Source organism: Amblyomma americanum, chromosome 9 (assembly GCF_052857255.1).
Source record: "Amblyomma americanum isolate KBUSLIRL-KWMA chromosome 9, ASM5285725v1, whole genome shotgun sequence".
Classification (NCBI taxonomy): domain Eukaryota; kingdom Metazoa; phylum Arthropoda; class Arachnida; order Ixodida; family Ixodidae; genus Amblyomma; species Amblyomma americanum.
In genome coordinates this window covers 15,016,912-15,087,425 of record NC_135505.1, presented here as the reverse complement: position 1 = coordinate 15,087,425, position 70,514 = coordinate 15,016,912, and the positions used below count along the sequence as shown (strand labels likewise).

At 49.0% G+C, this 70,514-nt stretch overlaps 4 protein-coding genes and 1 long non-coding RNA gene across 5 annotated transcripts in view; 3 read left to right on the top strand and 2 right to left on the bottom strand.

The window, feature by feature from the left end:
• The window catches only part of LOC144105446 (achaete-scute homolog 2-like), a 27,328-nt gene extending 25,326 nt beyond the window's left edge, over positions 1-2,002 (top strand). Inside the window, exon 2 of the mRNA XM_077638566.1 lies at positions 1-2,002. This exon is cut by the window's left edge and continues 3,486 nt beyond it. The gene's annotated coding sequence lies outside the window, so the exon portion shown is untranslated.
• A 27,433-nt stretch (positions 2,003-29,435) lies between these two features.
• On the bottom strand, positions 29,436-30,110 carry LOC144104676 (uncharacterized). Its single transcript, XM_077637815.1, has one exon. The coding sequence runs from the start codon at positions 30,108-30,110 to the stop codon at positions 29,436-29,438; it is 675 nt and encodes a 224-aa protein (XP_077493941.1).
• Positions 30,111-47,191: 17,081 nt separating this feature from the next.
• LOC144105632 (uncharacterized) lies at positions 47,192-65,847 on the top strand. The gene is made up of 3 exons (XR_013308840.1): positions 47,192-47,276; positions 49,572-49,802; positions 64,772-65,847. It is a non-coding gene; the product is annotated as an uncharacterized LOC144105632 (long non-coding RNA).
• Positions 52,383-55,216, top strand: LOC144104325 (uncharacterized). The gene is made up of 4 exons (XM_077637255.1): positions 52,383-52,661; positions 52,875-53,042; positions 53,463-53,598; positions 54,094-55,216. The coding sequence occupies exons 1-4, from the start codon at positions 52,510-52,512 to the stop codon at positions 55,165-55,167; spliced, it is 1,530 nt and encodes a 509-aa protein (XP_077493381.1). The 5' UTR covers positions 52,383-52,509; the 3' UTR covers positions 55,168-55,216.
• On the bottom strand, positions 55,286-57,658 carry LOC144105051 (uncharacterized). Its single transcript, XM_077638260.1, has 6 exons — positions 57,538-57,658; positions 57,267-57,474; positions 56,857-57,100; positions 56,632-56,770; positions 55,717-55,940; positions 55,286-55,613 (listed from the first exon to the last, which is right to left on the bottom strand). Exons 1-6 carry the CDS (start codon positions 57,574-57,576, stop codon positions 55,286-55,288), a joined length of 1,182 nt encoding a protein of 393 aa, XP_077494386.1. The 5' UTR covers positions 57,577-57,658.
• Positions 65,848-70,514: the final 4,667 nt, after the last annotated feature.

Sequence of the window (70,514 nt, the reverse complement as noted above, 5' to 3'; positions counted from 1 at the left end):
TTTGTTCATGGAACTTCCAGATTTCAGCACTAAACAACAATAAAACTGTTGATTTTTGTTTTAGCTGAACCGTGTCTGTGGTTTGAAACAGTAGGTGGGCTATGCAGTCCTTTACTTTTGATCGAGGGCATATATGCGGAGCATGGTGCGTTTTCATCATTACTCTTTGAGCTGCAGAGTTGTGTGGGACAGAAAATTTTTCATTTCAGAGAAGACAGGTCGCAAGAACGGGACTTGAGATAGCTCATGCTAAGGCCGTTAAGCAAAAGCGGAATACATTATTGTTCAGTGTCTCATGGCAGTTGCCTTATAAGCACCCACTTTCACACAGCTGCAAAATGTGCCAGATAAACTTCGAAATTCAGTTCTTTTTATTGAGTTGAAAGGTGTACGCTTCGGCAAGGAACAAAATGGGAACTGAAGCGCAACAAGGCTATTTTCTGGTCGAAGGCTGAAACAGATGTCATCATAAACACAGTTGGTTAACTGCTGTCTAATGATATCAACAGTCAAGGTTGCTGCTGTTGAGGCCTCTTTGAAAACAAATAAAGCGCCCAAATTCTGCCAAGGTACTTTCAAACTTTGCGATTTTCTCTCTTGCGTCGGGTAATTGCTGATCATCAAATTTATTAGTACTAAACCTTAGCTTCTCTGGCTTGTAATGGTTAATTTCTCTGGCCGTGATGTTCACAAACAGCATTTTTCGCGCATCCTAAACAGTGGTCAAATAAACCTTTGCTATGGCCTTGAACCAACATTAGTGAGGCATCGGTTATGAAAGAATGGTGCAAAATATAAAAGAAAAAGGTGTGACGTTTAACTTGGTGCACTTTAGCGCGGTGATAAGTACCAATATTATTCTCATTCGCGACAAGCAGCTGCTCTTTTATAAGTGGAATGGCTTTTTTGTCATCAACAAAAGTGAGATTGTGCCAGTTTTGCGTGGCATATTGCGTCCCCTTAAGGAGTTGACATTTATTTTAGGAAGCATTAAATGTTAACTCAGATTAGAGGGAAGTAATCAATAATGATGCTTCCGCTGCTTTGCATGAGCGCGCTGGCGTAATGTCAAGCTTGGTAAATTTGCTTCGTCCACGCAGCTACTACGTTAAAAATTAAAATTTTTTGTTGCATGGTGTGCGATCGCTTATACTCAAGTTTTTCGAAATTCAGAACCAGTTACGTTACCTTAAAGCAAATTTTCTCGATATTTTTTTTGTACTGAAACTTTGTGCGCATAAAAAGGATTATCGCTGCACAAATATCATGCACAATATATAAGTAGAACGTTTCTGCAATTCCGGCACATATAACATTTATAATGGTTCTGGTGCTGAGCGCATATCTTCGGTGAGCTTTTTGGAGGCAAAGCTTTGACATAAAGATCGCTATACTCAACTTGCGCATTAATTTTTGTCTAGACATAGTTCAGTTTTTCCTCAATGTAGCTGTTCGGAATGCTTGCTCGAGATGTAGCGGCACACCTCCAGTTCGCTCTCTCCCCGTTGTTTCTAACATTATGATGGCTGCCGAATGCCCGATTCTGTGGCATATTCTATCTACTCACCATATTTATTAAGTTATTTTTGAGACTGGATGCCTCATAGAATCCTATATAACACGTAAAAAAGTAATTGGATATTTAGCTTCAGTTTCTGGAGATTTGTCGTGTCTACAAAAATGTAGTTATTTTACCTTCATTCATTGAGTTCACCAGCTAGCCATTGCACGAACGTAATGCATGACAGCATGTCTTTTTGTGAATGTGCCATGCTGCGTTATGGTTTTAAAGCGCACTAGACGGGCTCATATTTTCCGCTTTTGTGATCGCATGCTCTGTGTTGTACACATTTAACAGGTTTGGTAGTTTTTCAAAACTCTCGTGAGCAGTGCCATTTCTGTTGTTTTTTTTTTGTCATTGAAACAATGCCTGAAAATTGCTCATCACGTATAGAAAATTTTACTATTTTTTCCCCAAGAATAAAAAATGTTTACTTAAGAACACCGTGTGGATTGCCGTTTTATTTCGAACGAACTAAATCTGCTGAAATCGTAAAACATCTTTGTAGGTTACACATTACGTGATTTATGAGAAGAGCCATACCTAAAGAAAAAAATTCAAACTCGAAAAATGTTCTCGTTTTTCGCAGAATCATCGCAAAAGACAACGAACAAGCAAAGTAGACGGGACGAGCGCTAGCACATCTCCAGTCAACCTGCTTGTTCTCTTTCTGCATGTATGACGCTGCTACTGCATACATGACTTGCCAAGCTATCTTGTCTTTCTGTTTCCTCCTTGTCTACTGAGCGTTTGGTTTTAAAGCGAGATCGTTGGTACCGCAATGCTGGAAAAAATTTCCAGGCGTCAGTGTCGTCGACGTTAGCGACCCTTTCAACAGGCCGCTCCGGCAACCTAGGTGGGCAGCCTAGGTCACGTGACCTTGTGGCGTCATCAAAGCCATGCTCACCGGATTGTGAGCAAAGTGACCACCGTGACAGGTCACACTAAGCTAATGATTCGTCGCGAGAGCTTGTTCGGGAAGAACAGCCTGGGTCTCACAAGGCCCACTGATGGCAGCACCTGCCATCGCAGGGCCGCGGTGCATCGCTTAACCGCCGCATGGCTGCGCCAGGAGTGGCGTGAGAACTCCCACGAATCGGTTGATGATACGCAAAGAATGGCCAATTCCGCATATATGGGCATTAATGCGTTCGCGTCATGCCCTTAAGGCGGAGCCTAGGTGTCTGCTCCAGTTCTTTTTTTTACTGAAAATTCAGTTCATGAATAAAACAAGAAAGCAGTCAATAAATTCCCTCACTTAATGAGCCTTTGTTTCACCAAAAGAGCAGAAAGGTTTTAAGAGAATAGCGAGAAAAAAGCTGTTCTGCAGAGCTCGAAAAAAACTCCATCGATCCCTTGAGCGGTGACAGGCTAAGTTGGATATGAATTACATGTCAGGCATAAAAAACAAGATTCAAATAAAAAATCAGCAAAGATGTTATCAATGAGCAAGGTTGAAAACAAAGAGAACGTTCCAGTTTGTCAGTCATGGTTGCTGAACACGTTGACAAAAAAGATTGCGAGTGTAAATAGCTCATTTTTATGAGAAATAAAAACAATAAGGGAAGGATGTTTCATGTGGTGCACAGAAGACATTTCTTATACAAAAGCATGATGGCATTAAAGGACAGATTGATCAGCGCATTTGTTGTCAGTGGTTCATTAATCATTAAACCATTCACAACGGAGAGGAAAAGTCATGCCGTTCATCATTATCTGAACTCATATCTTCTTGCGCTTAGTGAACACAAGGGACAAGAACACAAATACACAGGACGTACGCTAGTCCTGTGTGTTCCTGTCCCTTGTGTTCACTAAGCGCTAGAAAATATCAGTTCAAACAATTTCCAACTAGCCCAAGTTTCTGCCTTAATAAATAATCATCATTATCGACAAGGAAAACAAAATGAGGAATCAATTAGCCTCATATTGTTTTCCTTGTCGATAATGATGAACGGCATGACTTTTCCTCTCCGTTGTGGATGGTTCAGTGAGGAATAAATTAGCCGAATTACAAAAACTGAAGAAGTGTGTCCCTGCTGGAGTAGCTGCACATCGTTCTTCAGAAAAGTCTCGCCATGCACGTAAATACGCGCCCTATTTGAAGAGAACTGCAGCCTCGCCTTCTGAAGAAGCTCCGGACGTCCTCCCACCGTCTGAGGCATCCTGGAAGCCATGCATGAGTGCAGCTTAGCTGGGCACTGACGCTAGGCTTAGTGCCTCCGCTGTCACGCTGGCGGGGGTAGCTCTGCCGGCGTCTCTCGTGGCAGCACCTGCCACACAGTCGACACCTGATCCGCGGCGCCAGGTCCAGCTTTGTGTTCCCGGTTCATCGGCAGATGCACCCCCCCTGCCTTCCCGAAATGCCGGACTGCTCGTGAGTGATCTGCAACCAGGGCACATGGCCATCAACTCTGCACCAACGGATGGGCCTCAAACCGCACGGCATGATGAACAGGGCATTCCAATGGACTTATCGGCACCTCTACCCGTGCAAAAGTTACCTCGTGCAACCCAGAAGCGTCCCTCAAACGACAGCCAACCGATTCCATCTTCGGCAAGTGATGGCTCCCAAGGTAAGCGCACTTGTCTTACGATTGAGAACTCGGCGGAACCTACACCCGGATCGTCTTCCTGCAAAGTGACCTTTAAATCACTGGCCAACAAAAGCCTTACGGATATACGGAACAAGATTTTACAAGCTAACTTGGACGCGTGCCTCGGAACCAAAGGTTTTCGGGGCTTCACAGCCAGGACCAAGTCCAACATTATTGCAGTGTGGCTTCTGACTCTGACTGCCGTAGAACGGCTGCAAACGCTCACCAGTATTTCACTAACAAGCGAAATCTCAGTGCCAGTACAAGTGTATTTAGTTGAAGGCTCCGACTTGCAGCGCTGCGTCGTCTACAACGTCGATATCACTGAGGATCAAACTGCACTCCAGCGTGAGCTGTACTGTCCCATGCACTGCGTAATCCAGGCCCGATGCATGGGAAAAGGGCGCTCATGCATAGTCACCTTGCAAGGACCTCTGACACTACCAGCCCGTCTGTACTATTATGGCTGCATTTTACGGCCTCGGCCATATAAACCGAGTGCGGTATATTGCTATAACTGCTTCCGTACTGGACATATGCGCAAATCCTGCCCCTTCACTGCTGCCGGTGAAAGTACATCGGAAGGGAAAGTGGCTTATCGATGCGGCCTTTGTAAATACGACGCCACGAGATAACATCTCCAAGCTGTCCGACAAAACAAAAGGCAACACAAAACGCTCGTCGTCGAATGATTAAGCACTGGCTAATACAAGACAGTACAACTTCATTGCAGACATCCAATCGGTTCGCAGCTCTCCAGTGGGATGACGACGAGTGGCCGAAGCTCCCTGAGCACACCTCGCATGATCCTTCAGCTCAGCAGCCTTCTAACGGTACTGTGCGAAAAGAACGCCTCCGAAAACAGCCAACAAAGCAGCGCAGTGTGCCTAAACTACCGCAGGACGATATGGCCGCAGTCGACAATCAAATCGCACGTCTTTTAGCGGAGGTCACCAAGCTCCGGCAACACCGTGAACTGCTCGCTCGACGTAGACGGGCAGCGGAATCATCCGCCACATCGATCAATGGCGCAGCAACATCGCCTTCTTGCCGCCCTCCAGTATTATTTCCTGCCGCCTCTTCCCAGATTACCGCAATGCCACTGGACAGCTCTGCGACTTCTTTGCTCCAATTTATGGTCAACCAGTTGTCCAACCTGACGTCCGTGATTCAACAGGGTTTGGGCTAGTAACTAGAAATGGCAAGTTCCAGTCGTGCTGGTGTGCTGCAGTGGAACTGCAGAGGCATTTCCACGAAGGTAGGAGAGCTGAAGACCCGACCACAAATTCACAAGCTCCAGGTATGGGCAATGCTTCTACAGGAAACAAACGCCTCGCCATCAATTCCAGGCTTCAGTGCCTACATGTCTCCTTCAATGATAGACTGTCGTGTACAAACTGCTGCTCTCCCGGGAAAGGCAGCTGCGTATGTGGACTCACGTTTTCCGCATGTACGCCTTGCTCTCGAAAACTGGTGCGCGTCGTATCAAGAGGTAGTGGCAGTGGCTGCGAAACTAAAGAAGGGAACCCGTTGTGGTCGTTTCATTTTACGTTAGACCAGCCGGTGGTGTTTCTCCCGTATTAATCTTGGCTGGTTAACAAGTGTAAGTTCGCAGTATCCCGGGTGTCCGATATTAGTCACAGGAGACTTTAACGCCTCTCACCAGGATTGGAAGTACCCCACTTTGAGCCCCCATGGCAGGCGTGCGCGGGACGCCTTCAAGGATGCCAAATTTGTGATGCTCAACCATCTTTGGACAGCAACATGGCCAGTTCGTCAAACTCGCGGTGCTTCGTATGCTACAGACTTGACGTGGTGGTCGGGTCCGGGTGCTCCTTCCTGGCACATGGAGCCAGACAGTTGGGGAAGTGATCAGCACCCTATCATCAGCGGTCTTCACACCTCACATTTCCGACCTTTACGCTACAAATGTTCTGTGATCAACTGGGACAGTTTTCTCTCCTGTATGGACAATCTCTCCTCAGATTCTTCGCCAATCCTTGTTGAGCGCATACAAACAGCGCTCAACAGTGCTACAGCTACCACCTGGACTGATGTTGATCGACCGGCACCAGACCTCGGCCTTCTTAACTAGTGGGCGGCACGCCGTCAAGCCGAGCTGGCTGCCACGCGAGACCCTACTTCGTCGCAGGCACGAACGCGATTGCACTATCTCACTGCTAAGGCACGCAAATATGAACGCGACCTCTCTCGGCGGCAGTGGCATGCTTGGTGCGAACAATTTTCTGCAAAATCCTCGAATGCCTCTCTCTGGAGAACATTCCGTACAATGGAACGCGGTCGCCGTTCGACTGACGCAGCGGCAACCGCATGCTTCGCGGCTAACTTGTCGCCAGATGATTTCGCCAAAGAAGCAGCGCGAAAGTTTTTCCCAAAATACGATGCTGTGCCTTCTTCATCCGCTAGTTTATATATGGCAGGCATCTCAGCGCATGTATATCAAATGCCGTCTGATGTCGACGTAGATGGAATTGCGTGTCCATTCTCTATGCCTGAGTTGCTGGCTGCTATAGATGATGCGAAACAGTAAAAAGCACCAGGCCCAGACAATATTCAGTACGAGGTGTACAAGAACATGAGTAGCGCTGCACTTCCTCAACTACTTGACACCATAAACAAACTATGATTGGATGGCGTAGTGCCCGAGAGCTGGAAATCCGCTGTCGTGATTCCTATCCCGAAACCAGGAAAGCCTCCGACGGACCTTGCCAACTTGCGACCTATCTTCTTAACTCCTACGCTGTGCAAGCTGGAGGAGAAAATGCTAGCCACACGGTTGTCATGGTGGCTAGAGCAGCACGACTTTTATCACCCAGCACAAATCGGCTTCCTCCATATATTGGTACAGAGGACGGTTTGGCTGTCTTAGCATCTGCAGTTTTGTCATCTACCCGCAGCCGCAATGTGCGTATTGTTTTAGCAATGGACGTTGAAAAGGCATATGACATCAGTCATGCAGCCATTCTGAACTCTTTTGACATGCTTCATCTCCCTCAGAGAGCGCGTAGTTTAGTCCAATAATTTTTGGAAGGCAGAAAATTTGCAATACACCTCAGCGGCGAATCGGTCGGATCATTTGTTCCTCTCTGCGGTGTGCCCCAGGGATCAGTATTTTCGCCGATGTTATATTATATTGCTTTCATCCCGCTGGCTTGGCGCTTACATGACATCCGTGACATAAATTTTTTTCAGTACGCTGACGACATCACGGTGTGGAGTTCTCACCAAGATCTCCGTACTCAGGAGGCTGCCTTCAATCTGCCTTGGATGTTACCTGTAATTACGCATCATCCATCGGACTTCACCTATCCGTGCATAAAACAACATACACGTGAGTCGCCAACCGCTGGGGACGCCGTAAACTTGCTGCAAGTCCAATCCGTCTTTGTCTATCAGGCACCCCACAGGAAAGTCGGCGAAAATAACGAAGCGCCGACCAAAAGGTGTTGTCAAGATGGAAGGACGTTTGGACTTCCACACGGAAGTCTTGTTCACTGATGGAAAAATTTCGCACACAAAGCTTAAGTACGTTGTGCTAATCGTCGCAGGCATCTAGCGTACGAGGGCGGTAGATTGCCGATGTTACGGTTGAGCGTCTGATCTGTTGTCTGGATAAACAAAGACTCCAGATATTGGCGTGACATCCAGTGTTTCTCACGGCCGATAATTGCCGCTTCTTCCCAAGCGATATCATGCTTCGTGTTTTCAACGTGTTCAGCCAGTGCGTTGGAACAAGCCTTCTTTTTCTTGACATCATTCTTGTGCTCATTCAGCCGTCTTTCAAAGTTTCCGCTTTCACCTATGTAGGAGTGATCGCAGTCTGAGCAGGGGATTTTATAAATTACTCCGGGAAACTTTTCCTTTTTTAGCTTGTCCTTTACGGACACCAACTCGTGACGAAGCTTGCACGCAGGCACGTGAGCTATATGCACATCGTAGGTGCGAAAAACGCGGGCCAATGACTCGCTCACGCCTGGCACATAGGGTATTGCAGCTCGGGCACGGCAAGGTAGGCGAACGGGCTGAGCTGGTCTCGTTGTCTGCTGTATTACAGCGTTCACGAAGTGCTGTGGGTAGCCACAATTGTTGAGCTCGCGTCGCACTTGGCGTATGTCAGAGGCTTTTTCTTCGGGTTTCGAGCATATCCTTTCCGCACGACGGACGAGGGTAGAAACGACGGAGCGCTTATGGCACGTAGGATGTACTGAATTAATGTGAAGGTATTGGCCTGTGTGCGCGTCCTTTCTGTACACCTTGAATGATAGGCGGTCATCACGTCGCTCCACCATGACGTCCAGAAAAGGAAGACGGCCAGAAATCTCCTCCTCGACGGTAAACTGGATGGAATCTTCCATACTGTTCAAATGGTTCGTGAAAGCAGCCAAGGCATTCTTTTTGATTATGCAAAAGCAGTCATCAATGTACCGCAGGAAGACCTTCGGGCGCGGCTCGAACGAAGCCAAAGCGCGGCTTTCCAGTGCTTCCATTGTGAGGTTTGCGGTTGTGACCGAGATAGATGCTCCCATGGCAGTGCCATGAACCTGCTTGTAGACAGTGCCCCGAAAGATGAAGTACGTGTTCTTCAAGCAAAACTGCAGAAGCTTCAACAGGTCCGATGGATCGATGGGTGTCCTAGCACTCAGTCCGTCGTCGTCCCGAAGCGCTGAACGGCATACCTCCACCGCCAGATCCACGGGGACGCTGGTAAACAGTGATCTGACGTCAAATGACACCATTATCTCGTCGCTGTCAATCGTGATTTCGCGTATTTTTTCAGTAAAATCAAAGGAGTTGCGTACGAAAGTCGGTCTCTTGCCAACGAGTGGCGAAAAAACTGTGCAAGTAGCCTGAAAGCCGGTACAAGGGAAAGCGGGTAAAATCCACGATTGGTCGCATTGGAACGCCTCGCTTGTGGATCTTCGGGAGGCCATATAAAGCAGGGGCAGATCCATTGTGGCAGAGGAGCGTGAAGTATAACGACCTGTGCTGCGGTGGAACAAACTGGAAGACGTCTGTCAAAAGCCTTTGCAACTCTCGCTCTACCTTGAGTGTAGGGTCCCGCTTGAGTCGCATGTACGTGCCATCATCCTCCAGAAGCTTCGTCATTTTCTCAACGTAGTCGCTGTGGTTTAGGATGACGGTGGCGTTGCCCTTGTCAGCAGGTAGGATTACGATATCCGTATTGCTCCGCAGGCTCCTGACTGCATCACGCTCCTGAGCAAGGAGTGGGGTGGGGTGCCGATGTGGCAGCTTGGCGAGTATGCTGATCGCACGGGTACGAGCTTCTTCTCTGCGATTGTTTTCCACACGTCCCACAGTCGAGGAGGAGATTTCTGGCCGTCTTCCTTTTCTAGACGTCATGGTGGAGCGACGTGATGACCGCCTATCATTCAAGGTGTACAGAAAGGACGCGCACACAGGCCAATACCTTCACTTTAATTCAGTCCATCCTACGTGCCATAAGCGCTCCGTCGTTTCTACCCTCGTCCGTCGTGCGGAAAGAATATGCTCGAAACCCGAAGAAAAAGCCTCTGACATACGCCAAGTGCGACGCGAGCTCAACAATTGTGGCTACCCACAGCACTTCGTGAACGCTGTAATACAGCAGACAACGAGACCAGCTCAGCCCTTTCGCCTACCTTGCCGTGCCCGAGCTGCAATACCCTATGTGCCAGGCGTGAGCGAGTCATTGGCCCACGTTTTTCGCACCTACGATGTGCATATAGCTCACGTGCCTGCGTACAAGCTTCGTCACGAGTTGGTGTCCGTAAAGGACAAGCTAAAAAAGGAAAAGTTTCCCGGAGTAATTTATAAAATCCCCTGCTCAGACTGCGATCACTCCTACATAGGTGAAAGCGGAAACTTTGAAAGACGGCTGAATGAGCACAAGAATGATGTCAAGAAAAAGAAGGCTTGTTCCAGCGCACTGGCTGAACACGTTGAAAACACGAAGCATGATATCGCTTGGGAAGAAGCGGCAATTATCGGCCGTGAGAAAAACTGGATGTCACGCCAATATCTGGAGTCTTTGTTTATCCAGACAACAGATCAGACGCTCAACCGTAACATCGGCAATCTACCGCCCTCGTACGCTAGATGCCTGCGACGATTAGCACAACGTACTTAAGCTTTGTGTGCGAAATTTTTCCATCAGTGAACAAGACTTCCGTGTGGAAGTCCAAACGTCCTTCCATCTTGACAACACCTTTTGGTCGGCGCTTCGTTATTTACGCCTATGTATTCACCCGACCAGACGAGATTTCGTCGAACCTTAGATTTCTACAGGAAAGTCCCAGTGTAAAAATCCTGGGCTTAATGATTCACCAATCGGGATCAGCGACCGCATGGCTTTCTCAGGCAAAAAGACAAGCTATTCAGACTTTGGGTTTGATTAGAAGAATTGCCTGTAAAACTGTTGGGGCAGGTTCGTTCGTTGCACGGCAATTGGTGACGGCAGTTTTGCAGCCCCGTATTGTTTATCAAGCCCAGGTTCAACATCTTACAAAAGCCCAATGGGATCGCCTTGAAGCCGTGAACCGAGAGGCTATGGGGACCATTACGTGCCTTCCACGCATCACACCGGTCATAGCTTAACAAGAAAATGCGCAGCTCTTTTTCTTTATTCTTTATTCTTTATTCAAGAGTTACCCCGCATTTGCCCGAAGGCGTTATAACAGGGGGGTTACAGATTGGCAAAAAATACATCTTCACTTGCAGAGCACACTTGCTCCTCGGAAAGCCGGTTCCACTGTTGCACTGTTTTAACAAAAAATGAATTTGCAAACAAGTTCGTCCTGGTACGGTACTCTCTAATTTTACGGGAATGGTCATGTCGTTGAGAAACGTAAAAGGGCTGTTTTAAGTAATTTTCAAAATCAATCCGCGTTTTTCCGTGAACTATTAAGTACAGCAATTTTAGCCTCAATTTTCTTCTACGGGAAGCGAGTGGTTCCCATCGCAATTCTTTTTTCATTGCTGTACAACTATCCCTTCGCCCCTACCTGCCCAAGACGAACCTTGCTGCTCTGTTATGAATTTTTTCAAGTTTTTCAAATAACACCCGATGTGCAGGGTCCCATACAATACAGGCATATTCAATGATAGGTCGAACACAAGAGAGTAAAGCAGTTTTCTTGAGGTTTGGCTGCGAAGACCTTAAACTCCGCTGTATGAAATTTAGTGCCCTACCGGCTTTGGTAACCACATGATCCACGTGAGCATTCCAGCAACAGTCATCCGTTAGTATAACACCTAAGTATCTGTAAGTACATTTCTGTGTGATCAATTCATTACTTATGCGATACTGAGCTTGGACTTTGATTTTTTTTCGTGAAAAACAAAGATGAGCGCATTTCTCCGTATTCAAAGACATTTTCTATTTCAGACACCAATCGTGGATAAGTGTTAAGTCAGTTTGGAGTTGAACGACGTCATTGGCATTGTTAATTTTCCGGTACAAAACGCAGTCATCTGCAAACAGACGTATACTTGAGGAGATACCGAGTGAAATATCATTTATATAGATTAAGAACAGGAGTGGCCCCAGGACCGACCCCTGTGGGGCCCCTGATGTCACATCAACGTAATCTGAACATACACCATTAAGGACTACACGTTGGCGGCGGCCGAGCAAATAATTCTGAATCCATTCTATAACAGCTGTGTCCAGATTCAACATTTTTAGTTTATAGAGAAGGAGTGGGTGTGACACAGTGTCAAACGCTTTCCGGAAATCCAGAAATATGCAGTCTGTTTGGCCCCCGCGGTCAATTTCAGATACAAGTTCGTGATAAAATTCAACAAGTTGAGTAGTACATGATAAACCTTTCCGGAACCCATGTTGTTCCTTCATCAGCAAATCATTCTTTACCAGGTGGTTCATTATTTCTGTGTATAAGATGTGCTCAAATATTTTGCATGAAACTGATGTTAGAGAAATAGGCCTGTAATTTGATACATCTTTTCTTGATCCGCCTTTGTGAATCGGGACCACATGAGCTATCTTCCTGTCGTGTGGTAAAAGACCTGTATCCAAAGATTTTTTTATAAATAAGGCATAGATACTGTGAGATAGGATAAGCACAGTTCTTTAGCAACCGGGGTGATATGCCGTCGGGACCACAGGCCTTTGATTCATCTATATCCTCTAGGAGCGCTAGAATCCCTCTTACACTTATTTCGACTGGCGGCATTGCTGGCGCATAACTTGTGTAATGTTGGTGACTGTTGATATGGTTAGGGGAGAAAACAGACTTGAAGTGATTATTAAAACACGTTGCCTTCTCTAAGTCACCTGAGATGACCTGTTGATTATAAACGATTTCACCTACACCAGATGAATCTGTTCCACACTCCCTTAAGTAGTGCCAAAAAAGTTTAGGGTTTTTCTTCATTTTAACGTCCAGTGTTTAAAAGTACTCCTCTTTCGCAGTTTTTAGTTTTTCTTTGTGCTCACGCGTTAGTACAAGTAATCTGCTGAAGTCATCTTCACGTTTTGTTCTTTTAAACTTGAGGTACGCATGCCTTCTTTTCCTTATCATTTTTATCAAACTGGCAGTCACCCACGGCTTTCTGCGTTTCTTCAGTCTAGCTGAATCTATACTTGGCACGTGTGCATCCCTCAGTTCAAAAAGTTTTTGCTCAAATAAACGCCATAATTCATGAATATCGCACTCATCATAAAAGCACTCAAAAACGGGCAAGTGATTTTGTAATTTTTCGGACATTCTAGCATAGTCACCTTTATCGTAAAAAAAGACTCGCCTTGACTCACATTTCTTTTGTCTACTATGCGATGCTTTTATGCATGCAATGACCGCCTGATGATCACTAATGCCTGGAATAACATGAACAGCATTAACTTGATTCGGAGAGTTGGAAAAGAAAAGATCTAAAACATTTTTATCCCTAGTTGGTTCCTGAACGTACTGTACTAAGCCAAAAGTATCTATGATGCTCTTCATTTCTATATCGATTCCACAACCTGTTGTGGTTACACACATGCCATCACCCCAGTGCAGATCCGGCAGATTGAAATCACCCCCGAGCAATATCGGTTTTGGGGAAACCTCGGAAATGATTTCATAAAGTGATTGCAAAGTGCTCAGATCAGAACCGGGAGGGCGATAAAATGATCCAACAGCGTATGACGAGTTGTCGTGCCGCGTAAGTGTACACCATATTGATTCAACATCATTCTAATCGACATCTAGTAATGATGATCTTAAAGAGGAATGCACCAACAGAAAGACGCCCCCGCCAAACCGGGATCTGTCTTTGCGGTAAGCAATGAATTCTTTAGGAAACACCTCGCTATCCCTGATTGATGCATCTAACCATGATTCAGTACCAAATACTATGTCTGCCTTTACAGACTCTAGAAGACTAGCAAACTCATCGACTTTATTTACAATGCTTCTGCAGTTAACGATTACGGCAACTAAATCTCGTTGGAGGCTTTTCCTTGGATGAATGGGGCGTCATCGTTTCATGGCGGGAACAACCACCTGCTTTTCTTTGTCCCATATAAAAGCCTTTCCGTTCAGAATAAGTTTGTCGTACTTTAGTTTTATCTTGCTTTTGTCGGCCTCCTGAATTTTTGCGTATTCCCACAGTCGCTTCCGAACATTACGTGTCCCTGTTGAATAATCTTGATCCACGCTATACTCAGAACCCTTAAACTTTTTCGCGCAACTTATGACTTCTTGTTTCTCTTTATAGGAGGCAAAATTCACTATTATAGGTCGTGCAGTCTTATCACTGAAACGTCGTGCAGTCTTATCATTGCAGCACTGCTATGAAAAAACGATGATCTGATTAAGGGCGAGCTGGCAACCATACAGGGGGAGCATGCAGGCCTTCACTTTAAAGACGAACAAGTGGCCTGTTTCCGGCGAGCACGGAGCGTTCTCTTAAGTTGTCTGTTAAAGTGTAGAGGCTAAAATAGAAAAGCTGTTTAAGTTGGGATTATTTCTCGTGTCGCCAATATTGAAGTGTGCTATTTCAACTGTTCCCGTTATAATGAGCAAGTGGTCTGTAAAAATTCGCGGCAATTATGAACGCTCGCTGAACCGGCCCCCTGAACGCAACACGCAACGGCTTCCAAAATTGGATGAACCTTCGGCAGCATTAGCAGTAGGGCAGACATGAGGGATTAATCTAAATAAGGCTTATGAAAGTCGAAACAGGCTAGAGATCGAAGGCCCACTTGACCTTGAACACGGACAAGGGACTGTATATCGTGAACCGTTTGCTTTTGTCATCGCCTAAGTACTAGCGCTCTTTCAGAATATCATGTTCAACGTCCTGAATGATCTTCACAATGTTACTTGCTACATCGATGAGATAATGATCACCAGAAAGACGAAACAGGAGCCCTGAAAAGCTTAGCAGTATTGAAAAAATTTTCAGACAGAGGCATTAGAATAAACAAAAAATGTGCATTTGTCCAAGACCAGTTTTAGTACTTGGGTCATGTCATCAGCACACTCATCCTTTAACCAGCCACTGCGAAGCTAAAGGTGGCTTTGAGGGCTCCGCGTCCAACGGACAAGCCGCATTTGCGTTCACTGCTGGGCTTAAGTACTATGCGAAACTTATTCGTAACCTTTCGAGCGTTGTTTTTTTTTTCCTGAGCAGACTGGTACGGCTCGATTTCCCGCTTTGCCTGGTATGACGACTGCGAAGCAACTTTCTCGGATATCAAGAACCTGCATTCACAGCTATTGGTTCTCACACACTACGACCCCAGTGCGCGCCACTGCAGGTATCGTGCAATACATCTGCACATTGTATAGGGTCTTTCATCTTTCACGTGGAGCTAATTGATCAGCGTCAACAAGTGGCATAAGCATCTCGTGCTTTATTTTCAGCAGAAGCCAATTGTAGCCAGCTGAAAAAGAGGTGCTAGCTCGTTTCCAGGGTCAAACGCTTCAACCACTGCCTCTTTGGGTGTCATTTTGTTCTTGTTACGGATCACAAGCGCCAACACATAATTTCCTTTCCAAGGACGAAAATACCAGCAACGGCCACAGCTATACTCACACTTTAACTTCATTAGTTCGCTACTCATGGGTAAGGAGAACGGAGGACGCAAGAAACCACACACACAGAGAGGGCGCCCTTTCTGTGTGTGTGGTTTCTTGCGTTCTGTGTTGTCCGTGCCCATCAGTAGCACACTAATAAAGTTAAATATGAACCAAACAGGCATTTTGCAGCTTTGCTTATACTCCCGCGCTCGATTTTAGTTCTGTGAGCTTAAAATTTCCCTTTGAAGTAGAAGTCATCGTGTCAAGATGCCGACGCATATACCTTATCTCACTTGCTCTTGCCCCGTGAAAGTAGAGAATTCCTTGATGATAAATTCTGTCTCCAACGCATGGAGTGCCTGCCAATCAACTGTCTTGGTGTGGAATTTCAAATTTCGCCAGACCCGATTCTAAGAACGGTGATGAAGCACGTGAAAAATGAAAGCGATAAGAAGCTGCGAGTACAGAACATTGGGATACAATTTTGATGGGTAAGGCAAAATGCAAATTAGGTGCGCAACCACTTCGGTTTTCAGTTCAGTTTCGGGTCGAGGCTCGGTTTTCAAGGTCAAACAGACTTCAAACAAAGGTGGCTGCAATAGGACTTGAGCGCCGCCTGAGTGGTAGGAGGTGTTAGCGTTAATGGGATGATGCCCATAAATGCAGAATTTCTTAGTCTCTTCTTTAGCATTCATAGATTACCGGGAGTCCTATTAACACTCCTTGCGCAGTGGTGCAGCAGTGAAGCGATGCGCCACTGCCCAGCGATGGTAGGTGCTGCCACCTGTGGAGCTTGTGCGACACTAGTTGCTTTTCCCAATAATAATAATAATAAGCGACCTCAAGATTTGGGTTTTAGTGTACTCGCGCAACAAAAATGAAGTCGTTGTGCTTAGGTTCGTAAGTTAATTCTTAAGTCATAGGACCCAAGACCTACGGCCTTGGCCCAAGACCCAAGATCTGGCCGAGCCTGGTCTGCCGTCAACCAATAATTTAAAGAGCTGCAGGGGTTACTTGAAAACCATATGGCACCCAAGCCGTCCGTATTTGGTGAGTGAGCGAAGTTTTACCGTAGTTCACAGACTGAAACGGAGTCTTTCGCTGAGTTCGTCACTGAATTACGAACTTTCCAATCATACAACTTTGCAGCATTTTTTGATCAAGTATTGTTCAACAGTGTAGCAAGGGAGCAGCAGTTCACAGTGGGTAGCAAGGTGCTGGAAGTGGTAAGGGAATACGCCTAATTAGGACAGGTAGTCACCGCTGATCCCGATCATGAGAGGAAAATAACGAATAAGAATGGGGTCGAGCGCATATGGCAGGTTCTCTCAGATCATGAATGGCAGCTTACCAGTATCCCTCATGATAAAAGTGTACAAGAGCTGTACTTACCGGTACTCACGTACGGGACAGAAACGTAGAGGCTAACAAAAAAGGGTTTAGCTTAGTTAAGGACAACGCAGCGAGCAATGGAAAAAAATGATAGGTATAACGTTAAGAGAGAGGAAGAGGGCAGAGTGGGTCAGGAAACAAACGTGGGTTAATGGCATCGTAGTCGAAATCAAGAGGAATAAATGGGCTTGAGCATAGCATGTAATGCGAAGGCAAGATAACCGCTGGAATTAATCGTAACGATCAAAATGTACCGCGCAAATAAAGACTGGGACACAAGGAAGACACATGGAACACACGAGAGCTGGCTTGCCACAGTTTATTTCGAAACTGGGACCAGTATTTTTAGCTGAAAAACCAGGCAATTATCACAACTGTGCAGTAGGTGACCAACTCATATGTTGGCGCAAATATATCAGCTCCTTACCAGTAAGAGCAATAGATGGCTTAGCCACGCAGGAGCCACCCAAGCGGTCTATCATTTCAGCCTCTATTATCTCTCGAGTGAATTGGCAACGGTTTTTGGCGATAACAGAGCATTCTTGGTAAGCAGGCTGACACACAAACTCTTCATCTGAATCGCTATCATTTTCACCTTTACCGTTTTTCTTACATTTCCTGCGGTGTGCGTCCAGAAACCCTCCTCGCCGTTCACACACATTATTGCGATGTTCTCGGAGGCGGTCGTTCAAACATAACGAGCTGCTATATTTGCGCCAACTAATGAATGGGTCACCAACTGCGCCTACTTGAGAGCGACTGGATTGAGTGACAAATTGTGACAGCGTTGTGCGTGTGTGTGTGTGTTATGCCTTTTTTCCCCTTCTCTCTTCCTCCTTTTGGCCCCCTAATCCCTGCCTGCCTGCCTGCCTGCCTGCCTGCCTGCCTGCCTGCCTGCCTGCCTGCCTGCCTGCCTGCCTGCCTGCCTGCCTGCCTGCCTGCCTGCCTGCCTGCCTGCCTGCCTGCCTGCCTGCCTGCCTGCCTGCCTGCCTGCCTGCCTGCCTGCCTGCCTGCCTGCCTGCCTGCCTGCCTGCCTGCCTGCCTGCCTGCCTGCCTGCCTGCCTGCCTGCCTGCCTGCCTGCCTGCCTGCCTGCCTGCCTGCCTGCCTGCCTGCCTGCCTGCCTGCCTGCCTGCCTGCCTGCCTGCCTGCCTGCCTGCCTGCCTGCCTGCCTGCCTGCCTGCCTGCCTGCCTGCCTGCCTGCCTGCCTGCCTGCCTGCCTGCCTGCCTGCCTGCCTGCCTGCCTGCCTGCCTGCCTGCCTGCCTGCCTGCCTGCCTGCCTGCCTGCCTGCCTGCCTGCCTGCCTGCCTGCCTGCCTGCCTGCCTGCCTGCCTGCCTGCCTGCCTGCCTGCCTGCCTGCCTGCCTGCCTGCCTGCCTGCCTGCCTGCCTGCCTGCCTGCCTGCCTGCCTGCCTGCCTGCCTGCCTGCCTGCCTGCCTGCCTGCCTGCCTGCCTGCCTGCCTGCCTGCCTGCCTGCCTGCCTGCCTGCCTGCCTGCCTGCCTGCCTGCCTGCCTGCCTGCCTGCCTGCCTGCCTGCCTGCCTGCCTGCCTGCCTGCCTGCCTGCCTGCCTGCCTGCCTGCCTGCCTGCCTGCCTGCCTGCCTGCCTGCCTGCCTGCCTGCCTGCCTGCCTGCCTGCCTGCCTGCCTGCCTGCCTGCCTGCCTGCCTGCCTGCCTGCCTGCCTGCCTGCCTGCCTGCCTGCCTGCCTGCCTGCCTGCCTGCCTGCCTGCCTGCCTGCCTGCCTGCCTGCCTGCCTGCCTGCCTGCCTGCCTGCCTGCCTGCCTGCCTGCCTGCCTGCCTGCCTGCCTGCCTGCCTGCCTGCCTGCCTGCCTGCCTGCCTGCCTGCCTGCCTGCCTGCCTGCCTGCCTGCCTGCCTGCCTGCCTGCCTGCCTGCCTGCCTGCCTGCCTGCCTGCCTGCCTGCCTGCCTGCCTGCCTGCCTGCCTGCCTGCCTGCCTGCCTGCCTGCCTGCCTGCCTGCCTGCCTGCCTGCCTGCCTGCCTGCCTGCCTGCCTGCCTGCCTGCCTGCCTGCCTGCCTGCCTGCCTGCCTGCCTGCCTGCCTGCCTGCCTGCCTGCCTGCCTGCCTGCCTGCCTGCCTGCCTGCCTGCCTGCCTGCCTGCCTGCCTGCCTGCCTGCCTGCCTGCCTGCCTGCCTGCCTGCCTGCCTGCCTGCCTGCCTGCCTGCCTGCCTGCCTGCCTGCCTGCCTGCCTGCCTGCCTGCCTGCCTGCCTGCCTGCCTGCCTGCCTGCCTGCCTGCCTGCCTGCCTGCCTGCCTGCCTGCCTGCCTGCCTGCCTGCCTGCCTGCCTGCCTGCCTGCCTGCCTGCCTGCCTGCCTGCCTGCCTGCCTGCCTGCCTGCCTGCCTGCCTGCCTGCCTGCCTGCCTGCCTGCCTGCCTGCCTGCCTGCCTGCCTGCCTGCCTGCCTGCCTGCCTGCCTGCCTGCCTGCCTGCCTGCCTGCCTGCCTGCCTGCCTGCCTGCCTGCCTGCCTGCCTGCCTGCCTGCCTGCCTGCCTGCCTGCCTGCCTGCCTGCCTGCCTGCCTGCCTGCCTGCCTGCCTGCCTGCCTGCCTGCCTGCCTGCCTGCCTGCCTGCCTGCCTGCCTGCCTGCCTGCCTGCCTGCCTGCCTGCCTGCCTGCCTGCCTGCCTGCCTGCCTGCCTGCCTGCCTGCCTGCCTGCCTGCCTGCCTGCCTGCCTGCCTGCCTGCCTGCCTGCCTGCCTGCCTGCCTGCCTGCCTGCCTGCCTGCCTGCCTGCCTGCCTGCCTGCCTGCCTGCCTGCCTGCCTGCCTGCCTGCCTGCCTGCCTGCCTGCCTGCCTGCCTGCCTGCCTGCCTGCCTGCCTGCCTGCCTGCCTGCCTGCCTGCCTGCCTGCCTGCCTGCCTGCCTGCCTGCCTGCCTGCCTGCCTGCCTGCCTGCCTGCCTGCCTGCCTGCCTGCCTGCCTGCCTGCCTGCCTGCCTGCCTGCCTGCCTGCCTGCCTGCCTGCCTGCCTGCCTGCCTGCCTGCCTGCCTGCCTGCCTGCCTGCCTGCCTGCCTGCCTGCCTGCCTGCCTGCCTGCCTGCCTGCCTGCCTGCCTGCCTGCCTGCCTGCCTGCCTGCCTGCCTGCCTGCCTGCCTGCCTGCCTGCCTGCCTGCCTGCCTGCCTGCCTGCCTGCCTGCCTGCCTGCCTGCCTGCCTGCCTGCCTGCCTGCCTGCCTGCCTGCCTGCCTGCCTGCCTGCCTGCCTGCCTGCCTGCCTGCCTGCCTGCCTGCCTGCCTGCCTGCCTGCCTGCCTGCCTGCCTGCCTGCCTGCCTGCCTGCCTGCCTGCCTGCCTGCCTGCCTGCCTGCCTGCCTGCCTGCCTGCCTGCCTGCCTGCCTGCCTGCCTGCCTGCCTGCCTGCCTGCCTGCCTGCCTGCCTGCCTGCCTGCCTGCCTGCCTGCCTGCCTGCCTGCCTGCCTGCCTGCTGCCTGCCTGCCTGCCTGCCTGCCTGCCTGCCTGCCTGCCTGCCTGCCTGCCTGCCTGCCTGCCTGCCTGCCTGCCTGCCTGCCTGCCTGCCTGCCTGCCTGCCTGCCTGCCTGCCTGCCTGCCTGCCTGCCTGCCTGCCTGCCTGCCTGCCTGCCTGCCTGCCTGCCTGCCTGCCTGCCTGCCTGCCTGCCTGCCTGCCTGCCTGCCTGCCTGCCTGGCCTGCCTGCCTGCCTGCCTGCCTGCCTGCCTGCCTGCCTGCCTGCCTGCCTGCCTGCCTGCCTGCCTGCCTGCCTGCCTGCCTGCCTGCCTGCCTGCCTGCCTGCCTGCCTGCCTGCCTGCCTGCCTGCCTGCCTGCCTGCCTGCCTGCCTGCCTGCCTGCCTGCCTGCCTGCCTGCCTGCCTGCCTGCCTGCCTGCCTGCCTGCCTGCCTGCCTGCCTGCCTGCCTGCCTGCCTGCCTGCCTGCCTGCCTGCCTGCCTGCCTGCCTGCCTGCCTGCCTGCCTGCCTGCCTGCCTGCCTGCCTGCCTGCCTGCCTGCCTGCCTGCCTGCCTGCCTGCCTGCCTGCCTGCCTGCCTGCCTGCCTGCCTGCCTGCCTGCCTGCCTGCCTGCCTGCCTGCCTGCCTGCCTGCCTGCCTGCCTGCCTGCCTGCCTGCCTGCCTGCCTGCCTGCCTGCCTGCCTGCCTGCCTGCCTGCCTGCCTGCCTGCCTGCCTGCCTGCCTGCTGCCTGCCTGCCTGCCTGCCTGCCTGCCTGCCTGCCTGCCTGCCTGCCTGCCTGCTGCCTGCCTGCCTGCCTGCCTGCCTGCCTGCCTGCCTGCCTGCCTGCCTGCCTGCCTGCCTGCCTGCCTGCCTGCCTGCCTGCCTGCCTGCCTGCCTGCCTGCCTGCCTGCCTGCCTGCCTGCCTGCCTGCCTGCCTGCCTGCCTGCCTGCCTGCCTGCCTGCCTGCCTGCCTGCCTGCCTGCCTGCCTGCCTGCCTGCCTGCCTGCCTGCCTGCCTGCCTGCCTGCCTGCCTGCCGCCTGCCTGCCTGCCTGCCTGCCTGCCTGCCTGCCTGCCTGCCTGCCTGCCTGCCTGCCTGCCTGCCTGCCTGCCTGCCTGCCTGCCTGCCTGCCTGCCTGCCTGCCTGCCTGCCTGCCTGCCTGCCTGCCTGCCTGCCTGCCTGCCTGCCTGCCTGCCTGCCTGCCTGCCTGCCTGCCTGCCTGCCTGCCTGCCTGCCTGCCTGCCTGCCTGCCTGCCTGCCTGCCTGCCTGCCTGCCTGCCTGCCTGCCTGCCTGCCTGCCTGCCTGCCTGCCTGCCTGCCTGCCTGCCTGCCTGCCTGCCTGCCTGCCTGCCTGCCTGCCTGCCTGCCTGCCTGCCTGCCTGCCTGCCTGCCTGCCTGCCTGCCTGCCTGCCTGCCTGCCTGCCTGCCTGCCTGCCTGCCTGCCTGCCTGCCTGCCTGCCTGCCTGCCTGCCTGCCTGCCTGCCTGCCTGCCTGCCTGCCTGCCTGCCTGCCTGCCTGCCTGCCTGCCTGCCTGCCTGCCTGCCTGCCTGCCTGCCTGCCTGCCTGCCTGCCTGCCTGCCTGCCTGCCTGCCTGCCTGCCTGCCTGCCTGCCTGCCTGCCTGCCTGCCTGCCTGCCTGCCTGCCTGCCTGCCTGCCTGCCTGCCTGCCTGCCTGCCTGCCTGCCTGCCTGCCTGCCTGCCTGCCTGCCTGCCTGCCTGCCTGCCTGCCTGCCTGCCTGCCTGCCTGCCTGCCTGCCTGCCTGCCTGCCTGCCTGCCTGCCTGCCTGCCTGCCTGCCTGCCTGCCTGCCTGCCTGCCTGCCTGCCTGCCTGCCTGCCTGCCTGCCTGCCTGCCTGCCTGCCTGCCTGCCTGCCTGCCTGCCTGCCTGCCTGCCTGCCTGCCTGCCTGCCTGCCTGCCTGCCTGCCTGCCTGCCTGCCTGCCTGCCTGCCTGCCTGCCTGCCTGCCTGCCTGCCTGCCTGCCTGCCTGCCTGCCTGCCTGCCTGCCTGCCTGCCTGCCTGCCTGCCTGCCTGCCTGCCTGCCTGCCTGCCTGCCTGCCTGCCTGCCTGCCTGCCTGCCTGCCTGCCTGCCTGCCTGCCTGCCTGCCTGCCTGCCTGCCTGCCTGGTAATGGAGTTGATTATAAGAGAAGGCAAGCGTAGAAAGAGGCGGCCGAAAGTTAGATGGGCGGATGAGATTAAGTAGTTCGCGGCGATACGGGGGCCGCAGCTGGCAAAAGGCAGGATTAATTGGAGAGACATGTGAGGGGTCTTTGCTTTGCAGTGTGCTTAGTCAGGCTGGGGGTGGTGATGATGATATACAGAGTTCTTTTCACAGAAATAAAGAGTTGATGTTTCAGACAGCTGTCGAACGAGCCTTAACCACAGAAGCCACGACAAGAAGTGCAGAGGCAGTGCACAACACTGCAGTTTTTATTTCAGAGGTCCACAAGATGCATGCCTGGAGGTCGGGGAAAGGCAGCCTTCTGAGATGGAGGGCACGAACCCAAGGGTGACATCAAAGGTCTGCTTCCGACGCGGTTCCTACAAGCACAGTGGCAGAGAGCGCACGCACGCGTAATCTTCATGTTACCGCTGCGGGATGAAAGGGCATTTCAGCACGTATGCCAGCCGGGCGAAAATTCGCGGTCTTCGAGTCGATGGGAGAAGGATGTTCGAATTATTTGCGAGTACAGGTATATGTCCCTGAACAGCGTCAGCTGCTCGGCCTAAATGATAATAATGTTCCACGACGTCATGAGCAAAACGTGGCTAAGCAGGGAGCTGGATACAGGAGCAGCAGTCTCAGTAGTGTATAGAAAGCGGGAACGTGAGCCGGTGCTCTGGCTGGGAAGTATATCAAGATACAACAAAAGAGCATGCGTTGCGAACTTACAGAGGCCTCCGTGTGCGGCCGGCAATGCGGCCCATGTTGAGGTACAGCACACAGCGAATACACATGTCTTGCCTTTGTACATGAGCAAGGTCGACAGTTGCTTGAACATGTTCGTTTGGACTGAAACTTAGTTTTCTCATGCAGCAAACCCTCATCAGCGCACGGCGCGACTTTTCCGGAAACAGAGGCCGAGGTGAGCGAGCTCTTGCTCTTGCGCAAGTATCGTGACTTGTTTAAAGAAGAGCTTGGATGCATCAAGGGAGAGACAGCAGAATTATTTGTTGAAAGACACGCCCATCCGAACCCGTGCGAAGTTTTTAAAGACGCGGAATATACCATTGGCTCTTGTACCTGCTGTAGGAAAACACTAGGAACCGAAGAAATCAAGGGGCATCACCGCACTGATCGCAACAAGCGAATTTGCGTATTCAAGTATTCAATAACGCAGCGTTTGGCAACTATAAGACAAAAGTTAATCAAATAGTTAACTCGATGCTCGATACAGAGCGATCCCCATTCTCATAGGGGGAAAAAATAACTTCAGCACTCGGGCTGGAAAGCCAAAAGGCACTGCTTTATTACCAGGCTTTCAGTAAATCCTCGCCTCAAAAGTTCTGGACAGATCCAAATTCACAACACTCTGGCGGGAAGACCAAATACACTGAAGAACTAGATGCAGACACCTTTACCGGAAATTGCAAATCAGTGTTTACATGTAACAACGGCTCTACTAACATCATCCCAGAAAGATGATATAAAAGCCCACTGAAAGATTCCCAGACAATATACGAAGTGGGAGTGCTTACGGTGTTCATTGCAAATTTAAAGGCGCCAAAACCACACACACAGGAGAGAAGAGAACGGGACAAATCGCCACTCACAGCTGGTTTAATTTGCAGAAGCCACATGCATACCCATATACAACGTCAGCCAGCGCCTCCCAAAGCAACATATTCATATATAAAGTCGTCCACGATAAGCGTCGCTCAGAAAACTTATTTTCCGCCTTATACAAACATCTCCGTGTTTCGCTGACGCACAAACTGCCTTTCTTGCTCATATAGAATGCTTCCATCAGTCCTCTGGCTTTCTAGAACCAATGAAAAGGAGCAGCGCAAAGCCATGCAACCACACAAGAAAAAAGGACAAGACACAAGCGCTGATTAAGCTTGAAGTCTAGAGTCTGACGGAAGCCCGTCTGGTCGGGACGGTACATGACGAAAGTAAAAGGCGCTGACTAAATGAAAGGATGGGATGACATATCGGCTCCGCCACGGGAGCCTTGTTCACAAGAAGTAGACTTTTTTAGAAGCAGCTAACGTTTGAGTTTTTCATGTCCTGGTGCTTGCTTGGAGTGTCTGTAAATGCACGTGGACCCAGCTTTCTGTATATGATAGGCTTCGATTATCTCTCTTTCAAATCGCTCCCTGCCTCTGCCGATGAACGCTGCCTATTCCAACACCGGTCCGCAATTTCTGCATTCCCTACAGTGATCCGGCAGGTTGCCCCTGTCACTGTTTTTAATTGTTCTTCTGTGCTCGCTAGCTCTCTCGTTGAAACACCGGCCAGTCTGGCCGATGTAAGCAGATCCACAGCTGAGCGGTATGCGATATATGACTTCAGACTTGCAATCGGTGAACCGTATCTGATGTTTGATAGCGCATCTTCGGGGTCGTCTGTTCATCATGGAGCAAATTTTTGCAAGCTTGCATGGTGCTGAAAACAACACATTTACACCATATCGACCCCCTACCTTCTCGATGTTGTGCGCTATCTTATGCATGTACGGTATTACCACCGTAGGCCTCTTGTCTTTCTGCTTGCTTTGCGTATCACCGCTAGAAGTGACCTTGATTCTTTGTAGCAGAGATTCACATATCGCTGTTATCATCAGATACAGGTAGCCAGCGCTACCCAGTCTCACCAGCTGCTTGTCGAAGCCGGCCTGCACACAATGATCGCAGGATTTCGAGAGAGCTGCGTGTAGGCAGGTGATGGCGATGCTGCGTTTAACCAGTTTGGAGTGGGCACTGCTGAACGGCATGAGGCTTTTCTTAGATCGGGGATTGTACAACCAACACACATGGTCTTTTCTAGAGAAATCAAACAATGTCTAGGAACTGGATTTTGCCCTCTTGAGGCAGTTCCCAAGTAAAAGTAAGGCCTTGAGATCTGTCTCTAAAAATGTTAAGAGCTTCAGCAACAGCATCGTCAAAGATAAAGGGAGAGGTCCCGTGCGTTGAACTTAGTTGAAACTTAGTGATGAAACTTGATGTGCTTATCTTGCGTGAGCTCTGCTGTAAAAGCCGTTCCTCGGTCGGTGATGAGGACTTCTGGAGCACCATTTCGCAGCAGGATGTTCTCGACAAAAAATTTCGCCACTTCGGCTGCGCTGCCTTTCGGCAGAGCTTTAGTTTCAGCGAAGCGGGTGAGATAGTCCGTCGCCACGACGATCCACTTAATTCCGGAAGTTGATGTCGGAAACGGTCCCTCGATCTGCTGAAAAGGTCGGTAAGGAGGCTTGATCGGCTGTAGTAATCCCGCTGGCCTTGTCGGTATTGTCTTGCGTCGCTGACAGTCTCGGCATGTCTTGACGTAACGGGCAACATCGGCGGTTAGGTGCGGCCAGTAATATCTTTCTTGTATCCTTGATAGCGTCCGGGAGAATCCGAGGTGCCCAGCGGTCGGATCGTCATGTAGGGCGTGCAGTACTTCTGGACGCAGCGCCGACGGAACAACAAGAAGATAGTTGGCGCGGACTGGTGAGAAGTTCTTCACGAGTAGGTTGTTTTGAAGCATGAACGAATACAATCCACGCTTAAATGCCCTAGGGACAACGTCGGTGTGCCCTTCCAAATAATCGACTAGGGCTTTTAGCTCCGGGTCTCCTCGTTGCTGTTCGGCGAAGTCTTCCGCCCTTATTATTCCAAGGTAGGCGTCGTCATCCTCGTCATCTTGCGGCGGCGGGTCAATGGGGGCGCGTGATAGGCAATCGGCATCTGAGTGTTTTCGTCCGGACTTGTAGGTTACAGTGATGTATTCTTGTAGTCTGAGGCTCCACCGTGCCAGTCGTCCTGAATGGTCCTTTAAGTTAGCTAGCCAACACAATGCGTGATGGTCGCTGACCACTTTGAATGGCCTGCCATATAGGTAAGGGCGAAATTTCGCTGTTGCCTAAACGATGGCGAGGCATTCCTTTTCGGTTGTAGAAAAATTGCCTTCCGCTTTTGATAACGACCGGCTAGCGTAAGCTATCACGTGTTCATGCCCATCTTTTCTCTGGACTAGGACGGCACCGAGGCCTAGGCTACTGGCGTCAGTGTGGATTTCGGTATCGGCGTGCTCGTCGAAGTGCGCAAGTACGGGCGGCGACTGCATGCATCGTTTGAGTTCTTGAAATGCGTCGGCCTGCGGCGTTTTCCACTTGGACTCGACGTCACATTTAGTGAGCTGTGTCAACGGCTCAGCGATGCGTGAAAAGTCCTTGACAAATCGCCTGTAGTAGGCACACATGCCAAGAAATCTACGCACTGCCTTCTTGTCGATGGGCTGCGGGAACTGTGCGATGGCAGCTGTCTTCTGTGGGTCAGGGTGGACTCCAGACTTGCTGATGATGTGGCCTAGGAACAGAAGCTCATCGTAAGGGCTCTCATAGACTCAACCACCACGAAATCCGAAACCCGTAAGACGACCCAAAGAATCGCGCACCAGTTCCAAGGCACTAACGAGGAAATGCTACAGAACATCAAGCAGCGTTACATCGGCAATGCAACATACGCCGACAGCAGCTTGGCATACACGGGCGAAACGAATCCCGCTCTGGACGAACCCCTTACCATAGAAGAAGTCAGACACGCTGTGATGTCCGCCACAAAGAACACAACACCAGGGAGGGATGGCATCACCAATGCCATGATAAGGAATCTGGATGACAATTCAATCAAAAGATTCACGGAGTTCATCAATAAACACTGGGAACAGGGGACCCTCCCGGATGACTGGTGACATGCGGAAATAGTAATGATTCCGAAGTCCGGAAAGACTCCAAACCTGGACAATCTTAGACCCATTTCCTTAACATCATGCTTGGGAAAAGTGTACGAGAGAGTTGTGCATCACAGGTTGCAGACCCACCTTGAGGACAACGAACTCATGCCGCACACTACGTTTGGATTTCGAAAATACCTATCGACACAGGACGTTCTCCTGCAGATCAAGGAGGAGGTGCTTACTTCCGTTCCAAAATATGGAGAAAACATCTTGCTCGCTCTCGATCTTCAAGCCGCCTTCGACAACGTCAGTCACAGGGCTGTGCTGGAGGGGCTCAGCAAACTGGGTTGTGGGCAGAGAATATTCAACTATGTGAAAGCCTTTCTGACTAACCGAACCGCCACCATTGGAATAGGAGGCATCAGGACTGACACCGTCAACACCCCAGAAAAAGGAACACCACAAGGCTCTGTGCTATCACCTATGCTTTTTAATATTGCAATGATTGGTTTAGCAAGGGCGCTCGAAGAAATTGAGGGAATCAGGCATGCCATCTACGCAGATGATATCACAATCTGGGTGACAAGGGGATCCTTAGGCGAAAAACAAGAGCTTCTTCAGCGAGCGGCAGACACGGTCAACGCATACGCCCGACACTGTGGACTTGCATGCTCCCCTGAAAAATCCGAGGTGCTCAGAGTCTACAGACAAGGGTATGATCTGCAAAACTCCATAGATATCTACATAGGGGAAACGAAGGTTCCAGAAGTATCGAAAGTTAGCATCCTCGGCATGTGGGTCCAAAGCAACCGTCGTATTGATCACACGATCAGACAGCTAGCAAATACCACAGCACAGATCACCAGGATGATTGCAAGAATTTCCAACAGAAGAAGAGGTATGAAGGAGGAAGACACATGTAGGCTAGTACAGGCCCTCGTGGTCAGTAGGATCTTATCCGACGTCCCCTACCAAACACCGCTCGAGCCAGAAAAGGAGCAGTTGGAGGCAATTCTTAGAAAAGCATACAAATGCGCTCTCGGACTGCCGGTCAGCACTTCGACGGAGAAATTCCTTAAACTGGGCATAAACAACACAGTACAAGAACATATCGAGGCCCACCTTATCGCGCAGAAAACAAGACTGATGCTGTCCGCAACAGGCAGAAACACGCTGCGGTTGCTGGGCATGAGGGACGCTTTGAAAGAAATCAATAGCACAGCGAGCGTTCCAAATGAAATCAGGAGGATCATTGAGATCAGTCCGATTCCAAAAAACATGCATCCAGATATACATAAGGCGAGAAGAAAGGCAAGATCTGAATTCCATGAAAGAAGCTTCGCCGGGGCAAAAGACGTATTATATGTTGACGCAACAACATACATACACCGATATGGCTCGGTAGCCAGCGTGGTGGATCACCAGCTCAGGGAAATCAACTGCGCTTCGATAAAAACCAACCACATACTCGAGGCTGAGGAAGCATCAATTGCACTCGCCATCACCCAGCAGAGTGACGAGCCCCATGCACACATCATTACAGACTCGCAAGAGGCGTGCAGAAGATACAGCAGTGGACGCATATCCACTGCAGCCATTCACATACTCAAGGCGAGGACAATCACTTTTACGAGATGCTTCATCACGTGGACACCAGGCCATGAGGCTGTCAAAGGGAACCAATGTGCGGACGCCAATGCCCGAGCATACGCCAACCGGGAGGCGCGCACCGAAGGGGAACTGGACGCAGTCACTAGACGGTATGGAGCCATCTTAGAACACCAACGAGCCCTCCGGAGGACCTACCCGCCTCCCCACAAAGACCTTAGTAAACAGCAGTCGGTTGCCTGGAGACAACTACAGACTAATACATACCCCAATCTGAGTTTACTCAGCAAAATCTATCCATCCACTTATGAAAACAAATGCCCGCTATGCGGTGAACACGCAACGCTTTACCACGTTACATGGGCCTGTCAGAAAATGCAGGCAGCGCCGATAAACAACACACCTACACCGGAGCAGTGGGAGGCTGCGCTGTCCAGCTCGAAGCCTGAAGAGCAGCTCAAGCTGATCGACAGGGCTCGCAAGACTGCAAAGGCCGCTGGGGCCCTGGACTGAGGGCTCCACCTACGCTGCGAGAAATAACCCTTATACAATAAAGTTTTTCATTCATTCATTCATTCCTCGGGTAGCTGCGCTGGTCGACGGGTGGGCGTGTTGGTGGCGGCGGCGGTGGTCGACGGAATTGCGGCGTTACAGGGTCCTGGCGCGGTCGTGGAGGGGGACCTTGACGGCGGGCGACGGCGGCCTAGGTCATCGCTTCTGGCTGGGGCGGCGATGATTGTGGTTGTACCTCGCGAACTCCCAGCGATCGCTGGACTTCTTTGACAATTTCGGCGACTGAGGCCACTTGAGGTTGCGATGAAGGGAAGATCCTTTGAAGCTCCTCTCGTACGACTGCCCTGATGGTCTCCCGCAGGTCGTCGGTGGCCAGTGACTGGATTCCGGCGTAGTTTGTCGAGTTCGTGCGGCGGTTGTATTGTCGGTTCCGCATTTAGAGTGTCTTCTCAATGCTGGTGGCCTCGCGAAGGAACTCTTCTACGGTCGTCGGTGGGCTTCGTGTCATTGCGCCGAAAAGTTCCTCCTTTACACCACTCATCAGCAGGCGGACTTTCTTCTCTTCGGACATTTCCGGGTCGGCGTGCCGGAACAGACGGCTCATTTCCTCAGTGAAGATTGCGATCGTCTCATTCGGCAGCTGCGCTCTGGTCTCCAGTAGATCTTGGGCCCGCTCTTTACGCAGGACGCTTGTAAATGTTTGCAGGAAGCTGCTTCGGAACAGGTCCCACGTCGTCAAGGTGGCTTCTCGATTCTCGAACCACGTCCTGGCGGCGTCCTCCAATGCGAAATAGACATGCCGCAGCTTGTCGTCGCTTGCCCAGCTGTTAAACGTAGCGAGCCTCTCATACGTTTCCAGCCAGCTTTCCGGGTCCTCAAATGTGGAACCGCGGAACGTCGGTGGTTCCCTGGGCTGCTGCAGCACGATGGGGGACGCTGGGGCTGCCATTGGGGTTGCCTCGGCCACAATCTTCTTGGTCTTCTTGGGTAGAAGTCCGTGCTCCGGGGGCAGCTGTTGAAGACGGCGGCTTGCTCGATTGTCCGGGACTACGTTGGTGTTCTCTTTGCGGTCCGGGCTTGGATCACGGCTTGTCGGGGGCGTCCGGTACATGAACAAAACAAAAAAGAAGCACCTCCACTAGATGTCACGTGGTGGCGACGTTGAAGAACACAGTAGCAATACAGTAGCAATACATCTCAGTACGCGATGGTTTAAAAGAGGGGAAGGTTGGGGTGGGGGGGGAATAAAGGAAGAGGGAAAGTTACCATGCGCGTACAACACTTGTCCCCAGATGTGTACATAACTCGGTAAGGGGATGACACCCGTTACCACGACCAACCTAGGGCAAACTCAGCGAGTATTGACTAGTATTGCATGATTGGGAGCACCACTTTGTTAGAATGTACAGAAATAAAGTGGGTCGACCAGCGCCGCAAGAACAGCGCTTCGCCGCCCACTGTTAGTTCTTCCTGTAGAAATTGCCGCACAATGAGGCGCACCCTCCTCAAGAGCGGAAACATGGCGCGTTACCGTCTTCCGCGCACTTCGGCCAAGCCTCGCTGCTTCCAAAGCGCGTAAAAAACCACTGCTATCACAAGGCGCTCAAAGGATGAGCGCCTTCGCGAGTTGCGCTGCCGCGGGCGCACCCTAAACATCCTGTAGATCAGGAGCCACAAAGTACGCGCTACGACGCAGTCTTCCAGGGCGTGCAGCTGTGTCTCAACAGCGCCGCAGTTGGTGCAGCGCGTGTTTGGCACGATGCCCCATCTTTCGAGACGCTCTCTCGTCGGCAGTGCTTGCCAACGGCGACGCCATTCGAAGTCTTGTACTTATTTTGGCAACAGGCTCGATGAAAAGGCCTGCCATTTTCTAGGAGAAGTTTTTTCTGCCTGATCAATACTGAAATCCAAAACAGCAACCGCCGCACTAACGCGTGCCACTGGTGTTTCGCGTATATCCGTGTCCGGGAACTGGCTTAGCCAGAACCGGAAAAAGTTTCCACTTTGTAAATGGGCTTAGGTTGCTCTGCTTGAGGCCCCGTGTGTCGCTGCGTTAGGAACAGTTGACTCCCAGTACCCAACCAATACAGGACTAGTGATCGACCTCTGTACATTTGGGCCGCTAGTAGGTCGAGAACTGCTTTGGTGGCGAAAGCTCGCGCTGTTGCCTGCCAAGAGGGCAGGTTCAAACCTCCTCTATCGCGTTCCGCGGCAAACATTTGACGGGACACTGGGGCCGGCTTTCCGTTCCACAGGACTTGTCCTGCGAGCGAGTTCAGCTTCCCTTGCCACGCGACGCGGCAGTGGAGCAACACGCGCAACGAAGCAAGCGTACGCAGCTGCGCACGTACGGAAGAATAGTGCCTTGGCGTTCAAAGTTAGTTCTAGGTGTGCAATCGAATCTATGGTCCGTAGCGCTCGAGTGATAGCGTCGTCCCACGTTCTCGGTGACACACCTGCTGGCGTGAACACGATTCCTAAAACTCGCACACCATCGACGAACTGGATTCCACCGGGCAAGGGGTCCTGAAAAGTGCCAAAGCTCAGGGCTTGGCTCTTTGTGGTGTTCAATTGCACCCCTGAGAGGGCTGCATACTCGTTGAAAACTTGCCAGAAAGCAAGGAAACTGTCCGCATCTCGCAAGAAAAGCGAGATGTCGTCCGCATAAGCAGACACAGAAACTCTTTCCTGCCCCGGAAGGGGAAAACCTCGGATAGCTGGGTTGTCTTCAACTGCACGGAGCAGAGGGTCCAGCGAGAGCACGAAGAGAGCGGGAGAGAGGGGACAACCTTGTCTAACTCCTCGCGTCACACAAATTTCCCCGCTCAACGCACCATTTAAAACCAGCTGACTAGACAGCCCCGAATATAGAGCACCTATTAAGTTAGTAAATTTGTCCGGAAGGCCCAGACATGACAAGACTGTCAACAAGTAGTCATGCTCGACTCTATCGAAGGCTTTGCTTTGATCGAGGGAGATGAAACAACCGTTCAGTTTTTTTGCCTGAGCGTACGCAAAAAGGTCACATGTGAGAGCCAGGGAAGTGAAGATTGATCTACCCAAGACTGACGAGCTCTGGAGAGGGCTGACCACATCGCCTAAGCACGGCTTCAAGCGGTCTGTTGAAACCGTAGTGACAACTTTGTAGTCTGTGTTGATGGTCGTTATTGGTCTCCACGAACTTGGGTCTGAGAGGGGCTTATCTGGCTTGGGGATGAGAACCACGTGCCCCGATGAAAAGGACGACGGCTTCACACCCTCCAGAAGCACTGAATTCACTATGGCTGTCAAGTGCTCGCCGAGAATATCGAAGAATGTCGAGTAGAACCCATCTGGGCCTGGAGCTGCGGACGCCCCCATACGAGCTAGCGCCGCTCGCACTTCTTCCATACTGGCTGGGCCGCAGAGCGCTGCTTCATTTATTTTCGGGCACGTGTATCGCCCACACAAGTCCCGAACCCTGCTCCTTAAATCCGCATTTCTGCTGGCGTGCTCAGAGGAGAACAACGAGGCGTAGTGGGCCGTGAACACTTGATCAATATCTGAATGGGCACTGGAGTGCCGGCCGTCTGGCAAAATCACGCCTTAAATTCGTGAAAGTCCTTTGTTGTCGTGTTCCCCCTCTCGGGCGCGACGGAGTTCTTCTGCCGCTACTCGAGGGGACGTTGTTGGGTCGGGCGAATTACTCGAGGTCCGAGCTAGGAGCCTGTAATATCGCACGCGCTGCGATTCAAGATACTCGCTCATGAAGAGCGTCAGAGTGCCTCCGGCCTCAACGATGCGAATGCGCCGCATCAAGTCGTTAAGTTCGGCAGTTATTCTAACGCGCCTGGCTTTGCCTTCCCTTACTAGAATCTCACGCCAACTGGTTTTTAGTTCGTCCCACTCGTCCGGAGTCAGGTCTTCGACCTTTGGGAGGGTCTCTGCTAGTGCTTGGCGAATGGAGGCCAAACTAACTTCATCGTGCAGAAGCGCGGGGTCCATTCTCCACCTACTCTGGTCGGCCGACCTTCCGGGCGATGCGTTCACGCGTACTGACACAAATGCGTGGTCGCTGATGCCCTGGACGCCTGGCGGCGGGCTTACAGTCTCGCATGCGCGGAGAAGTGGTACGAAGGCAGAAGGGAGATAAACTCGATCAAGACGGCTAGTAGAGCGGCCTCGCTTCCACGTGGCCACAAAGTCATCGTCATTAAGGGCAACCCACGCATCTGTTAGCTTAAAGCGTCTCACTAAACCCTCGAGTTCCCTGGCATTGTAGTTTGAGGAACCTTGGCCTGGGCCGCGTAGATCTCGCCAAGAATCTAATACACAATCAAAGTCGCCGATGAGCACACACTGCACGTTCTGGTCGATATAGGTACCAATTGTTTTAAAAAAATAATTCGGCAGACTGCGTCTGGCCGGCGCGTATACGTTAATGAAACGAGTTTTCTGATTGTCCATGAATATATCAGTAATTATTGCGCGACCATCAAGACCGAAAGTGCAATGTGCGCTCGTCCTGTAGGTGTTTGTAATAAAAACCACACCAACCCCACATGGTTGAGAGGTGGTCAACGAAAAAAAAGCGTCGATATGGAATGGCCTACGAAATGCTGACACATCTGCTGGGGTACGAAAATTGCATTCTTGCAAGAAAAGTAAATCTGCGCCTAGTGAGCGAGCGAGGTGCATAACTTCTAGCTGCTTGGCTAGAGCTCGAACAATTCTGACATTGAAGGTAATGAAATGAATCTCAGCCATATTTTGCCAAAGGAACCCAACCATTAACACTTCGGAAATAGTACAACCAACAAAAGAGCAGCGTTGACCGACTCACAAGTCGTGTGGTGCGGCGGTGGTCGCAGAACCACCGTCCGTGGCACGCATGGCGTCTGTGGCACGCATGGCTCGTGTGGAGCGCAGGGCGCTCTGGTTCATGGTGAACACACAACACATACCACTCACACCTGGGCTTGCCGCCACCAACAGTGCTTGCACCAACCGATGAACTTGCGGCGAAAACACATGCAGCAGGGACACATCGACACAGTCGTCTATGGCCCGCCGCGTGACACAGCACCGGCACCTTATCACGTCCATCGTCGAAGGCGCGTGGAATTTCTGCTGGTGTCGACGGGAGCAGGTCGCTATCGGCGCTGGCCGGGTGCGCGGCGCTAATTCGGCCGCCGTGATAAGGGCGGGGCCGAGGAAGGTAGGGCGGCCGAGGCGGCCGGGGAAATTCTTCGGTGAAGCCATGGCCGCTAATCGTCGAAATCTGAGAAATCCATCTCCGCTCCATCCTCTGCCGTCTTTTTTACTTTTTTCTTTGGGGCAGCGGTAACTGTCGCAGAGGGACCGCTGTCCGACGAGGAGCGCTGACGCTTCGGTTCATCGGGCTCTTGCCCCTTATGAGACAGGCAGGCGCTAGTCTTTCGGGGGCTCGGGCGTTGGGTCTTTGGGACACTGGTGCTTACCTGAGCAAGGGCTTCGGGGCTAGCGCTCTGGGGCTCATTGGTTACCCTCGGTATGTCCGCTACCTCAAGAGCCTCCAACTCGGACTCCGTAGCGCTCTGCTGTCTCTCAGATGGAGTTGGCTGCGCGTGCAACAAGGCAGCTTCCAGTTTTTCCAGGTCAGACAGGCCATCTGACGACGTAGAGTCCTTCGAACCCTCTTCGGTAGAAGTTTGGTGTGTCTCGTCAGTCAATGGAGTGCCAGGCGACCTGGGCTCTCCCGAGTCCTCAGCGAGGGTGGTTGTGGACCTGGTGTCGTCCACTTCGTCCCGGCGTGGAGCCGGGGTTGCCCCGAGCGGGACTTGCGGCGTACTCCTCGGAGCTGCGAGGGCGGCCGCGTAGGAACGCGGCGCGATGCAGTCTGACGTGACGTGATTCCCGCCACACAGCTTGCAGGCTGCTTGGCACGAGTCCGCCTCGTGACCGTACGCAGCACAGCGGCCGCAGCGCGGGGCGGTGCAGGCGGCACCGAGGTGACCTTCCACGCCGCAACGGGCGCACACCTTCCTCATTCCACGGTATTCCAACATAGCGCGGTGACCCGCGACGGTGATGAAATTCGGTGGCGCCCGCTGCATGTCGAGCTTCACCAGACGAGCGCCGCTGCGAACGTGGCTCCTTGACTTGAAAACGGGTTCCGTGACTGCCCTGAGCTTGCCAAAGGGGCTCAGGGCGGCTGCGAGCGCGTCGTCGCTCACGCTTGGTGGAAGTCACCGGACCGTTATGAACACCACTGGCGCAGCAAGCTGAACCAGTGGCACTTGATGACCGGCCACGAGCAGAGAGCCCACGGCCAACATTTTCGTGGCTTGCGCCCATCGAACTGACAGCTGCCAGGAACTTAGTTCCGCCGAGTTGCTGCGAATACTGCAGCCCCCCGACACCGACGACCTCCTCGATGGCATCGATCAGGTCGTCCGCCGGCACGGGTACCGGTACGTTAAAGTTGAAGCATTGCGCCTTTGTGGGGCGCGTCGCAGGCGGCGGAAGGTCCATCTTCACCAAGCCCTGGACACCGCGGCAGCAGGCCGTGCGCCGGGGCACGGGCAGCAGGGCCTCAGAAGGCGATGGGCAGCGTAACGGGCGGCCACACAGGATTGTCGGCGATCGTCGGCGAGCACGGTCGGCGATCGTCGAAAATATGATAGCAGGATTAGTAGGATTAGTATTGATCAGCTGATCAATGACGCCATCAATATGAACGGGATGGTTAATTTGCTTGTACACAATGATGGATAATTTCACAGTGAATAATTGTTGAAGCGGAAGTATTCTCAAGCTGTGACAGAGTGGTCAACAGTGTGTTTGGAATGAACTCAATGACATGAGGCTGATAGCTTAATTCTGAAAGGTGGTGAAGTCTTTCGACGTGTGCGAAATATGCATTTCCCCGTCAATACGAAGGGTAACTATGGTGACCATGTATATATGTGTAATATAATGAACGTATGATGTGTGGCTGAAATAATAAAATTTTTTGAATTAAAATATGAATTCCAAACGAAACCCAATGCATCAGTGATTGAACATAGTGATGAAACTTGATGTGCTTATCTAGAGTGACACCCAAAAACTTGGGAAGTTTCGTAGACAGGTAGCGCATGGTGATGAAGTGTCAGTAATGGCGTAACTTTTATGATTGTGAGAGGAAAGTAAAATAACGTGAAAGTCGTTTTCTTGAAGTTCATTTGTAGCATGTTTTTGCGCCACTCGCTATTGCGATTTAGGTCTATGTTAAGTTTATGCTGAAGCGTGGTGGTTGATTTCTGCGAATCTAAATGACTGCATAGTCAGCATAAAAGACGCATTTTGTGTGATTTAATGCAACAGATAGATCGTTAATGAACATTAAAAACGGCAACAGGCCTAATATTCATCCTTGGGGGAAACATTCGGTTACAGCCTGAGGGTTATAAAACAGTATTATTGAAAAGAACAAGTTGTGGTTGGATACTAATGTAACTGCGGATGAACTCAAGGGGTGGATCGGAAATTCCAAATGATTCTACATCATGAACCAGAATGCGGGTTAGTTGTGTCGAACAATATTGCGAGATTGATGAAGATGGCTCCAACAACTGAACCATTGTGAATGGCTTCTTTGGCAACTCCAACGAAATATATGAGTGCTAGTTCGGTGGTTCGGTGAAAAAACCCGGTCGGAAGCCGAATTCTTATGGAGCTAAAAGCTTAAATGTACTGAGGCAATTCATTATTCGCGTGCAAAAATCTTCTCAATCAATGTGCTGAAGCAAGGTAACCATGTTGGCTAGTTGGTGTATTTTAGACATAACTTCACCAGCGAAAGTACGCGACGCCAGAAGAAGAAGAACACAGGACAACGCTGTAATCCTGTGTTCTTCTGCTGGTGTCTCGTACTTTCGCTGGTGAAATTATGTCTGCAATATACTGAAAAATGGAAGAATGCAGATGGGACGGTAATTATTCATTCAGTTACGATCGCTTGTCGTGAAAATAGGGATTATTTTACCAACTAGCCTTAAGGCAATCTGGGAAAACATCTGCCTTGAATGTTTCGCTAATTATATTTGCCAGAACTCGGCACATGTTTTTAGGAACAAGCTTAACTATAAAAGGGTTAATAGAATCGTAATCCTGCACCGGTTGTTTTGAGCGATTTATTGACATGATGGCCTTCTGCAGCTATGGGACGTAAGCAAAAGTAGCGGGAACAACGTGGCCAGGAGGGTAAAGTGGTTACGCTCTGTAAATTCTCATAAAAGTTTCGGTGCTGGCTAAAAGCGTTACCCATGTGACTCGGGTTGTTATATGGTAAATTTTCACATCCTGCTTTTGTAGACGCGTTTCAGGACTATCATTGTTAAGAATATGCTTAATAAATTGCCCGTTACGTCGAGTGTGATTTGAGTGAACTTATTCCCGTCGTCATGGGGCCTGACGATATGGGCGCAGCAATTAGGGGGGTTCCTCCCAGCCAGCTCTCAATACCGGAGACCGCGGAGAAAGTCTTGTAGTAAGTTGTCTCTTGACGGATGATGAGTTTTTGCTGATGAGGGTCCTGGCTCCGGATCAGCTCTTCCCAGGTGGCAAGGTCTGGGATGCTTTGTGATTTAGCCGCAGGAGAATCCTGACACTCCCATATTACGTGATTTTGCGAAGTCATTCTGTGGCAGCTACTGCGGAGCTATGGTTCCCAAGAGTCTTCACGTATAGTACAGAGTACGGAAAACATCTGTTGACCCGAAGGCTCCTCCGTGCCCTGCACTACTTTGGAATGAGTGACCTATCCGAAAGTGAGTGCCTTCTCTTAGCCAGTCAAGGTGTTTCAGTTATTTCCTTACACGTTATGAGAGAATCTTTATTCTCACTCAGGGGCACTTCCAGAGCTTCTCGGATGTATACTTCTCGAGCGAGGTGTTGAGCAGCCTCATTACCCGTAATGCCCTCATGAGCAGGAACCCATATGAGGGAGACCTCTCTGCTTGGGGGGTATCTTCTTAGTAATTTGGCGGGTTGACTGGCGACAAAAGTTGTGAACAGCTGCCTTATTATCAGCGAAGATGATCTTGGCTTTGGTACCGACGCACGCTAGGGCAGTAGCCGCCTCCTCTCCCACTAACGCATTCCTAGTATTAATCTATTAATCCAAGCTATAGTCACTTTCTCCCTGTTCCCATAAACGGTGGCAATGACCGAGGCGCCATCGGACCCACAGGCTGCCTCGCAGAAGGCTATGTTCCCCGGCGGGTCCCGGGCAAGATTATTCATTATTCTTCGAGCTCTATGTCTTCTACTTTCTTTGTCATGCTCCGGGTTCGTGTTCTTAAATATAACCGCAATTTTGACAAGCTTCAGTATACCTAAGGGGATTGGATCTCCAGTATACGGGGGTTTCCTCTCGCTCTACCCTAGGTCACTTAGCATCTGCCTGTCTGCTATTGAGGAGTTAAGCCTCCAAGTTTGCGCTTCTCTTACTTCCCCGGTGATCTCCGCGCAGGTATCGTGGACTGCCATACTAAGCAGTTTCTCCGTTAAGGAGTTCGGTGGGATGCCGAGAGCTCTTTTGTATGCATTTCGTATTAACCTGTCTATTTTCTCGTCCTCTTCCTAAGATTCAGAAATGGAGCCGCATATGCAATCCTACTTACTATGAATGCTTGTACTAATCTCAGGAGACAGCGCTCTCGCAGGCCTTTGTTCATGAGGGAGATCCGGCTAAATATACCTATGACCTGGGCCACATTGGTACTAAGCTTCTTGGTAGCGGTTGAGTTGCGTCCGTTCTTCTGGAGAAAGTATCCAAGGTCTCTTATAGTATCAACCCTAGGTACGAACCTACCACCAACGACAACCTCTATCGGGCCGTATAGGTGAGGGAAGCGAGTCCCTTTCTTCATCCGGTCTTTGCTATTAAGCGAGATCTCAGATTTTTTAGAGGAGCAGGAAAGCCTTCTCTTTAGAGCATAGTTTTTAACAACTACTGCCGCTGCCTGCAGTCTGTATGAGATTCCAGCGTTCGTTCCCCCTGCTGTCCAAATGGTTATATCATCGGTATAAATGCTGTGCTTTACCCCCCAATTTTATTTAGTTTGTGGGATAGTCCTCTCATTGCAAAACTGAAGAGCATAGGAGAGCGGACTGAATTTTGAGTGGTCCCCTTACTGCCAAGCGCAATCTGGTTTGAGGAGAGCCCTACAAAGCTTATAGTGGTCTTTCGTTTGCTTAAGCATCTTTTGAATTACAGTGGTCCTTTGATTGCTTAAGAATCTTTTGACATCGTTGCAGCACTTGATGCCTCCTCCGGCCTCACGGACGCCTTTCATAACCACTTTATGCTCAACGTTCTCCAAGGCCTTTGTAAGATCCAGCCTCAAGATTACCCTGCCCCCTTTAGTGCCGCCGGGATCATCAAGTATATCGTGTTTAAGCCTTAACATAACGTCCTGTGCGCTAAGAACATTTCAACAAGCCAGAGTCCCTCTCTCTCCATGTAGCGCGAGACTCTTGTCTGCACCACCTTTTCCATGAGCTTGCCGAAGCAAGACGTCAGAGAGATGGGTCTCATGTTGCCCAGATCAAAGCTTCTGCCTGACTTAGAGATAAGTAGTAATTTAGAGATTTTCCATTCCTCCGGTAATTCGTCCCCGTCCCAAATCTTGTTCACTAGCTCAGTTACAAAAGTGATAGAATTATCACTCAAATTCTTCAGAGTGGTGTTGGTGATCCCGTCAGGGCCTGTAGCCGATTTCTTTTTCAGGTACTGTAACGCTGCCCACACCTCTGCAACCTCGAATGGAGAATCAATGCTTCTATTTTCTCCGCCTTCATATTCCGGTAGTGCAGAGCCTGGGTCTTGACAACCTTAGCATAGCATGTCCTCATTACTCCGTTTGAAATTACGCTTAATTTTATTTGGTTTAGCCTGGTAGCCCTCTTGGATTTGGTTGCATTAATCCTATACCTGAGAATGACCCTGGTTTTGGATGCGCTCATATTAGACCATGCTCATCACACATCTGCATCCAGTTCTTTCGTACAGATCAGCGGCATGCTTTTCTTGTCTTTTGCTTGGCCTCGCAATTTCTGTCCTAATATTGCGATTTCATCGTTGGCTTTTCAGTTCCCTTTCCGGATCCGCTTTCTTTCTCAGGAGATTGGCTAGTTGACTGTCCGGTTGGGGCACCGCTAATGTGTCTTGGACAGTATCTGTTGCTTCCCTTAGGCCTTTACTAAGTCCTCTCTGTCATGGTTTGAAATTAGGTCAAGGTTTTGTTTTCAGGGATTGCATAATTACTCGGAATTTATCCCAGTCAGGGAATTTTCTGGCGATTTTGGGAGCTCTTCCTTTATGAAAATGGTCTATAGACTGTCTATAGACTTTTTATAGACTCTATAGACGCCCTTTAGACGGATTTTTTAATAGACTGTCTATAGAGAATCTACAGATTGAAGTCTATAGCCGTCTTAATTTCCTTTTGTCTATAGATGGTTAATAGACTACCTATAGACTGAAGTCTATAATCACATCATTTTCCTTCTGTCTATAGATGGTCCGTAGACTATCTATAGACTAAAGTCTATAACAGACAATTTTTCTTCGTCTACAGACGGTCAATAGATTATCTATAGACTGAAGTCTATAACAGTTTTATTTCCTATAGACTGTCCATAGACTGTCTATAGATCATCTATAGACTAAAGTCCATAACAGACAATTTTCCTTTGTCTATATTCAGTCAATAGATTATCTATAGACTAAAGTCTATAACAGCCTTAATTTCCTTCTGTCTATAGGTGGTCCATAGACTATCTATAGATTAAAGTCTATAACCGCCTTAATTTTCTTCTGTCTATAGATGGTCCATGGAATATCTGTAGAGTAGTCTGTAACAAACAAGTTTTCTTTGTCTATAGACGGTCAATAGATTATCTAGAGACTGAAGTCTATAACTGCCTCTTACTTTTGTGCATAGAAAGTCTATAGATCATCTATAGACCTAAGTCTATAGTAGGCATAATATTTTTTGTCTATAGGCGGCCAATAGATTTTATATAGGCAAAAGTCTATACCTGCCTTATTTCCTTTTGTCCATAGACAATCTTTAGACCATCTATAGACTAAAGCCTATAACCGCCATAATTTCCTTTCGTCTATAGACAATCTATAAACCATCTATAGACTAGTCTATAACCGGCTTAGCAGCCATTTGTCTATAGACGAACTATAGACAATTTATAGACTAAAATCTCTAACCGCCTTAATTTCCTATCGTCTATAGACAATCTTTAGACTGCATATAGACTATTGTCTATAGACCTATTGTCTATAGTTTATAACAATCCTAATTTTATCTAACAATTTATACACTGCCTTTCGACTAAGTCCATAAAATATCCATTTATTTTTGCACTGCATGCTGAGTAGAACTGCATCGGGCCGCCGCGGTGGTTAAGTGGTTATGGCGCTCGGCTGCTGACCCGAAAGACGCGGGTTCGTTGCCAGCCGCGGCGGTGAAATTTCGATGGAGGCGAAATTCTTGAGGCCCGTGTGGTGTGCGATGTTAGTGCACGTTAAAGAACCCCAGGCGGTCGAAATTTCCGGAGCCCTTCACTACGGCGTCCCTCATTCCCGGAGTTGGCTTGGGACGCTAAACCCCCACGAACCTAACTACATCGGGTGACCGCAACTATTGTCAGAGTCATCCGCTTCCTTCGCTATTTCAGGAATAAAAAAATATCGTCCAACGGCAATGCAATACCTTCCTGTATATTGTTTTTAGAAGCTTTGAAGAGCTAATTTTTCTTAATCCGCGACGCATATTGAGAATATAATTAAATAATCTTTAATGCTGACAGGTAGAGCGAGGAAAGGCACCCACTTCTGAAGTAAGGGTGCTGCAAACTGTACTACATCAAACGAACATGTACACACTCTCCCTTAAAGGAATCGCTCGAGAATATACCAATACATCGTTCAATCGTTACTGTCCAACACGCTTAATTAAGAAGCATTTGATCAGTGACTGTACATTTATTTCTCCTTAAACCCTCCTGTAAAATAAGGGGGCACAACGGGGGTGAGAATTCAAGGATGTGCCCATCTCTGAGAAACATGATTAGAAGAGTCTCAAAGATCATGGTTCTCTGCGGAATTAAGATATGCCATTTATACCTTTGCAGTTTGCCTTCACGTGAAAAAGTGCTGCGACTCAACAATGAGAAACCCAGTATATTTTCGTTCTTCGCCGTACACCTACTGCATCGGAGGCGATAAAACGCTGTTGTCCATACCGGTTTTCCAAACACGAGCACACGCCAAAAAGACGTTAGGAGGAGGAGGAGGTAAACTTTATTAAAGAAAAGGTCTTTGGCGCTGGTTGGGGTGACGTTCCCCTCCCCGCTGTGGGCACCTCTTCTAGGCCGGACGCCAGGTGGCCGACCGACGATGTCGCTCGGCGACCTCTTCGGCCCGCTCCGTGACTCGGAGTTGAACCTCCGGGTCCGAGCTGAGCAGCGCGGCCTCCCACTGCAATTATGTAGAGAGCTGCGGACTGTTCGACGGCTTGTCTTGAGGACATGAGTATAGGATGTGGGGTGTGTCTGCCTTATGGTGCCCACAGAGAGAACAGATGGGGCTGAACTGCTCTGGGAACCATATGGAGTACATGTACGGATTAAAGAAAGTGTTTGTTTGGAGCTGCCGTCAACTGACTTGTTGTGTTTTACTTAGAGATCTATGTGGGTCTGGGAATATTTGTCTTTCTTTCTTGAAGTGGGTAGTAATTTCTTTGTAGGTCGTCATTCGCTCCTTGGCCGACCTGAGCTCGGGGTAACGCACCTCCCGGTTAACTACGAATCCTCGGGCAAATTGGTGCGCAGCCTCGTTTCCAGGATGGCCCGAATGGGCGGGGACCCAGATCAATGTGATCTGGGGGGTATTGGAGATTTTTTGTAATATATTGATGGCTGCTGAGTGGGCCCTTCCTTTGCAAAAATTTCGAATTGCGGTTTTAGAGTCGCTGATGATGTATTTGGCGGCGGTGGAGGTAATTGCTAAAGCTATGGCAGCTTCCTCGGCCTCCTCCGGAAATTTTGTTTTATCGATTGTCGCCGATACGACGGGAGAACATCGATGATCGACAACTGCCAGGGAAAAGGCGTCTCTGTCCGCATGTTCTGCCACGTCCACATGCGCCGTGTCTTTCTGAACTGAAAATCTTTCGTGAAGTTTTTGTGCTCTAGCCTTTCTTCTGTCTGTATCATAGTGTGGATGCATGTTTTTGGGCAGAGGATGGACTATTAAGTGTTCGTGCACGAGTCTTGGAATTGGCAGGGTGTGTGCACGGATGCCTTCATATTGTATTCCTGCCTTCTTTAGGATGAAACGTCCGGTTTCAGTGCCTGATAGTCCTTCGTATTGTGCGGTGAGGTGTGCTTCCATCATTTCCGCTAAGGTGTTATGAATTCCTACCTGTATTAGTTCTTCATTTGGGGTATGACGAGGGAGGTGCAGCGCAATTTTGTAGGATTGTCGAATTAGAGAATCCACTTCGTCCCTTTCTCCGACAGTGAGGGTGACCTATGGTGTGGAGTAGATGACTCTGCTAAGAACGAAGGCCTGGATTAGTTTCCTGGTCTCGGCTTCTTTAACTCCTCCTCGCCTATTCGCGATGCGACTGATGAGGAAGGAGATTTGGCTGACGGTGTTTCTCAGCTTCTTAATTAGTGTGTCGTTTTTTCGGTTTGACTGTATCAGCATTCCCAAGATTCTTAGTATTTTCACTTCTGGGATGGCTGCCCCTTCCGCGTATATTTTGATCTCAGGCGCTTTATTTATTTTTTTTGACGCTTTGGGTGTAGGATGAGGAGTTCAGATTTTTGGGGGGAACACGCAAGTCCCGCGGCTTGTGCCTCCTCTACTACTACATCTGCCGCTTGTTGTAGCGTATCTTGTATCGTGCCGGTACTCCCCTTGGTGGTCCAAAGGGTGATATCGTCCGCGTAGAAGGAGTGTTCTAGGTCTGGAATTTTGGCGAGTTCGCGTGCCATTTTGATGAGGGTTATATTGAATAAGAAGGGGGAGAGGACCGATCCTTGCGGCGTTCCTCTGTCTCCTAAAGTGAAGGTGTCGGATTTGATTGTGCCAATTTGAATTTTAGCCGTTCTATCGGAGAGAAAGTCCTTGATGTAGTTAAACGTTTTTTCGCCTACATTCAACGGTACACAACACCTCAGACGAGCTTACAGAGGCACACTTAACAATGCAGAGAGGCCGGCTTTCCCGCACCAAAGCAGGAAGAACCATACTTGATCGTTTAGGACTAGGCATACAGTTGCCAACCCAAGATACCAAAACACAGATACCTAAACGCATCGCTAAGGTAATAAGAGTTAAGCCACTAGCTAAGAAATGCATCCTGCTCACCACGAAGGGCGAAGAAGGGCTAGGGCAAAAGCTCTACACAACATATACAACCAAGATGAACATGCAGTATATGTAGATGCCGCAGAATATCCCCAGAAACAAGCGTTCGCACTAACGGCGGTGGATACGCAAGGTAAACTGATAGTCTCCGGCACTACCATAACGAACTCCTCGGAAACGGCACAAGAGGCGACAATCGCCCTTGCTATCATTAACACAGAAGCTACTACCAAACTCAGCGACTCTAAATTTGCCATACGCAATTATGCGAGGGGCAGAATTTCTCAGGCAGCAATGAGCATATTGGGTCAAACCAAAGACTTAGACAGAAATACAACTGGCTTTGAAGCTTTGTTGGGCTTATTGAAGCGCCCCAAAAAGTAAACTCTGATGTTGCCAGCAAAGCTTCAAAGCCAGTTGTAATTCCATATGTTCACAGAACTGCACATAATCTGAAGAAGATAGCAACCAAGCATGGTGTCCCACTCGTTTTCTCGGCTCCCTGCAAGCTGAGTCGCCTTCGCGCCCGCATTGGGAGACTTCACGCCAGAACGAAGCAAGGTGGCTGCGGCGTGAAACACAAGAACCGCTATTTAGATTGCCAAGTTTGCGTTGTTTATCAGATTCCCCTGACATGCGGCAAAACCTACATAGGCCAGACGGGCCGATGTTTGAACGTGCGAGTCCGAGAACACGAAAGACCAATTGAAAATCAGGAGCAACGTCATTTACCCATGCACTGCTTAGAACATAAATGCAGGCCCCTGCTCCACCAAGTTAAGATCCTGCGCAAGTGCAGTAATGAAAAAGCACGTGAACTTCTTGAGTCATATTATATAAAAAAGAAGGGACAAGCATGCATCAGTGACACATCAGTCATACTTTACAATAGGGAGGCACGTTTTCTTGATAGTATGTTTATGTGAGCCACGCCTTTTGTTTTTTTTTCTGTTCTTGGGTTGTTCTTTTGTTACGCTGCTGATACCCTGATGCGCCTGCGCAGGTATGGTATGATATATAAGTGTTTTTTCTGGAATAAACCTCAGTTGTTAGTTTGCGCCTGTCCTGTCTTCTTACATGTGATTGTCTAGAAAGCGCAACCAATGTTTCCTATTGCACCTGTTTCGGACCGGGACTCTTGAGTCCGGCTGCTGGTGCCGTTGCCACCTCCGCTGCGACTGCTGCTGCGTCCGCTGCGGCTGCTGCTGCGTCCGCTGTCCAGGGACTGGAATTAGCTCGAGCGGTCCTGCCTTCGGGTGGATGGTGGGTCGTCGCAGGTCCGGGATTCGGATCTTGACTGGTGCTCCGATGTTTTCGTTTGGGGTCGTTGAAATCGTTTCTTGCAACTCTTATCTCCTGTGCGGTGCCCTCCGCCGCAGACAATGCAAACTGGGTCGCAGATTTCTTCCTTTAGGTGCTGGTTGCCGCAGTACGGGCACCGTTGTTGCGGTGGCTCCGGACATACGTCTCTTCTGTGTCCGACTCTTCAGCAGTTCATGCACGCCTCTACTTTCGGAATGAAGGGGTAGACTGGGTACAAGACTCCGAAGTAGACGATGCTATCTGGTAGTTCGTCCGCGTCGAAGTGGAGCAGAAGGGACTTCGATGTTCTTCCCATGGTTCGTGCTTGTACGATGTCAATGTTTCTTTTGCGGAATTCTGTCACCATTTCTTGGGGAGTTTCGCCATCGTAATCCCGATAGATGATGCCTTGCAGGGCCCTGTCCGGAGGGGCGATGTACGACGTCATGACGACGTCTTTGCCTTCTAACTTGATTTGCTTGACTGCGACGTAGCGTAGTGCGTTTGCCTGCACCGGCGTCGACATGGTGAAAACATTTTTTGCAGAATTTGTTCGAGATTGGTCTTTATCAGCCTCGGTCGCGGTGCTGTCGCGATCGCGTGCCTGATAGACTTCTGGGTGTAGCGCGTGAAGTCGACGCCACCCGTTGGTCTGTAGATGATTTTATTGTCCTCCTCCGGGAGTCGGGGAAGCGGTTTCTTAGGATGCAGTGGAGGGAGAGGTTGCGCCTGCGGCTTCTCGGTCTGCTTATTTGGCTTCTGATCTGTTGATGACTCAGCTTTGGGGCTCTTATTGCGGTAGGAAACAATCGTTTTCCAATCGGTCGTATTGAATTCGACTGCGGAGGCGTTAGTCTCAACTACGGCGTACTCCATGACTGCCGCAGAGGCGTTCGCGCCGCGCTAGGACTGGCGGTTGGGTAAGTTAGGGCGCCGGGGCGACGCTGGCTTGAGACCGTCGGAGCTCGGTCACCCGAGCTCCGATTTGCTTAAAAGAGGTCTTGAAAGGTGCCTTATACACTCACGCTTCTTTTCCGTGTGTCGGCGTCGGCGTATCCTGGTGTTTTCCTTTGCAGCAGGTGCTCGAACACGGAGCACAAACGAAGCACATGCGTCGCCGTTGGCCCCCTAGCGGGCAATCTCTTTTCGTTACAGCTGCTGTTCGTGTTCACAAGTTCAAAAGACGTTATGCTATGCAGCATTATTATTATTTGAAAAGGGCGCCACATACTATTCGATGGGAGATGCGGCGCGCATGGAATAAGTAGTAAGGTTTCGGTTTTGGTTTTCGCGAAAGTAATAAGGTTTTTAAAGCGCGAGTGGAGAATTTATGCTTTAAACCAAAGGCCCTTTGTGTTCTTGGATGCTAGAGCAAGCTACACTTGGCAAGAGTGCAACCAATATAGACATGACCGTGAAATTGGTTTGTTTCACTTTTTGCCCATTTTGCCCGGAGTCGGCGGAAAATCATCCGGGCAGCAAACGACCGTGTGTGCCGGTGTGTCGGGGTCGGCGGAGTTTTCTCTCGTGAATTACGTTTTGATTGAAATTCAACTTAATCGTCCATTTACGGTAAGTCTACACGATTATTTTTATTCATTTGGTCTCCTTAGCCACTCTAAGCAGTGCTGTGTGTGCAGAGGAGATTATGTGCGCAGCGACAAACTTCCTATCAACGTTTGTAAGCGGCGTTTGCAACACGTTTGTGTGAGCAGCGGCAGCCGCCATGTTCTCGAATAATGCCCTTACATCTGTGCCGCTATGTCTTTCCTAACGCGCGGAAAGGCACACGGTGCGAAACCCGGGACGGTAAGCCCTCCTCGCGAGCTCTCTACTGGCTTTTCCGTGTTGAAAGGTAGGTGCACAGCCAGAAATATCGCTTAGCCCGTGAGTGAAGGCCGAAATGAAACTATGCGTTAGAGCCGTGTGAGCACGATTTACTTGGCATCTGCGGAAACGCACAATCAAGTTCTGAGGTGGATTACATTTATTTTTTATTCTTTGTGTTATCGCCTGTCGGGACCATGGAGTGCTGTTCATTGAGAGGTGTGCATTAATTGCTTGTTTGTTGTAGCCGCTCACTCGGCGCGCGTCGTGGGCAGCGACGTTTCACCGAATATGTTTTGTAACGCTATTGACTACAGCTCGAGGCGTTTGTCAAAGTTGTAGTGAAGCGGCGGTGGAGGAATGCTAAAACAGTGATGGCTGAAAAAAAAAGTGGTTGCCGGCGCAAATGGCGAGCGTGTACAAACAAGCGAAGAACCTACGAGCTGCATCCCGTCTCCCCTTTCGTTGCACACGTATGGATTCGTCCATCCCTGTTATCCGAGCCAACCGCCGCCGCTGGCCTGCGGGCAATTCATTTCGAAAGCTGAGTAAAGGTCGCCTCGAGAAGAGATGGCTTACATTTCGTTCCGAGAGGCTCGTTCATGAACCCCGCTTACGCGGGCACAAATTTCTTCAGTACCAATTGTGCGAGAGGCAGAGTATGCGTTTCTCATCTCAGACTGCGCCCCGCCGCGGTGGCTCAGTGGTTAGGGCGCTCGACTACTGATCCGGAGTTCCCGGGCTCGAACCCGACCGCGGTGGCTGCATTTTTATGGAGGAAAACAGCTAAGGCGCCCGTGTGCTGTGCCATGTCAGTGCACGTTAAAGATCCCCAGGTGGTCGAAATTATTCCGGAGCCCTCCACTACGGACCTATTTGTTCCTCTCTTCTTTCACTCCCTCCTTTATCCCTTCCCTTGCGGCGCGGTTCAGGTGTCCAACAATATATGAGACAGATACTGCGCCATTTCCTTTCCACCAAAAACCAATTATTATTATTATCTCACACTGCTACATTACAAAAACGCCAATGTAACTTGGCGCTTATTTGCGCCACGAATGCAATTGTGCTCGCGCGGTTTTTTTGTGGCCGCGCTTTTTGATGAACACGTTAATTGTTTAAATGAAATAATTCTTACTTTGAGCGTGTTCGTTGCTTTCGTTCATTTTTCTATCAGCGTTAGTTTAGGGTACCTGCATGCAAGTGTCTCCTTTTTACTGCTCTGTCCGGGCTGCATTTGAAGTAAGAATTAACTGAATTTGAGATGGTATTTCATCCTTACAATAATGAGCTTGTTGTCTGAAGCTCACGTCTGGTTCTGAAATGGCGCTGCTGCAACCACTATGTGCTGTTTGAGTTTTTCTGGATAATGAACACATCATGGAAGCGCTGTAACCCGCTTGTTCCAAAGAGCGCAGGCTGGTGTATGAGTATGCTGTTTCGTCTTAGTGTTTCAAGTTGTGGGCGCAAAACCGTGGCGAACTGGTTCGCAGTCTGCCTGGTAGGTTTTGCATGGCTTGTGCCCGTTTGAGTATCGGCATACGTACCAGGCTTCATGCAGGGTATGTTGAAGCGCTTGTTCAATAGCGGGTATAAGAATAAATGCTTGAATATTCTCCAGTTGGGATCCTTTTGCAAGGAGCATTGAATGTACGTTTTATGGGGCAGCATTCGCAACAGCTCGTAGCGAGTCAATGATGATAAGTGGCACAAGTTTTCTAAGTATTCTATTCCAATTAATGTAAAGGGAATGCATACAGAGGTTGGTATTCGCAGTAGGTATTTAGTGTAGAGGTAGAGTGCTGATGGGAATGTGGATATTAGTTTCAATGTTTTGTGACAGCCACTTAGAATTTGTCGTGCATATTTACTGAAATGATGAATCCAGCGCGATGGCTCAGTGGGTATCGTGTTCTTCAGATGCTCAAGTTACGCCAGGTCGTCAGTTATGTTATGTAAAGCTACGTCAAGTTATCGTCACCACTGCAAAGTAGCGACGATAACTGCAAGCATCACATAACCGTCTCTGCCTCTGTGCAGATTGCCCACTGTGCAGCCGTACTTCTCACTGGTCATCGCACGTGCCCTGAAGACAGACGGTAGTCTCGAGCAGCAGACCAGGAAAGCGTGGTCGTCGGTGTCACCCGGAAATCTGGCACAGCATCAACGGTTGGCTGTGGGCTATAAAAGAAGATTCCTTCCACTGGGACCTCACTTGGCAGCGGTGACTGTAACTGCGAGCATCATGTAACCGTATCTGCCTTTGTGCAGGTTTGTGCATAATTATGCCTCACTCAATGTGATTTTGTTTTCTTTTTATATCGTCGCTGCTGCTAAGTGGATGAGTTTTTTGTAAAAGATCTGAGCATACTATAGCTCGTTGTTGTGCTTGCCGTCTTCCACTCACTGTAAGCAGCTTTGCAACATGCTTAGAGTGCAAATTTAATTTTCATCGTGGTGCATGTGCGGGAATAACAGAAGAATCTTTCAATGCTAAGCGCGAAGCCAAAAAGAAAGCATGGAAATGTGACTCTTGTCGAGGCAACCACAAGGGCACAAACATCACAGAAAATCCGCAGCATTATTCCGACGTGATACTCAGATTACTGCAGAGTGAAACGAAGCTTAATGCTCTTTTGCCTTTGTCAAAAACGTTTGATGCATTTGAGTCGCAAATGCAGTTGCTCTCTGATAAGTTTGACGACTTTCAGAACCACCTGACTGTTCAAGAAAAAACTACAAAACAACTAACGAAGCGAGTTGAAGGGCTGGAAGGGCTGGAACAATGTAGGTAGTGATATAACTCAGCTGAAGCAGGACCTAGATGATTTGGGGTGGCGTAGTCGCTTTCTAACCCTAGAGCTTCATATATTGACTGAAAACCCAGGATGAGGACTTGCTAAGCAAAGTAAATGAGATTGTAGACAAGCTGTAAGTTAAGGCTATTACACAAGACGACATTACCGCTGTGCATTACCTACACAGGGCTGAACTGACGAAAACAGTTTAAACCTTTTCAACATGCACTTTGTAGAAGTTGGTGCCTCAAATGATTTCATGGTAAATTATCGTGTGAACAATACATGAATGTTCAATTTCCTCAAGCTGTATTTCTCGCTCCAACTTGCGCTAAAGAAGTCCTCAACATAATCATGACGCTGAAGGACAACTGTGCATCAGCCTACGATGATGTGAAAGTTTCCCCCGTGAAAGCTGTGGCCGCACTGATAACTCCAGTCCTTACGCATATATGCAACTGCATACTTCAAGTAGGGATATTTCCAAACCAAATAAAGCTTGCGCGTGTTCCAGCTTTTCATAAAGGTGGTGCTTTTGAAGACTTGAAAAACTATAGACCAATGTCAATGCTTTCAGTCTTTTCAAAAGTTACTGAACACATGATGAACAAAAGAATTGTCGATTTCCTCACTCTGCATAACTTGATAGTAAAAGAGCAGTTTGGATTCAGAAAGAATAAGGCAACTGAAACTGCCTTACTTTATATTAAACAGAAAATTCCTGACAACATTAAGAAATGAAAGCCTACTTTGGGTTTATTTCTTGATTTCAGGAAAGCCTTTGATTCTGTCCATCATGATATATTATTAATAAAGCTACCTTACTATGGTATCCAAGGTACACCACATGTCATGATGGAAAGCTGTTTAATTTGCAGGGAGCAATACACCACAAAAAAGAGCATCGCATCCGATCGAGGCACTACTAAATCCAGATTTCCATAGGGTCCATTCTAGGGCCCATATTATTCTTGATATATATGAGTGATATTGTAAACACCCCAGGCTGCTTTGAAATGGTAGTACATGCAGATGACACTAATGTATTTCTTTTCAGGTTGCAATGAAATCATCGTTTACAGGGAAGCAAATGAATGGCTTCACTATTTATACTTTTGGTTAGCCTTTAATAAACTAGGCCTAAAGTTAAACAAGACGGAATACCTGATTTTCAAGCCTAAAGGTAGCAAAAAAGATAGAGTTCAAATTGAAGTTCCGGAATAACATTATCAACCAGTCTAAGAGGATTTGCTTTCTAGGTGTTATCGTTCATGAAACGTTTCTCTGGAATTCGCACACAGAAGCTCTCTGAATTGAACTTTCACGTGTTTTTGACATATTAAACCGGTTGTCAGTGAAGCAACAAACTTACTATACTCTCTTTGATTCACGTTTAACATATTGCTCCCGGGTATCGTCAGACACAACACAAATAAACCTTGATTAGCGGCACCCTCTTCAAAAGCGCTCAAAATGTGGTATCCGAAAATTCCAAAAATAGAAGATCGCTTGCCATACTTTAAGATGACCTATGACATACTAGAGATCAGTAAGCTATTCAAATATGTTATTTCTTTAATCGTGCACCAGTATATGTTACACCGTTCAAATATTGAAATTCAATACAAAAAGAAACACACTCCAATCTCCTTAGGGAAGATAAAATACAGGTGCCCCGATCTCGCACCAACTATGGTGATTTGAGATTATGTATGCATATAGCAAATTTATTGAATCAATATCCAGACATCTTTGAATTATTATCAATCTGCCCATCGCTACCTAAAGAAAACACTAAGACATGTACCTAATGGAATACTAAGTCAAAGAATTTCTTTTGTGTCATGGATGATATTTCGGTGTGTTGTACGTGTAAACAGTATTCGGGAATCTCTAAACCTTTTTTTTTTCATATACAGAAGCATGCACACAGTCCTCAGGGTTGTCCATTTGTTTTGTTTTGTGTGCATGCATACATATTGGTTGTTGTACGATGTACTTTACTGCAAATGTGTTCGAATAGGCCTATAGGCACCCTGCGCATCTAACTCCCGCGCGACGCGCGCGCCACTGGCGGCGGCGCGCGCGTCCCTGTCAGGAAGGCGGGGGCAGTCTGACAGCTCGCGCTGTGTTGCGCGCGCCGTCGCGAAGCAGTTGTGCGCCTCCTTTCCGAGCACAAAATGGCTAATAACAACAGCAGGACACATTGCTGTGTAGTAGGATGCAGTAATACGTATCTGAATTCGCCTGGGACAAGGTTTTATGGATTCCCGACGCGGCACTGGGAGACGGAACGGCGTGAGCGCTGGATTCGGCTTATTCGTCGCCAAAAGTAAGTTTGAGCTCCTTTTCTTGTTCTCATACCATGCTGTAGACATAGGGACTCGTTGCAGTTTTACAGTGCAGGAAAAATCAAGTTTTTTGGCACTGTCTTGATGCACTTTCGTGAACTTATATGACGATAGATAAAAAGCGCCGCAGCATCGTTCCTTGCAAACGTGTAGCGGAGTATCATGTATATTTGTTGTTATTTTGAACTATGCAGCGAAGATGGTACGGATTGGATGCCTTCGAGGAAATCAAAAATATGCAGCAGGCATTTTGTAAGCAATGCTAAATCGAATGAAGAAGGGCACCCATCCTACGACCCAAGCATCTTTCCATCAGCGTACAAAAAAGCAAGCACAAGTGGTTCGTCCGGGCGTCATGACAGGTATGCTGACAAATGTATCAACTTCGAGTTCATTAATGTGTACTTGTTGTTGTGTTTTCGGGGCTAGATATTTTCTCCAAGAACGCGTAATTGGCCTGAAAAACGACAGCAGGCACATGGGTGCATGCAGGTGCGCTTGTAAAACTATCATATGTGTTCGCCACAATCTCGAACGTCTCCATTCCTGTCGTCTTGCTGCACATCTCTTAGACCATTTTAAATGTACTACGCTGCTGTATTTATTCCCCGTTCAGAGCGGCGTGTCACAATACTTTTTTTTTTGCTCCGCCTGGTCGAGAGCTTAGTTGTTTTAATACATTGTGCTGGCGGCGGTGAGCGAAACGTCTGTTCGTTTGACGACTGACCTTGATTTCTTTTCTTTTTGCACTTCCGCTTAGTTTTGTTGCATAATATTTGCAGGCGAAAGGAAAGAGAGAGCAGAAAGCATGATCAGCAGATCGACGATGATCCTCGCCCACTGAATGCAGTTTCACCTGACGCCAACTCTCCACCGAGTGGCGGTGACGAAACTGCGTCACAAAAGAAGTTTGCCGATGTACGTAGGTTTTCCTTCAAAGCAGCATTGAGCGTTTGCAAAACTGTGAGAGGTAGCTTATTTGCGCAGCGAAAACCACTTCACCATGGCAGCCAAGCCGGTTCCGGGGACAGAAAATAGGGTGCAGTGCTGTAGACACACATAATTCCTGCACATTTCTGCAATTTGTTGCTTTCGCGATAAAGGTAGTTAAGTGCAGCTCTACCAAGCCATTCCTTAGCAGGTACAACTCACTCTCCCCGCGCTGCAATCGCGAAGGAAGGGTGCGCCAAGGCAATTCATGTCAATGCATACACAGCGTACGGCTTGGACAGATGTCTTAGCGCTGCACCCAACTTCTCTTCCTAGGATAGGCAGCGTCTTCATGGTAGAGTTTTTTCTACGCAGGGAAGTTGATTTACGGAATCTTGAAAAGGATCAGTATGCAAGCAATCCGTTAAATGTTAACAGCAGCCGCTGACCTGCTACTTTTTTTTTGTATTTCGTGCATTGCAGGCATGCACGATGACCGACATGGAGCCCGAATGCCTTTCTGGGGAATTTACGTTCATCTCGACAAGATCAAATTGCAACGCAAGTTGCTATGTGCACCACAGGACTTCCACCACCGCTGAACTCGGAACCTCATGTGATTCAGCTCAATTGTGCGACAAAAACGTGGGCACTGTGAGGAAACAGCCGTACTTTGGAGGTTTTAGGGCACTCCATGGTAATGAGGCTGCGCTGCAATCCTTCACTGCGGTGTCATTTCAGCTTTTTTCGTTGCTCCTAAGTGTTCTTCCGCCAGGAACGCAAAGGTTAAGGGAGCTTTCCGTTGAGGACAAGCTTCTTTTGTTTTTGATGAAGCTGAAACATTGCTTGCCGTTTTCGTTTCTCGCTTCACTGTTTTGCGTGCACAGCACAAAGGCGTCCAGGGTATTCAAGTCTGTTCTTGTGAACATAAAAGTAGCAACGAAAGACTGGATCTATTGGCCGTCACGACTAGCAGTGCAGCGCACAATGCCGCCGAGCTTCAAAAGGCACTACGATACGTGCAGGGCTATTATAGATTGTACTGGAATAGAAACCGAAATGCCGCCAGATGTGGAGACACGCAACCTATGGGTTTCCCACTACAAGGGCAGGTACACCCTGAAGTATTTAATCTGCATCGCACCGAATGGTGCAATAACTTTCGTATCAGAAGGGTACGGCGGAAGGACTTCGGACGCGACCATCACAGTGGACGGCAAGCTGTTATCCCTTCTAGAGCCTGGCGATGTCATTCTAGCGGACAAAGGCTTTCCGGGAATTCGCACTGACGTTGGGGTGCAACAGGCGACACTTGTGATGCCCCCATTTGCGACGAGTGCCCAGTTTACGGAGTCAGAAGTCGATGCGACGTATGAGACAGCGTCTGTCCGCATTCATGTGGAAAGAGTTATCCAAAGGCTGAAAACGTTCAATATACTTTCCCAAAGAATTCCTCATGAACTGACTGGGTATGTCGATGATATTGTTCATGTGGTCGCTGTGATAACAAACCTAAAGCCAGGAATTTTTGCAAGGAACGAATGCAATGTCTCATAAGACACTCTGTTTATTACACTTCTCGGTATGTACATATTGCACAGCTCTGTTTTTGACTCTGGTAAATAAACAAATCATGAAAAAACTGAGTATATTTCATGAAAGGATTACTGCACCATTACGTGTTGTAGTATTCTTTCAGGCATGTCAGGTACTTTGCGAAGTAAAACTCCCGGAGCACCGGAATCGCTTCGGCGAGGTATTCTTCATCCCGGGAAATTTTAATCATCAGGGAATCAGCTTCCGTGTAGACGTAAAACCAGCACTGTTGAAGCTCCAGGGCGTACAGGGAGATCTGTATTTGAGCGTAGTAAGTGTGCTTTTTTTGCAGCTCCAGAGCATCGTTCTTTTGCAAATATGGCAAAAGTGTATCTGTTGTCAGCGTCTGACCTCTGCGACTGAAGGGGCACTTTATCTCCAAAAGCACAGCCTCGTTCTCGTGCGTCCTGCATTTCAGAACAGAATAATCAAATGCAGCAATGGAAGTTATTGATGTTCTGGCAAAATAGCAAAAAGGTGATATCTTGTACAAAATTATTATATACTTACAGAAAGATTCCGTCCGCAGAGCATGCTAACCACGACTCCTTGCGTGAAACAACCAGGCCGAACAATGAAACTTCAACGCCGTGTTCATTCTCAAATGCTCGGCGGGCTTCGGGCTCCATCGCGATGCCGTATCGCACGGTTGGCCCTCCGAAGTCTTGCTCGAAAATGAGGGACCTCGCTCTTCTGTCAATATTTTCTGGCCGACAGCAAAGTACTCTGTAGGCCTGAAAAAAAGCAAATAGCGCACTTCATAAATTTTGCAGGGTTCATTAAATGTAGACGTTTTTACACGGAGTTGTATGATACGCTCGGTAAAGAGGAATAATTCGTTCCAATTGTCTGGCTTGAAACAGCAAAAGAAAATTAGAGCTTAGAATAAATATTTTGCAGCCAAAACGATATTTCTGCGCCAAGGGCAAGTTTACTCACATTATCACAGTTTTGTTTGCTCACAGTGAACTGCTATTTCCAACCTTTTACTCTGGTATGCGAAAGTTCTTTTATGTCGTAGTGAGTCCTCCGAATCCCCTTTTTTTTGGTGTTTTTTTTTCACCATTGGTGGCCGGCGGGTTTTACTTAGAATTTAAGGCCCTCGGCGGAGCTCGTTCGGCTCCGCAGCTGCCATTCCAAGGACTGTGCCACTGCGGGGCCCACCCTTCGCGACGGCCAACACGCGCGCGCGGTTTCTGGTCTAACAATGGTCAAACCCGTGCGGAAGGCGTTTGCTTGACTCTTGCATTACCTCCTAGAGAGGTTTTTTACTCATGGCACATTCAACAGACGCCGAGGAATGCTAATGGATCTCTGGGAACCCTTCCCTCTTCTTGCACCTGCGATTTCCGGTCATTGACTTCGCAACTCGTCCCAGCTCACACCTGAGGAAGCCCAAATTTTGCGCAGCAAAGAATCGCTTACCTTTGTTCCAGTTATGCGCGGTATCCTAGCTCGCTTCCACTGAGCCTTGTCGTCCAGCGTCTTTTTAGACAGTGAAGGCACGTTTTCAGGGGCAACAGCAACATGTTCCTCATAAATCTTTGCCTCCACATCTGAAAGACTGGGTGATAATTTAGTACAGTAATCACATATCCTAATGTCGAAGAATCAGGGCACTTGTCCTAACTGTGTAGAAATTAAACAAACCTTGCAGTGAAATTCCGCTTTTTTAGCACAAGCTTTCCGCAAGAATCCTGCATGAAGTAGCTGGGGTACTCCTTTTCTGAACAATCCCAGTCAAAAAGTTTTACGTTGCCGGCAGGAGTTTCAGTGCGCACAGGCGCTTCACCACAGCTTTCATCCTCTTCTGCTTGTAAAAGCTCGTTTATTGGACATTTGATATCCCCAAAATATTGACGCACGTGTTGCAGCGATAACGACCTAGCAGTTGCTGAAAAAATGAAAAAAATATGAGCGGCAGATTACACAGCGGGTACATCATTTCAAGGGATAGTTTCAACAGGGAATTTCATATCGAAAACCGAAGGTGCTGCAAACGAGAATGTTATCAAGTCAGGTTTGCGCCGTTCGCTCAAAAACTGGAGTTTTCTAGTTACCTTCAATGTTATGCCGCTTGGCCGTCTTCGAAAGTTTAGGGTAAACCTTCTTAAATGTAGGAACACCCCAGGCTTGCGGTTGGCTCGTTTTAGAGAGCGTTTCACACTGCTCCAAATACACGGCAACGGCAGCAGCGTGTTTGCATTTGCCTGCGACGCCTGCCTTGCAACTGCAGCTCGCGGCAACAAGCTGTCTACTGGAAGATAGCTACATAAAAAAAATAAAGTAAGATCGCAGCGCTAACAGACATTAGATAGAAATATTTCTTACCGTTAATTTGATGGTTTTCGGTGGCGCAGTGATGCTCATCTGCGCAATGCACCGGGCTGCTACTTCGCTCCCGTCGCACGACACCACCTCTTTCACGTTGTGTACGTGTCCTGCTTCAAAAAGCTTCGTGCGTTTCTTGATGTTTGCTCCTCTAAAGAATTTTTCCGCATCGGGAATAGCGCGAAATCCCGCCTCTACAATAAGCGGCACGCCGCTGGCAGACGCCATCCCTTCGAAGTCGCGAGGCGAGCCTTCCTGACAGGGACGAGGAACTGGCCGCGAGGGGCGCTGAACGCAGCGTCGACGGTGGCGGTGCCTGGCGGGTGCAGGGTGCCTATAGTGGTTGCCACTGCTGTCAGGGGTGGGATGGCCTCATCAGGCAACAATGCCGTTAGCCTTCTCACCCAGGACAAATTTTGTATATTTTTTGTCCCAAATAAACCGTACTACTACTACAACCTGAATGATGCAGGTTCGATCCTGGTCTAGCCGGTCGCGTTTTGATATAGGCAAAATGCTAGAGGCCTGTGTTCTATGCAATGTCAGTGCACGGTAAGAAACCACAGGTGGCCGAAATTACTCCGCAACCTTTCACTACGGCGCCACTCATAGCCTGAGTCACCTTGGGTTTTTGGACCACATAAAACCAAACCAAAGCATCGACTAGCTTTCTTGAATGGGATAGCCAGGATATATATGCCTTGTGTTGTACAGCGCATTTGTATAGATGGAGTGGGAATTTTTTGTTCAATTCCTCTTATTTTTTCCTCCCACTGTACACGTCAACATGCCCGGATGACTGACTGCAGACAACAGGTCGCAAGATTGCTTCTGAGGAAACTATAGTCGGACCATTACTTTCAACATTCATTTTTATGTGGTGCATTCTTATGGTGCATGTATTGCATATTCCTTTCCTGCATAGCTTTGAAACAAACTAAATTGTAAGTATATTGATCGTCATGTCATTTGTGAAGACCGTGTGGTGACCTTTTTCAGCAGTTGTAGACTGTCTATAGGCAGTCTACAGACATGGTCTATTAAGGTTTTTTAGACAGAGCTCTATAGACTGTCTATAGACAAATGTCTACAGCATTGCCAGGCCACATAACTGTGGCATGTATATACAGTCTATAGACCTATGTCTACTGGACCAGTAGTCTTGTCTATAGACAAAAATCTACAGGCAGTGTATGGCCTAAGTCTATAGATCATCTATAGACTGCCTATAGACCTGTGTCTATTATCAGTAGACATTTGTCTATAGACGGTCTATGGACAGAAGTCTATAGGAAGTGTATGGCCTTAAATATATGAATCTTCTATAGACTGTATATGACACCTGTGTCTATAGACTGTCTATGGACCTATCTACTTTCAGTAGACATTTGTCTATGAACTGTCTATAGACAAAAGTCTACTAAAAGTGTATGGCCATAAATATATAGATTGTCTATAGACTGGTCTAAAGGATTTGTCTATAGACAGTCTATAGACTTCTTAGACTAAAGTTCATAGACAGTCTATGGACTGTCTAAAGAAATTTTTGTAAGGGTTCAGCTGAAGACTGGTGATCTCCAGCAAATAATGATCACTCCGAAGTTCTGTCCAGCGTTCCTCCACTCAGCATTGCCACCTCTATGTGCTAGAGTAAGAACTCGAGGCGTGCCATTATTGATGCTGTTCCCTGATCTTGTAGGAGCTGTCAGGTCCGTTAAGATATATATGCCATTTATTAGGATGGCTTCTGGTAGTCTTTTTCCTTTGTTGCAATGAGTATTGTAGCCCAAATCCGGATCCCTTGCATTAAAATGCGCGCATATGAGGAGCTTGCTATTTCCCGCAATTTTAAGTGCGTTTTTGAAGAGGATGTGAAGGATGCCTCCCGCTGTTAGGGGAGCTATAGGTGTTAAATACAAAGTGGTTTTCCTTTTTTTGGCTGCCGGAGCGAATTTCGGTTAGAACCACCTCTATCTCCCCGTCGATAGGATGCTGCGTGACTGCAGTATTATGCTCGACCAGAGTGGCAACTCTGGATTTCGCCCCTTTGGAACTCTTGAAGCATCTGTAGTCCTAGAGACCAGCTTTTTGCGTGTTGGTCTCCAGGAGAGCAATCACTAATCGGGAGCTGCATGGGAAGTAGATATTTGTTGCAAGCCCCCTCTTGCCCGTGTACCCCCACAGTTCCACTGCCAGACGACGCAGCCCGCAGTTTTTCCGCTCTTATTTCTGTTCGACATTGTGTCTACCCCTATCTGCTCCAATGACATCCTCGTCGTAAAGCCGGCGCATGAGCCAGCCTAGACTTCCCTCAATACATAGTATTTTAGTTTGCAAGTTTTATTTCCTCTCTCCATTCTTATCTACCGATTCGTTCACGACCTTAATGTCTGCCGCGAGCCTGGTCAAGCCTCCTGAGCCTATCATTCCAGCCCTCCTCTTACTGTGTGGGCATCGCTCTCTGCTCTCCTCTTCCTCACTTGCCGACGGGAGCCCCCCCCCCCCCCCCTCCCCATAAAATTAGATCTTCTAAATGCTTAACCCTCCGCCTTAGCTCTGCATTCTCCTTTTCAATCTTTTCTAGTTTCATCATTAGCATATTATTTTCCCTGGTCATTTGCTCTAGTTTGTCCTCTAGGCTTTGCCCTGTTACCTGGGAGAGCTTACCGTCAGGCTTGGCTGGCTGTGCCCCGCCTTTCAGTCCCCAGGGGCCGTCCGAGTCTACTCGCTGCGCCTTGCCCGACGTTCATACTCGAAGGGGTCTTGCTTAGCCTAGGCGTGCGCTTCAGCTTGTCTTGGGAGTCTGGATAACACTTCCTCGTGATAGCAATCTTGACGACGCTGTTCCCTCTGGCGGCCGATTACGATCTGAGACTTGAGCGTGATGGGGTCCCTCCCCCAGTTTCTCTCAGGCTTTCAAGCCTATTTAGTAGAGAAATATGTCCTGCTTTGGGTAGACTATTTTGTTGTAGCTTCTTCTCCCATTGGTTGCGTCGCACAAGGTACGGAGTCCTGAAGATTTTTGGACCATTCTTGTCTCGCAGTTGATGTTGTCCCAGGCATAGTGCGCACCTAGGAGTGCATTTGGGGTCGCTCAGAGGATTAATCATGGCATATGCCGTGCATTTGCGTGTGTCCGGATTCGGGCACACATCCGCCCAATGCCCAAAACGTCCGCAGGTTACGCACATTTAAAATTTTTTTCTTAAACAGGCCACACTTCACAAAATTCAGAAGAATTGTTGCAAATTCTTCTCCAAGCCTCCTGGCTTATACAATAGTCGGGTTACCTGAGCAATTTATTCTGAGCACTTCAAAGTCCGATATGCCGACGGGGATGCCACAAATTACGTCTCGGCAGGAGGTCTCCGGAGTGGTCAGGTACGATAAAGCCTTAGCCTCTCCTCCCGTATACTTGAGAACCTGTATGGCCTGATATCTTCTCGCTCTCTCTTCACTTTCGGTGGCTATCATAATGGTATGATTCTTGGAATTGACTGTTATTTGGTCCCCGCGCATCGCTTCGTCCGTCAGATCAGCGGCGGCTGCTATAAAATCCGTGAGTTCGGTGAGCCCAAAACCCTGAGTGATTTTATCGATGCCGCCCTGAGGACGGATTACTGCTTTAGCCTATCCCTTCAGTGTAGGTTGAGCCCCATTGGACCGAAGGGCGAGCTTATTTGAGTGTTTTCTAATTCAGCAGTTTCGCCGCTCGCCTGTCTAGCTTTCGTGGCAATAGCGCAAACAGGACAAGGGACCAAGACGAGTAGACACACACAGCGCTGACTTCAAACAACTTTATTGGGAAAAAAACACATCAATTTATACATGCACTTATTGCCGTGTCATCACAATGCATGCACAAAACTCAGTGTGAACGTAGGTAGGCCAGTTCTTTTTTCGATAGTTTGACTGAAGGAGTGCTAGCACAAGAACTTCCTAATCCTAGCTATCTTTTCTGCTTCTATAATCTCATGAGTGCACTTGTCCTTACTTTTTCCTACTAAAAAACACTTGTGTAGTAACGGCCTGCACTTATCACATGCGTTGTAATGTTTGACTAGCTCTCCGTGATTTTGGTTTTTGTTGCGTACATTGCGATTATGCTCACGGAGGCGGTCGTTGAGGCAGCGACCAGTTTGACCTACATATTGGCGCCCAAAAGAGAGTGGAATCTGGTACACTACCCCAACCTTGCATTCAACAAATGGAATTTGATGCTTCTTCGCGCATTGATTGGACACAGGACGAGCACATTTGTTAACCTTGCGTAGGCTGTTTATCTTTTCAGGGGCAGAAAAAACAACTGACACATCGATACGATTAGCAATGCGCTTTAGATTGTGAGAGATGGTATGCAAGTATGGAATAACGGGGACATTGGTTTTCTCTGTCTCTCCAAGGGCACATGCGCACCATTTTGCAGCTCAGTGTTCAGCTTTCTCAGCAAACTTTCCGCTACTGAAATCTGAAGAAGACCAGGATAGCCAGCATGCGATAGCCTACAGCACTGTTGTTGCAAACTTATATACATCAAATGCGGACAAGATTTTCGGAGGGCATTTTGAAAGCACAGGTTCGGTATCGCTCTTTTTACCAGTTTAGAGTGGGCAGATTCGAAGGGCAGGAGAGGCTTGCTATTGCGGGGTTCATAAGCCCAGCAGGTATGACCAGGGTGAAAGATGATGCTAATGTCAAGGAATCTTAGCTTGTCCTAAGAGGGCAGTTCAAAAGTTAGAACAAGCGGTTTAAAACTTTGTCTGAGCATAGTTAGAATGTTAAGGGTCTTGGATTCAAAGGAGTCATGGTCACTGCCAATAAAAATCAAGAAATCGTCAACGTATCTAAAAACTTTGGCAACCTGCATATTGTCTAATCTGTCTTTGACGGCTTTGTCAAGTTTGGCTAAAAAGAGGTCACTTAAAATCGTGGCTATACAGGAGCGAATACAAATTCCTTCTTTTTGAAGATGGGGCTTATCATTCCACAGGATAAAGGTGGACCTCAGATAAAAGGTTAAAAGTTCTAAAAAGCTGCTAGCGCTGATACCTGCTGAGTTTTGAAAAGCAACGATTCCAAGCTGGTCAGTGCACTCTTCAACACAGTTTAGTAACTTATCATGCCGCAGTGAATAGTACAGGTCTTTGATGTCGACAGAAAAAGCGCGAAGGTTATCACATTTACCCGCCTGCATAAAATCAAGAACTTCGCTAGAATTTTTTACGAAAAACGGATCCTCTGTTTTTAGCAGGCTGAGCTTACATTGCAAGAAACGAGACACCTGTCTTTTCCACGTGCCTTGTTCAGACACGATTGGTCTAAAAGGCCTCTCAGGCTTATGGGTTTTTGCACTGAAAAAAAAAACATGAAAGAAGTCTTGTTTTGCGTCTGAAATGCTCTTAGAGAGGCTACACAAGTTGAACTTGTTACACAATTGTAACGCAGTTGCCTCTTAACTTTAGCTACCTTAATGCCCTCATGGCAAGCGGACACGGAAGACACAGCACTATCAGCTTTTGACTTAAAAAGTTCTGAGGATAAAAATGCAAATCCACCTTCTTTATCGTATTGACCAGCTTAGAATAGTTGCTTTTCAAAACTCAGCAGGTATTAGCGCTAGCAGCTTTTTAGAACATTTAACCTTTTATCTGAGGTCCACCTTAATCCAATGGAATGAAAAGCCCCATCTTCAAAAAGAAGGAATTTGTATTGGCTCCTGTATAGCCGAGATTTTAAGTGACCTCTTTTTAGCCGAACTTGACAAAGCCGTCAAAGACAGATTAGACAATATGCAGGTTGCCAAAGTTTTTAGATACGTTGACGATTTCTTGATTTTTATTGACAGTGGCCATGACTCCTTTGAATCCAAGGCCCTTAAAATTCTAACTATGCTCAGACAAAGTTCTGAACCGCTTGTTCTAACCTTTGAACTGTCCTCTCATGACAAGCTAAGATTCCTTGACATTAGCATCATCTTTCACCCTGGTCATACCTGCTGGGCTTATGAACCCCGCAATAGCAAGCCTCTCCTGCCCTTCAAATCTGCCCACTCTAAACTGGTAAAAAGAGCGATAGCGAACCTGTGCTTTCAAAATTCCCTCCGAAAATCCTGTCCGCATTTGATGTATATAAGTTTGCAACAACAGTGCTGTAGGCTATCGCATGCTGGCTATCATGGTCTTCTTCAGATATCAGTAGCGGAAAGTTTGCTCAGAAAGCTGAACACTGAGCTGCAACCTGGTGCGCATATGCCCTTGGAGAGACAGAGAAAAACAATGTCCGTTATTCCATACTTGCATACCATCTCTCACAATCTTAAGCGCATTGCTAATCGTATCGATGTGTCAGTTGTTTTTTCTGCCCCTGAAAAATAAGCAACCTATGCAAGGTTAACAAATGTGCTCGTCCTGTGTCCAATCAATGCGCGAAGAAGCATCAAATTCCAATTGTTGAATGCAAGGTTGGGGTTGTGTACCAGATTCCACTCTCTTGTGGGCGCCAATATGTAGGTCAAACTGGTCGCTGCCTCAACTACCGCCTCCGTGAGCATAATCGCAATGTACGCAACAAAAACGAAAATGACAGAGAGCTAGTCAAACATTGCAACGCATGTGATAAGTGCAGGCCGTTACTAGACAAGTGTTTTTTAGTAGGAAAAAGTAAGGACAAGCGCACTCGTGAGATTATAGAAGCAGGAAAGATAGCTAGATTAGGAAGTTCTTGTGTTAGCACTCCTTCAGTCAAACTATCGAAAAAAGAACTGGCCTACCTACGTTCACACTGAGTTTTGTGCATGCATTGTGATGACACGGCAATAAGTGCATGTATAAATTGATGTGTTTTTCCCAATAAAGTTGTTGGAAGTCAGCGCTGTGTGTGTCTACTCGTCTTGGTCCCTTGTCCTGTTTGCGTTATTGCCACGAAATATGAACCAACAAGCCCGAATTTCCACGTTGCTCTCTAGCTTTCTTTTGTCTCAGCTTCTTTCTCAGAAACGTACTTGCGTCTAAGTTTTATCTTCCGTTTTTCTCCCTCCGTAGCATGCAAGCCCTCCCAGTTATCGATATTTTCTTCACTTGCTTGTATTTCGGTGAAGATGTCCCCTCCATTCCCTGGTGGGCGCCCTGTCAACGCCCGAACGCAACCATGTACAATGCGGCTGCTTGTGGGACCGACGCACAGATCACAGAAGAATCCTAAAATTCACGCATAAATCAAACAATTCTTTATGCAGTCCTGTTGGCGCACCCTCTCGCATCCTCACAGCCAAATTTCAGCACATGGAAACCTTTTGGTGCACCGATGGAAGCTGACTTCGCCGGAGCCCAACGCAAACACGTCCGTTCCCGCCGGCGGCCAACGCAGAATCCAAGATTGTGAGGCACTGCTGCCGTTTTTGATGATGGCCTCTGATTGAATGGCACGTACCTACGGTCGGGGATTGGCCAGGGTACAATGTTGATACAAATACACACATGGGTAAGGAGTGGAATAATTGGATAATTTTGTGAAGAAGGCGCAAATTTGGAGGAAAAAGGTGAAAGGAAAAGGAAATGTAAAAGCCGTCAATTCACATTTTAGCATAAGAATCGACCTGATACAATTATATTCCCGTGAATTAAATCGCACATAGATTTCAAGGCATACCCCTTGGTGCTTACCCCAAAGGAGAGTAGTATCGGAATAGATTGAGGGAGCCCCAGTCGAGCAAGGGGGAAACCCAAGTATGTTCTAGGGAGTGTAGTGAGCCGCCGGCAAAAGAGGAAAATGTGATCAATAGACTCTATTTCGCCACAAGACTCACAAAACTTGGTCAGCGATAACCCTGATCGGCATAAATAGATGTTTAATCGCGGTATTCTGCAACGCAAGAGGGTCATGGACACCTCAAATTTCCTCGACGTGCACATCCGCACTCTCCAAGGAAATGCCAGGTGTTAAAAATCCGAAAGAGCAAGGAGAGTCTCATGGCTCAAGCATTGGAGGCGCTGGAACCGTTCGAAGCGTGCTGCAGTCAAGAAGACAGTATTGGGTACGATTGGGACGATAGGTCCCCCAAGGCCGGACTTTGCTAAAAAATCAGCCCTCTCATAATAACCTGAGAGATATTGCAAGGAATTCAGGTAAACAGGGGTATTGTCTGGGGCCTGAAATGAGTAACTCCAATCGACAGCCATTCAGTAAATGCCGAGGGCTGCTTTTTCATCTTGCTAGGAGGCTTCTGTAAAAACGGCTATATGGTCAGGAAAATTATCCAGATACTCATCAATAAGCCCTTTTAGTACACTGGGAAGCAGATCTTTCGCATTCCCTGGGCACGAACACCGGAACCCGCCACCTACATAAGCCGCTGTATTGCTGGGGCCATTTGGGGCACGCCACCGCATCGGAACTCGTCATGCAATCGCCCTTTCTTCACCTACTGCAGGTTAGTTATCCACCCTGTGCCGCTTCCTGCCGCTCTAGTGACCCGTTCTTGCTAGCGGTGTTGTGCCCCATTGACGCCATTGACTGTTGCAAAAGGTTGCTGTATATTGCTTGCCCCTTCTGCCTCAACGTCCACCTGACTTGTCTTCTGCTCATGTTATCTGGGGACGTCGAATTGAACCCAGGCCCGACCGAAAGCAAAGCTCCGCCGTCTCTAGAATCAATTTCCGAAGCCATATCACGCATTGAATCCTCTCAGAGCACTGTAATTGCAGAGCTTGCCTTGATCCGTTCTGCTCAAACAAACATTGAAGACTCGGTCCGCCGTCTTTCAGCGCGGGTCGAAACACTGCAAAAAACAGTCGAATCTAATCCGGAAAATGTTGCTGCATCTGTAAATAACACCGACTTGGCCAGACTTACTTCAAACGTAAAAGCATTAACAAACAAGTGCGACGACGCTGAAAACCTCTTGCGCCGCTCGAACTTATTGTTTCTCGGTCTTCAGGATGAGCCCAGCGAAAGTTGGGCACAGTCTGAAGCACATATTATTTCTTTCTGCTCCGAACACCTAGACATTACTATTGATAGCCAAGACATCGAACGCGCGCACCGACTGGGCCGTTTCCAAACAGACAAAAACCGCCCAATAATTGTTAAACTGGCACACTTTAAAGATAAATCAAGAATTCTTGTTGCAGGGCATAAACTTAAAGATACCTCATTCTCAGTTCGTGAGGACTACTCCGCAAAAGTTCGACAAGCAAGGAAAAAACTTTTTTCTTACGGCCAACAAAGCAACGCCTCATTTAAGATCCGCTTCGACAAGTTACTTATCGGCAAAAGGCAGTTCACTTTCAACGCTGAAACGGATTCCATTGTAGAACTTAAACCATAGCGATTAGCCAAGGCGCCATGTGTCCCGTTTTTACAGCAGGTTCAACCATCCAAACGCTTGCGTCCTACCACAACTTATCAGAAAGCTTCTGTCCTGATGACCAACATACGCAGTTACCTGCCAAAAAAAGAAATAGTTGAAACCGTCCTTGAAGATCATAACACTGACATTGCGGTATTTACCGAATCTTGGCTAACACCTGATATCCAAGACGCAGAACTGCTGCAAGACAACCGGTCCTTTCATTTCTACAGGCGAGATAGAATAGGTCGCAGGGGAGGGGGCATTCTTGCTCTTGTCAAATCTAACATTCCATCCGCTCTAGTCGAGATTAATTGCCGCAGCGAAATAATATGTCTTAAAATCTGTCTTCCGTCTCGTACCAACCTAGTAATTGCATGCTATCGAGCACCTGACACAGATCAATCTTTCATTACGGACCTTCACTGTGTGCTTCAAGACCTGCATTCTCGACTTCCCCACGCCAATTTTATACTCTGTGGCGATTTCAACTACCCGGATATCGACTGGGAAGCTTTAACAGCATCGTCTCGCCAATCTAAAGACTTCCTTGAACTCGTCCTTACATTCAACCTCTTCCAAGCAGTTCATGAGCCAACACGGGGCTCAAACATCCTTGACCTCATTCTTGTCTCCAGTCCAGAATTAATCCAATCACTTTCGCTATCTAGTGGACTCAGTGATCACAGTCTCTTGTTTTTCGACCTAACCATTGAAATTTCCGCCCACCAACCATCCGTCAAATACATCCGCGATTATCGTAATGCCGACTTAGCGAGTGTGAACTCCGACCTCGATCAATTTTTCGCTGCTTTCCTCCTATCCATGTCTACGAGATCCGTTAATGAAAACTGGTACCTTTTTAAGCACAAACTTTTGTCGCTCATTGACGCTTACGTACCACTCATATGCATCCGCGGCGACGCCACTAAGCCTTGGTTTTCGAATGCCTTGCGCAAATTATCGTGGAAGAAAAAACGCCTCTTCCGTAATGCCAAAAATTCTACATCATCTGTCAAATGGAACAAATACTTCGCCAGTCTTCGCGAATACACCCAGTTATTACGGTCGTCTAAAAGAAAATTCTACAATCATGATCTCCTAGACATAATGCGCTCTAACCCAAAGAAATTCTGGAATCTGATAACGCCCAACAAAAACAGCTCATACAACATTTCTTTGAGAAGACAAGATGGCACACACGTTCCGCTTTCAGAACTCTCTGATACTATGAATTCCTACTTCACCTCAGTCTTCACCCACGAACCACCGGACAACAGGACTACTTTACCGCAACTTAATTTTGATTCAATGCCACCTGTTACCATCACATCTGAGGGAATTTCTAAGCTCATCGAAAATCTCAAGCCGTTTACTTCCCCAGGACCCGACAACATACCTGCCAAAATCCTCAAAGGAACCAAAGAATTGTCTAGCCAAATCCTACAGCTCATTTTCGACCAATCCCTAAAGACTGGCCAAATTCCGGACGATTGGAAAACAAGCAAAGTTGTGCCCGTTTTTAAGACCGGTGACCGCTCTGACCCCTCGAATTATCGTCCTATTTCATTAACATGCATCTCGTGTAAACTCTTTGAGCATATACTGTACTCCAATATTGCAGATCACCTCGATAAAAACTCTTTTTTCTTTCCCAAACAGCATGGTTTCAGGGCAGGCTTCTCATGTGAAACACAACTCTTCGAATTCACAACTGATCTTCATCTAAGTCTAGATTCTTTATTTCAAACAGACGCCATTTACCTAGATTTCTCTAAAGCATTTGATCGCGTTCCTCACCAACGTCTTATCTGTAAACTCGCATGCCTGTCACTCGACCCTCTAGTCTTTTCCTGGATTCGCTGCTTCTTGACTAATCGCTCGCAGTTCACCGTCATCGCTAATCACGTATCTGCAACTACCGTAGTTATCTCCTGTGTACCCCAGGGTTCCGTCCTTGCTCCGCTACTCTTCCTAATCTTCATCAACGACCTGCCATCTGGAATCTCGTCATCTGTCCGTCTTTTTGCGGATGATTGCGTCATTTATCGCCGCATATCTGATAACACTGACCAGGAATTATTACAGGACGACCTAAATAAAATACAGAAATGGTGCTCCGACTGGCTCATGCAGCTTAATATCTCGAAATGTAAATGCATGCACATATCACGCAAACGTTCCATTACTAATTTCCAGTACTCCCTGAACTCTGTGGCACTGTCAGTAACGAATTCTTACAGGTACCTTGGCGTCGAAATAACGAACAAATTAACATGGTCAGATCACATTATCAAACTTTGCGCAAGCACTTCCAGAGCTCTTGGCTTTATCCGAAGATCACTATCAATGTCCCCTGCACCAATCAGACAACAAGCATACGAAACATTCATTCGCGCTTAAATGGAATATGCCTCAGCAATATGGAACCCTCACCAGGTCTACTTAATACAACTGCTCGAAGCTATCCAGAATCGGGCAGCGCGCTTCATAACGTCGCAGTATTCGTCTCGACACAGCGTTACCAACCTAAAATCGTCTCTCGGCCTTGAACCATTAGCATTCCGCAGAAAAGTATCAATTCTTTGTCTTTTCCACAAACTATACTTTAACTTCCCCGCACTACGCCAGACTTTGTTATCCACTCCCTTACGCTCATCTCGCCGATTATTCAACTCCCTCAGCATTCAGCGGTTGCATGGTTCATCCAACGCTTTCAACAAATCTTTCCTTCCCATCGCCATAGAGGAATGGAACTATCTTCCTGAAACTGTTGTCATCGAAACTAATCCCACCAGATTTAGGCAGCTAATAACAGACCACTTGATCCAACTATAGCTACTTCCCTCGCGATGCTCTGCGTGCAATTTGAACTGCTTGTGTTATTGTGACACCCCCCCCCACAAGTGTTTTCCCACTTATTTAATTTCCGTACTTTTTAATGTGTAATTTATATACTACTGCTTTGCCATGTATATTCTGTTCTATTTGAATCACCTGACGCTAATTTCACGTCAAACTTGTTATTCTTGTTATTCTTGTTATGCTTTTTTATGCTTACATGCCTTTGTGTGACCGTTTCACATCACTGTCTTCCCCTCCCCCCCCCCCCCCTTATGTAATGTCCCAGACGGGATCTTTAAGGGTTCAATAAATGATGATGATGATGATGATGAGGGTGCAATCAAAGGAGATCACAGGGTCAGCGCGGCGGGGAATAACTGGTACTACATAATTTATTGATGTGGAAATTTTTGAAAGCAGGTTATTAGTGAACACAACCTGAGGAATCATGTGCCTAGGCCAAGAAGTACAAAAGAATTAAGATGGGTTCGTTGTGAAAATGGGGTTCGCCAATCCAGGAACATGCTCCAGAGATCTTAAAAACGTCGGCACAGTAAAAAGCTGAAACCTCGAATTAAGATCAGGTATCCGCGCCTCCAAGTACAGCACAGCATTCGCCACTGATTTAGGCAGACCTAACCAAAGGCGCAGAGCGCGGCGTACCATAACAAACAGAGGTTGAAGCTTGAACTTCGGGCAGCCAGAAAAGAGAGCAGAGCCGAATTCAAGTATCGCCCGCACATAGGCCTTATAAAGAAAGAGCAAAGTGTCCCGACGCATACCAAAT

Excerpts from the sequence above, each read along its gene's own strand:
- LOC144104676 (XM_077637815.1), bottom strand. The coding sequence starts at position 30,110 with ATGTACCGGACGCCCCCGACAAGCCGTGATCCAAGCCCGGACCGCAAA.
- LOC144104325 (XM_077637255.1), top strand. The coding sequence starts at position 52,510 with ATGGCTAATAACAACAGCAGGACACATTGCTGTGTAGTAGGATGCAGT. Across the intron at positions 53,043-53,462 it reads TCGTCCGGGCGTCATGACAG|GCGAAAGGAAAGAGAGAGCA; the intron begins GTATGCTGACAA and ends TAATATTTGCAG. Across the intron at positions 53,599-54,093 it reads CACAAAAGAAGTTTGCCGAT|GCATGCACGATGACCGACAT; the intron begins GTACGTAGGTTT and ends CGTGCATTGCAG.
- LOC144105051 (XM_077638260.1), bottom strand. The coding sequence starts at position 57,576 with ATGAGCATCACTGCGCCACCGAAAACCATCAAATTAACG. Across the intron at positions 57,475-57,537 it reads CGAAAACCATCAAATTAACG|CTATCTTCCAGTAGACAGCT; the intron begins GTAAGAAATATT and ends TTTTTTATGTAG. Across the intron at positions 57,101-57,266 it reads CAAGCGGCATAACATTGAAG|CAACTGCTAGGTCGTTATCG; the intron begins GTAACTAGAAAA and ends TCATTTTTTCAG.